General features: G+C 32.6%; 2 protein-coding genes, 4 long non-coding RNA genes and 2 pseudogenes across 6 annotated transcripts; 3 read left to right on the forward strand and 5 right to left on the reverse strand.

Annotated features, from left to right (window-relative positions):
* Positions 1 to 8,294: 8,294 nt before the first annotated feature.
* Positions 8,295 to 9,145, reverse strand: LOC130511491 (uncharacterized). Its single transcript, XR_008944969.1, has 3 exons — positions 8,784 to 9,145; positions 8,631 to 8,665; positions 8,295 to 8,527 (listed from the first exon to the last, which is right to left on the reverse strand). It is a non-coding gene; the product is annotated as an uncharacterized LOC130511491 (long non-coding RNA).
* A 1,731-nt stretch (positions 9,146 to 10,876) lies between these two features.
* LOC108851162 (F-box/FBD/LRR-repeat protein At3g52680-like) lies at positions 10,877 to 12,704 on the forward strand (annotated as a pseudogene).
* A 21,921-nt stretch (positions 12,705 to 34,625) lies between these two features.
* Positions 34,626 to 35,283, reverse strand: LOC108852282 (protein BIC1). The gene has a single exon (XM_018625788.2). It carries the CDS (start codon positions 35,162 to 35,164, stop codon positions 34,757 to 34,759), a length of 408 nt encoding a protein of 135 aa, XP_018481290.1. The 5' UTR covers positions 35,165 to 35,283; the 3' UTR covers positions 34,626 to 34,756.
* Positions 35,284 to 41,663: 6,380 nt separating this feature from the next.
* Positions 41,664 to 42,151, forward strand: LOC108852383 (uncharacterized). Its single transcript, XR_001949492.2, has 2 exons — positions 41,664 to 41,706; positions 41,819 to 42,151. It is a non-coding gene; the product is annotated as an uncharacterized LOC108852383 (long non-coding RNA).
* A 3,358-nt stretch (positions 42,152 to 45,509) lies between these two features.
* Positions 45,510 to 46,245, reverse strand: LOC130510841 (uncharacterized). The gene is made up of 2 exons (XR_008944629.1): positions 46,056 to 46,245; positions 45,510 to 45,908 (listed from the first exon to the last, which is right to left on the reverse strand). It is a non-coding gene; the product is annotated as an uncharacterized LOC130510841 (long non-coding RNA).
* An 11,968-nt stretch (positions 46,246 to 58,213) lies between these two features.
* Positions 58,214 to 60,010, reverse strand: LOC108851163 (cell division protein FtsZ homolog 2-2, chloroplastic-like; annotated as a pseudogene).
* A 7,502-nt stretch (positions 60,011 to 67,512) lies between these two features.
* LOC130511391 (uncharacterized) lies at positions 67,513 to 67,995 on the forward strand. Its single transcript, XM_057008355.1, has 2 exons — positions 67,513 to 67,662; positions 67,741 to 67,995. Exons 1-2 carry the CDS (start codon positions 67,513 to 67,515, stop codon positions 67,993 to 67,995), a joined length of 405 nt encoding a protein of 134 aa, XP_056864335.1.
* A 2,147-nt stretch (positions 67,996 to 70,142) lies between these two features.
* Positions 70,143 to 71,421, reverse strand: LOC108853241 (uncharacterized). Its single transcript, XR_008944806.1, has 2 exons — positions 70,917 to 71,421; positions 70,143 to 70,827 (listed from the first exon to the last, which is right to left on the reverse strand). It is a non-coding gene; the product is annotated as an uncharacterized LOC108853241 (long non-coding RNA).
* Positions 71,422 to 72,089: the final 668 nt, after the last annotated feature.

Below are 72,089 nucleotides of genomic sequence, written 5' to 3' on the forward strand. Positions count from 1 at the left end.
TATTTATTAATTTAATTATGAATATAGACATTACGTGAATATTATTTTTTATTCTATAATGAAAGAATTAATATTTGTTAATAATTTATTTAATATTAATTACGATTTTTTATTTAAAAATAAATATTAAAAAGAAATTTTGTTTACATCTTAAATAAAAAGACTTTAAAATATAACGCATATGCTTTTTAGTTGTATGACTTTTTTTTTTTTATGAAATAAGACTATACAATCTTGTGGATCATGAACTATTAACAAAGTTAATTGTTGTGATTTGGCATTAGTTTATTTTGTTATCAATTATCTATTATAATATTTATGTTTTATATTTAGATTATTTAGATTTAAAATTTAATTTTCTTATTCACATTAGACATTAATAATACTTAAAGATTTTCAGTTTAGGATATAACTCGTAAACTGAAATTTTATACTGCTAGATTTTGATCCGCGCTTTCAAAGCGCATGATTACTTTCGAAACATTTCAAAATTTATTTTATATACATATGTATTCTTATACATTTATATTTATAAATGAAACTTTATATTTTAAAATCCGACCCGACCCGCAGTTAAATTGACAAATTGTGTGGTCTCGTATGTAGTTCGGTTTAGTTTAAAAAAATATTATTTAAAAAATCCTATAAACCCGTAAAAATAACTAAAACTGGGGATCTGGCTACCGGTTGAACTGATAGATGATCCAATTTGAAATTCGGTTTGACCTAAATTATTATAGTCAAATTAAATTTTTATTTTGTTGTAAGGTTAATAGATCAATATTCGAGAGGATGCATACTAAAAATGAAATATATGTGAGCATTAATAATTTGTATATATTTTTATTATAATTTAATGATTTATGTTTGTAAATATAATTTTAATTTATTTAATTAGTTTACTTTTATTATTCACATGTTATTTGATTTTTTTTTTGTTTATGACTTATTTTAAGTTTAAATTTAATTTCATTATTCGCATTAGAAATGTAAATATTTAGTAATTTTAATCTTATATATATTTTTTATTATATATATATAATTATGTTTTACAACTAATTAAACCATTGATCCACACTCTCTTGCATCAATATATGTTAATGTTATGTTTTATGATATAATTGTGTTAATATATTTGTTGAATTAGTTAATATTTAATAAATATATTTTTTGTGTTTGAATAACCCGTAAAAATATATTCACAAAAATATCAAGTAACATGTTTCATCTTGTTTTAAATATTAATAGTATCGAACTATTAATATTTTTATCATATATATATATAGATTTATGTATATGTATATCTAATTTAATAAGAATTATATTTTTATGTATTTAGTGAGTGTTTTGAAGAAATTTTTTTTTGTTTGCATTTGGATAAATATATAGTTGTATATAGAAGAATTAATAGACATATATAATTATTCATTACATTAATAAATATAATATAATTTATTTTTATTGAAATTTCGTATTTATATAAATTAAATTCATTAATTTAGAAAAATAATAGATTAGTTAGTTAGTTCCTTAATTTTAGGCATGGTGTATATTTAATTTCAATTAAATTAGATATATGAATATATGAATAGAAATAATATGAAAGATAATTAAATTATATATATAAATATACGAAGAGAAATAATAGGACAAACCTAGACTTTTGTGATAGTCCAAAAAGTAGTCGATAAATATTGCTTCTGTTTTAATAGTATTGATTAGAATGATATATAATTTCAATTACTTAACCAAAATTAATATTTAAAATGTATTTCCGCGCGAAGCACAGACGAGGACCTAGTTCTGTTAAAGAGAGATAGTAGATGATGTAGTGGTTTGTTTCTATGGACCTGAATAAAGCACTACTATTTACAAATAAATCACGTAAAACAAAATCATGTCACACGCTTATTTCACATATATTTAGCATGTGCAGTAAAATGAATCGAATACAAATAGCATTTTTAAAAAATAAATATTGAATTCATATCGGTAAGTAGTATAGAACTATAACCCCCTAGAATTCTTAAATACTAAATCATACCTCAACATCAACCCAACCCTTATCCCAAATATTAAACCCTAAATTCTAATCATTAAATCCAAACAAAATAGAACATCCTTTAGAAATTGTTAAATAGAATGGTACATAATAAAATAATATAGTAACAAATATCCGCAATAACATAGTATAAATAGATTAAGCATAATACATATTGCTATATATTCCATTATAAACAATAAATCTTAAACCCTAAACCATACCTCAACATCAACCCAACCCTTACCCCAAATACTAAACCCTAAATTATAATCAATAAACCCAAACAAAATAAATCATTTTTTAGAAATTGTCAAATAGAATGGTACATAATAAAATAGTATAGTAAAAAAATATTATGTTTAACATAATATTAATATATTAGGTAGAGACATGCGCTTTGCGCAGGATGAGAATATCCGAAATAATTGAATTTATTTTACATTTTTGTTGATGATCTCCACATCCCTCTTTTCTGTTCAAAAAAGCAAACAAAGCTCCGTTTAGTGAACTGCAAAACGAAGTACACATGTTTTGCCTTCATATACTCCTTGTATAAGCAATTTATTGTTCTCAGATCCGAGACGTAGACCGCTATCACCTTCTGAGATCAACAGCTACTTCACATAATCACTGATTTCTAAAGACCTGACTGAACCATTTATCTTCAGGGGACCCGTCAGCTCTTCCGTTTGTGGACACAAATTAGATATAACCTTCGTTACACAAATGCTATGGTCTTAGAATCTTGTGACACCTCAAAACATTCCAAGCTTTTCTCTTCTCTCTCTCACTCACTATTATTTGATTGGCATCTGATTTTTTTCTTTGACCATTTGGTCAATTTTTAAATTTTTTTGTCAAAAGACTTATAAAACATCACCCCAACTTGAATGCATCTATACGAATGGTGGATAAATTCGAATTTCTCAATGTTAGAGAGGCAATAACAGAGCCATTTGTTGTAACTGTAAACGGTCAGTGTGGAGAATGTAAATATTGGATGTTATTTTTCTCTCATATGGTATGTGTCATTGAGGAAATTTTTGACTCTGCAAGATGTAGGATAGGTTTAAGAACCAGCATCAGAGCTGAGAGATTGTTACTCTCCAGTACTCTTGAAAAGCAGAAGACTGACAAAGCTTTTCAGTGTCTCAAATGGCTCTCTGCATTCAAATATGTTACAGTTTGGAAAAAGCTGAAGTGAGTTAACTACAAAGCAAAGAAAAAATTACTTGCCCGGGACAGATTCATGTGTGTTATCGGGGAAAGCTTTGTGAATCTGAGTTTCTGACCGACCTAAGGCGTTCCACAGTCTTCTTCTTATTGGTTTGTTATTTTCATCTTTGTGTTGAAGATCTGAATATTTTAGGAAATTTTCATTTTCGTTGAAGGCTTCAAAACAATGTCTTTTGTAAACTTTGTACTCAGTATTATTCAAGCACTGCAAGACGTAGAGATACAAATTATCTGAATATAAAACATTTAACTTTCTCTGATGCCATGAGTGTTATACCACAAATTCCTATATATATAAAACACACAACTTTATCCAATTCATAAGTTGATGAAGGTCAAAATTTCCAGATTTGCTTGAGGATGAAGAAAATCAAACATTTGAAGAAACTTGTTTGACTTTAGAAGGGTTGATGATAGAATTGGGAGAACTAATCAGAGAACTTATGACTAAAGCCGGATGAGGAAGAACAACATCAATCCACGGCCAGACATGAACATTAGTTCTTAGAGCAAGAAGAAACATAGGGGATGGGAATGATTTACTTTTTCCCCAGAAAATAATAAAAAGGAAAAATTCTATTTTTCTGTTTCTCTTAAGGATGTTAATGGTCGTGTGAAGTTGAAGGCGACGACATGCACATGCCCACCTATTAATTGGTTTATGTTATAACTTATAATGCACTAACAAAATATGTAATATAAATACCAATGGCAACTATTGAAAATTCTCTAGTAATTAAAGGTCTAACAATTAATATGGTTGAGCAGGTCTCTAAGTTTGACACATAAGCTAAAATGGCATAGTTGTTATTAATCTACTAATTAATCTACTAATTTAAGGTTAGTCTTGAAGTTTTCTTTTCTTTTAATAATAAGAGGATTAAGCATAATATATATTGCTTTACATTCTATTCTATACACATATAATAGAATATCACATAATAAACAAAAACTGCTCATTTTCTTCAATCAGTTTCGGGTCACTCACGGCAACATAAGATATTACACAGCGGTGTAGATTGTACATGTGACTGCGGCGGAGAATGAAATTTTATTTGTTGATGCAGTGTATGGAAGAGAAGCACAGACGGTAGTGGAAGTTAAAAGAAAATGGAACGACAGCGTACGGTAGTGAGGACGAGACAACCAATGGTGATAGTGATTCCGATTGTATAGATATAGGTTATCAAGACAGATTGGTTTGTTCATGTTCGTTGCTATGAGAGAAAAACATAGAAAGAAAGAAATAAAGAAAAGAAAGAAAGAAAGAAAAAATAAAAAAATAGAAAGCAGTCAACCGATTACTTTTGAAGGGTATTTTAGCATATATGATAAAAAAATATGTCGAATATTGTGGTCAACTTTTTTTATTTAGATAATGAATTATAATTTTTTGATTGTCGTACAATGAAATTTCCCTTAAAACATATATTTTATTTTATTTATGGACAAATGCAATAAAGTCAATAAACTATTTTTAAATTAAGATGTGGAAAAACTTTGATGTCAACATATTTTTTTAGATTCTATTTTAAACCATTTAAATTATTTCTTATTTTATTTTTGAATGACTAGAAAGTTTCTACATTTATTTAAACTGGGGTTTTAACTAAACTAAATTAATATGCTTAGGAGAATTAATCATTCCCATCGAAAATCAAATTTATGACCATTTAAATTTCTTTTTAATTTCTAAAGGTGTTTTATGATTAAAACTTACTAATACATTAAAATGATAACCATCACCTAGGTATATGTTGATCTCATATTCTCATGTTTATATATTGTATTGATTTCATGTGTTTACTGTAAAACTTAGTGTACTGATGTAATGTGTTGACCATGATAGACAACAGTCTATGGACTAGCATCACTGCTAAAACCACCACCAAGGGCCTAAGGCATTCACCACCTTATAGGAGACTCGGTTTGAACAGCAGCAAACGAAGCAGCATATGATGTGGTACTGTAGTATTAGTTAAGTTAGATGCAATTCTCTTGTTTCTCTTGTTTTTCATAAGATGCATCATCTTGATATAAGACTTTTTTCTCTAGAAAAAGATACTTCTTTGTATGAAAAGTATGGTGAAAATAAAACTCTACTTCTCTTCAGATTTGGACTCATCACTTGGAGTCCAGAGAAACAAGGAAATCTATTGATAATTTATGTATCTCGGTTCTGTATCATTTCATGGTTTAAAAAGGACAATCCACACAGTCTCACAAGTTTTTCTCTTTACGCTTCAAACTGGAAGTGGATTATATTGTTCTTTTATACAAACCAACTAGGTGTTTTGCCCGCACATGCGGACATAATCTTTTTTATAAAATACTTATTAATACATATATTTAAAAATTACAAGGGTAAAATATTTTGTTTTTTTAACAAATTCTTTTTCAACTATTTTTATCATTTTGCCTCATTTTTATCTTCTTAAACATCAGTAGAATCTATAAAACCATGAGAATTGAGAACATAACCACATATCAAACATTACACTCAAAATATGATAATTTATGGAATAATGATATTTTGGTTTGATTTACTACATATATAACACATACTTGTTTTTATTATTTCATATACTTTGAATTTTTAATTTTTAAAAATCTATACTATTGGTTAGGGATGGGCAATCAACATACTTCTGGTTTGATAACTGGCTGGGCAAGGGTCGACTGATCGATATAACTGGAGCAGTGGGAACTACCTATATAGGACTGCCTCGTCGTGCTACAGTTAGTGATGCAGTAAAGCAGAATTCGTGGGCCATTCGTGGGCAGCGTAGTCGTCACTACCATGGCTTATATGATACCATTGTGGCAGAGACAGTTCCTGCTCCCCATCGAGGAAGAGATATCGTTCTTTGGAAACAGGGAGAAGATGACTACCAGGAAAAGTTCTCGACTACTAAGACCTGGGAGCAGATAAGAGTGAAAAAGGATACAGTGCAATGGAGCAGGGTGGTATGGTTTGCGCAAGGGATTCCTCGGTTTTCTTTTATTACATGGTTAGCAGTCAGGAACAGGCTCGCAACGGGAGACAGGATGCGCGCTTGGGGGATGATTCAAGAGTGTACTCTATATGGCGAAAGAGATGAGACAAGGGACCATTTGTTTTTTGCATGCCCGTACTCTTTCACGGTCTGGCATGGATTAGCGAATCGCATCCTTGGTACTCATATTGATCCTGACTGGCAGCTGACTCTAGAGAATCTCCAAGGGCAGAGAGCTGGTACTTTAGACACCATCCTCTTAAAAATGCTCTTCCAGATGACCATCTATCAGCTATGGCGAGAGCGGAATGCAAGACGTCATCACACAAGTTGGATAACAGCAGAGGCCATGCGAGGGAAAATTGATAAGATGATGAGGAACCGTATTTCGTCTTTGAAATACAGAGCTGGACACAAGTATGCAGGGTTGCTACAGAGATGGTTTTCACACACTTCGTAAGAAGGTTTCTCCATAGTTATTTTTTCTTAGTTTTCACTTTTATAGGAAAGTAGCTAAAGCATACATATGATCTTCTGTAAATGCCAGTTCCCGAAAAGGATGAATAAATTTGAAATTTCATCAAAAAAAAAAAAAAAAAAAATCTATACTATTATTTGAGAAGTGATTTTTTTATTTTAAGTAAAATATAAAATTTGATAATAAAGCGATGGACATTACGATAAACATGAACTATACTTTGTAAACACATTTTTCTTTTATTTTTTTGGTTAACTGATTATTATATTTATATATAATCAGATATATAAATATATAATAAAATATATATAATGATTTACTAAGGGTATCATCGACTTTGACCGCTCTAACTTTTAACGTGAGAACTCCGTTGCAAAAAATTATTTCGCAAATAATAGTATAGATATACTCAAATCTAACTAAATAAATAAGAATGTGAAATTATATCATTTTCTTTAAGATATACATAGTTACATTGACCAAAAATATAACATCCACATAAAACTAGTACAACAAGTACGAGTAAAACATGTCATCAAACAAAGATTGCAAACAGATATAATTTACTCTCGGATGAACCTTGAGTTGGTTTTGACACATGTCATTTTCTAAAAAAATTTATATAAACCGATATACTCAAATCTAACTAAATAAATAAGAATGTAAAACTAAATTATTTATTTATATATACAACGGTTACATTGACCAAAAGTATATCTTCTTATCCACACAAAACTAGTACAACGAGTACGAGTAAAAAACGTCATCAAACAAAGATTGCAAACATATATGGTTTACTCTGAGATCATGAACCTTGAGTTGGCTTTGACACATGTCCTTTTTCTATATTTTTCTTTTATATAAATCAAAATAATCAAATCTAACTTAATAAATAATAATGTAAAATTAAATCATTTTTTAAAAATTTACAACGGTTACATTAACCAAAATTATAGCATCTTATCTACACAAAATCAGTACAACGAGTAAAAATAAAACACATCATCAAACAAATATTGCAAAAGATATGTTTTACTCTCGGATCATGAACCTTAAGTTGGCATTGACATAGATCCTTTATAAAACGATGCACTCGAATCTAACAAAGTAAATAACAAAGCAAAACTAAATAATTTTCTTCAAATCTTTTCAACCTTTTCGAGTTTTTTTTGTATGGTATCAGAGCCATGAATGATTCTTCTGGTTTTCTCTCTTCTTAGATACCTATGGTTCATCTTAAATATGTTAGATGTCTAAAGACCACCAACTGAGAACAAAATCTTCAATTTACAACAAAAAATCTTAGGGGGGCTTATTGAACTTGTGATTTGAGAGAATTTCAATATATATCAAATCCAAGGAATTTTAAAAAGATCTGGGATTTGAGCAAATCTTTAAGAAATGATTTGAAGAGATTTGAAGAGTTTTCAGAACAGTTTTTCGGAAAGAAAAAACCTTTTTGTATAAAGATAACACATGATTATACTCTTTCGACATGAAATAGAAAATTCTCATCACGTTTAATACAAGACATGGACTTTTTAGCATCAACTACCAAATTGTTTTCATTTTCCATCGTAACAATCTCACTCATGTATTAACGATCAATCCATATTGTGTTGATTTCAGAAACCATATCGCATGCGATCTTGAATCCGAGCAACTGATTGATTTATCATTACCATAAGTCCATATAGTAACTGAGATTTTTTGTGTGCTTCTTTGTACATTCCATATTTCTTCTTAAACATCACGTGCGTGCACCAAACATATCTGAGAAATAACACGAACATAACACCAAAAAAAAAATGTTGCACCATGATTCTTGAGTTTTGTCTTCGATTAAAAAGAAAGAAAGAAAGAATCAGAGTTATACCTTTGTAACAGGCTCATTGATATCATCTTATGTTCCTTAAAAACAAAACCACAATAACTATTCATAATCAGATCTGGATCATATAAGGAAAATTCACCAACGTCCTAGCTCTGAAATAATCGATGCAAGAAATGCAAACCAGCTGTCACTCACATAATTAGCTGAAACAAACAAATTCTTGATAACACACACTCCCTCCTGTAGCCCTTTTCATGCATATTGAGATACTGTTTGACAATTAACTCAAAATTTCAGGGCCTATAAAAGAAGTAAAACAACAATGTCTTATTCCAAATCGATCTGATGAAGCAGAAAAAAATAAGAGATGACATTAACTGGTCGATAATAGAAGATACAACCAATGTTACAATTTTCTGAACACAGAAAGACAAAACCTATACCTAATTCCTTCCAGAGCTAAAGATATGTATAGCAGATATGCAATATTAACCTTTGGAAGGTAACTCGACTAACTGGAATAGACTCCAACACTTTCAAAATGCTGGGTATAACAGCTTTGTCTTCTACAAAAAGTAAAAATATGGAGACGTATACAACCTCATGGAAGTACAACCATGGTAGAATCTGATCCAATTTGGCCGGTGTGATGATCATGATACATATCTGTAGATAAGAGGTAACACAAGCAATGTCTAAATCATAAAAGTAAGAACACTAAAAAGGGAAAACCCAAAGATAGTATGTTATAGTAGGATTTTATACAAGATAAATAAGTATAGATTGATCGTGTTTCAAAAAAAAAAGTATAGATTGATCTCTTAGGCTTTAAGCTAGTATAAACTCCAAACTTCCAGTCACCATCAATTAGGAAAAGGGAAGAGCTTCACGATAGATTTGAGCAGTTGTACCAGGACTGGGGAGCTTTAGTTGAGACAGAGAATACATGAACTGGCAACCTATGATTACAGTTGTTAACAAAAAAAAACCTATGGTTACAATTCAATTGAGCCAAACTCAATCACTGGAAACAGAAAATGCAACCTCCAAATGTACGACTGAATAAGTATTGGTGCAGTATCGGAGGTTTTTTTCCACGATCATTATCTGGCTTCAAATATAAAAAAAAAAGATTTTTTCACTTTTCAAAATACCATCTCGTTAGATGGTATTTGTTTTACTGAGATTTCAGCTATAAACTATTTCTCAGATAATTCAGAATAATTCTTCATTTATTTTATGGATCAAATCCTAATTTTCCAATAAGGGTGGATTTAATAGAATTTGAATAAATGCCTAATACAATAAGCCTGGATTTAAAATGGGTTTTAGAAATACTACATACTAGATTTTGACCCGCGCTTTCAAAGCGCGAGTTTATTTTCCTTTATTTTTTTTAAAATTGACAAATATTTAGTAAATGTCATATTTTCATATATTTGTTTTTTTTTATAAAATACTTAAGCTTTTTATCTTTCTTTATCGTGTTTCATTTTAAATGAGTATAGATCTGAGCACAATATCCGAACCTGAAGAACCAACCCAAAACCGACCCAAAAATCACGGTCCCGAACCCGATCAGACCCGGAATAAATATCTGAATGAGTTCTCAATTTCTATATCCAAAGAACCGGTCCCGAACCTGATCCAAAATTTTATAATACCCGAATAGGGTTTAATTTCAAAACCCGAAAAACCCGATACCCGAAAGAACCGATCCGTACCCGAAAGGGTACCCGAATGTCCAGGTCTAATGAGTATTTATGTTTCTAAACTTAAACTTTATTTTTAATAAATTAAGTTGGTATAACTCTAATAAATTCATTTTATTATGTGGTTAATTTTTTAAATAAAAAAATTATATACTTTTAGTAAAGATTTTTACTTTTCAATGAAAAAATTCAATTTTTTATGAATGCTTAAATTATATTGAAAAACATAATAACTAAGTGATTAATATTTGTTCACTACACAAAATATTAAGAATGGTTGAAAAAAATTATTAGAACTTGGAGAAAAAAATAAGAATTGGATCTGATTTCTTAATCGGCCCATATGGTCCAAGAGAGATCTGATGTGAACAGTGGGCTGGATTCAAAAAAATGACCCAATATAGATATGTTATTTATATTACTTGATTGCCCTTAATAAAATATGCAATGTTAGTAAAGAAGAGGGTATTTTTAGTAAAAAAACCAATAGGATCCTGCTTTAATAGTATAGATACAATAAGGAGGGATTTAGAAAAATTCTGGAATTCTCTCAAATCACGGGTCCAATAAGCCCCCCTTAATATTTAGGGGCTTTTGAGATTTGATTTGTGCAAACAAATTTGGGCAAAAATATCTTCAAATAGCAGTGCATTAATCTGAAGGATTTTACTATCAACAGCAACTGAAAAGGGTATATTTCTTTGTTTAAAAGAGTTGTGAATTGTGATACCAACTGAAACGCTTATATTTTTCTCTGACCTTTTTTTTTGCAGTATAAAGTTTTCCAAAGAGAGGTATCATGGCTGAGGACAAGATCAGTCAGTTGCCTGAAGATTTGATTCTGAAAATCCTTTCTTTAGTTCCAATAAAAAATGTCGTGTCAACGAGTGTCTTGTCTAAAGAATGGAAGTCTCGTTGGAAGTCGGTGCCAAAACTCAAATATAATTCTGAGGATTACCAGAGTGAACACCAAACCTTTTCAGAGACTGTTCACAAGTCTCTCGTTTCATATGAACCTAAGGTTCTAGAGAGTTTTCAACTCGGCTTCGGATCAGATAAAGCTGATGCAGTAGATGTTGTACATTGGATTAAAACTGCGTTTGCTCTAAATTTGCGTACACTGGTACTCGAATTCCTCATCGAGCCATTCGAGGTCTACGAATTCGTATTTCCGAGTTGCTTGTGTACTTGTGATACACTAGAGACTTTGGAACTCGGGAGTCTAATTCGTGTAGATCTCCCTGCACCCGGTTCAATGAAGTCTCTAAAAACGCTACGTCTTATTCAAACGTTCTACACAAACGATGAATCTATTTGTAACCTTTTATCTAGCTGTCCTAGACTTGAAGAACTCATTGTGGAACGATCATACGATTATAATGTGAACTTATTCACAATCAAAGTCCCTTCTTTGCAGATATTAAGGATTTATGATGACAATGATGATGACGAGTTTATTTGATATGTGATAGATGTTCCTTCTCTGAAATACTTAGAGATTGGAGGGTTAGAATGTCAACAGTTTTCACTGAATGCACCGGAGCTGGTGGAGGCATATATTGGCAGAGTTACTAATGTAATCAGTGAATCTATCGTTTCAGTCAGATGTCTTGTCTTGAATGTATCAACTTCGGAGGTAACTTTTTTATATTTCCACTTTAATTGTTTTTGGTTATTTCATTGTTTGTATATGTTTTTAATTTCGTCTCATGGATAGACTATATATCCTCCTACTGGATGTATCTTCTATCAACTGGTATATCTACAGATATATACGCATGAACCAGGCTGGTATGATCTACTTACTTGGATGCTCGAACGTTCACCTAAACTACAAGTCTTGAAGCTCGTTGGTGTAAGACATTTTCTTTTTTATTATTCAGCTAGCTATTTGTAATGGTCTAGTATTTATATACATCGATTACTCCTCTTTTCTCTTTGGATACAGATATATATGAGTAATCCTGATTATCATGTGCTCGGCTGGGAATGGAATAAGCCAAAATGTGTTCCTGAATGTTTGTTGTCACATCTAGAGACATTTGTGTGGAGAAGGATACGATTGGAAAAGAGAAAAGGAAGAAGAAGTGGCTACATATATCCTAAAGAATGCACGAGGGTTGAAGAATGCAACTTTCACTACAGATCCCATTGAACCGGGCCAGCTTGACAAGTTGAAACAGAGATGTAGGACGCGCAAAAAATTGGATGGTGTGCTCAAGACTTCTAAAACATGCCACCTTGTGTTCAAGTTTGAATAATTTCAAAAGAATTCTATACTTACAGTATAAAGAGTGAACAAAATATGTCTGCTTTTAGTTTAATCGGTTATCGTTTTGGACTTTTTCAAAAAGTTTTCTCAATTTTATTCCTTTTGCTTTCAGTATGATAATGCATTCTTATATATATCCTTTCCATTATTTTTTTAACTAAATTGAATATTTATGTTTATGATTAATCACAAACAACAAATCGCATTAAGTTCTTGCAAAAAAATTTCAAAAAATTATCTAATCTGAAATAAAAAATATTTCTAAAACATCAATTAAAATGAAACAGAGAGTATATACGAGCGATTGACAACATTATTAAAATATATCTATAATATTAGTTGATAAATCAGTTTCATACGTGCCGCAGTCAAGTTAGTTCTTACCATGATTAATTATAGTATAAAGATTGAAAAAATATGTCGCTTTTAGTTTAATCGGTTATCGTTGTGGACATTTTCAAAAAAAATCTGAATTTTATTCCTTTTTATTTCACTATGATGATGCATTCTTATATATTTCATTTCCCTTCTTTTTAATTAAATATTTATGTTTATGATTAATCACAGACAACAAATCACATTAAGTTCTTGCAGATCACATTTTGTCACATATACGTTCATAGTGCTAAAGTATATAGATTTTTTGGGTTGGTTCGGGTATTTAGGATCCAAAAAATGAAATACCCCTAAACATATTGGAAGGTCCTAAATAATATCTGAAACATAAATCCGAACCAAAAATCAAACCGACTAGATATATTCAGAACTAAAATCATATATCTAATTAAATGATATAAATCATTATAAACTATACAATAATTTCAATTTATAAGTAAAATATCAATTAATTATTATAATATTATTTATTTTATAAACATTTATATATGTGAGTATATATGTCAAAATGGATAAACCAAATCAAACCAATCCAAACCCAAATGGTTTAAGCAGTTTCTGGATCATGGGTTAATCCAGCCCATTAGCTAAATGGTTTGGATTAAACCACAACCCATATAAATTAATGAGTTAGTGGTTTTAATGGGTTGACCCATTAAAAATGCTATTAATAAACATAATTTACATATATTTATTATATCACAATAAAATTACCATATAACTTACTAAGATTTAATAACAAAAAATACTAATCAGAAATTAACAAATTATATAGTATAACTCATCAAAATATTTGAGCACAATATATTTAATATAATAATTCAAACTCCAACAAAATATAAAATGATATGTTTATATATAAGAAAAGCAAAAAGTTTTCATGGTAGTCTCCGATCGAGAATGGTTCTATAAACATGAACGCAAAGAAAAATTAAAGCAGCAGTACGTAACCATATCATTTGTCATACTCTCGTAGTTTTCAACAAAAGAAAAATGACAAGACTCTGATATCTTCAGGCTGATACTTAATCATGTCCTCTCCTGTTTTTGTCTTTACTTTCTTGTGGAAATCCTCCTGTAAAATATTCAAGAAGTAGAGTTCAAGCAAACTGCAATCTTCAAGCCTCGAGAATGCTTAATTAAAACCAGAAGCTATGAACCAATCCAACAAACACAATTTCAAAGTGGAGTCTGGTTTCAGTTCATTTTTTTGAGTCTAATGTCTGATAAGAAACATAGTATCATCTTTCTTAAGTCTAGTGCGAGACTTACTCCTTTGGTGCATGTGTGACCGCTTCTTCCACATCATTTGGACCCGGTCTAATAACCACCGTTTCACCTTCGCCATTATCATCTACAATTTCACAAGATAATAGTATTAAACTTTTATACACATATACATATAGAGCTTCGACGTTATTATTATAAGACAAAAATATATATACCTTCATCATCAAGCGTGTAACCATGTATCCAAGAACGAGTACACAACAGAGCTTCGACGTTACTAGGCAACAACCTGCTCCTATATTTGTCTATCACACGAGAACCAATACTAAATGAAGATTCAGATGCTACGGTGGTAATGGGGATGCTAAGGATGTCCATTGCCATGTAAGTGAGTGCACCAAAACGATTTCTATTTTCCTTCCAATAATGCAAAACGTTCAGATTAGGATGATTCCTCATATCTAGCTTAGGATCTTCCAGATACATATCTAAAGAAGACTTCCCTTCTTCCATATAATCAGGAACATCATCCAAGTCAAACAAATCCTGCATCGTCAAATCATTTCAAATGAGATAAACACAACGCTAGAACCAACGAGACATATTAAACAGAGGATGGAACAAAAAACTTACATCTTGCACGCCCAAGCTCCCTCCTCCTCGTTTTGAAACACGGGAATCAACTCTTGAAGAACTCACAACAGGAGTCAAAGGAAACTTTTTCCTGTATTCTTCAAAGAGCTCATAAAGCTTTTCCTTAAGCTGTTTTATTTTTCCTTCTGAAGTGAATGGATCAAGTTCATCATAGCAACGCTTCAAAAGCCTGAACTTCATCCTAGGATCCAATACAGCACCCACTGCAAGAATGACACTATATTGCTCCCAATACTTATCAAACTTTTTTTTCATCTTAGAGATCATATCTCGAATGACACTGTCATCATTGTTCCTGTTCACTTCCAATAGACATTGAATCTTCCAAATATGTCCAAAATTTTAAGTTCGATGTTGAGTAGCTTGTCCCGGACATCAGAGTGGTAATACAGTAAAAGGGCATCAAAATCTCATGGATAATCTTTGCCCTCTTCCATTCTTGACTAGAAGGGCAATGCTTGTAGACTTTGTCAAGTACTTTAAACCTATTTAAAGCACGCTCGTACTTCAAGGCTTTCTCAAGCATCAAGTAGGTCGAGTTCCATCTATGCTGAACATCCAATGACATAACCACTTCGTCATTACCTTCTACACACTCTGCAAGCGCTATTCTTCTAGCAACCGAAGCCTTAAAATACTTCACAGTCTCTCTGATCTTGGACAATGCACCGCCAATAACACTTAAACCATCTTGTACTATAAGGTTTAAGATGTGTGCGCAGCAACAAACATGAAAAAACTCCCCTTTACACAACAGATTATCATCTAAATTCAGCATGTCCTTCAGAATTTCTTCCATACAGTTGTTAGATGTAGCATTATCCAGAGTCAGAGTAAACACTTTTTTCTCGATGCCCCACTCTTTCAAACACTCATGGATTTTACTAGCTAAAGCATCACCAGTGTGGGGAGGAAGCAGATTACAGAAGGACAAAATCTTGCTGTGCAAAATCCACTTCTGATCAACATAATGTGCAGTCAACACAATATATCCATCGCCAGAGGGTGTAGCAGTCCAACAATCAGAAGTCAGACACACTCTACTAGGAATATTTACTAACTCAGACTTCAACTTCTGTTTTTCCTTCTCCCAAGTCTTAACTACATCAGCTGCGGCAGTATTTCTAGTATAGCACTTATAATCTGGATTCAAATAACTTAGATAATCTCTAAGTTCCTCGTATTCAACAGCAAGGAAAGGAAGATTATGTCTAATTATCACTCGACTAAACTTTTCCCTAGCAACTTTATCGTCAAACTTCCTTTCCTTTCTTTCAACATCCAAACCACTTGAGCATTTTTCAGAATGACGGTTCAAATTAGAAGTTCCACTAGTTGGCAACCACAAATAGCTCTTTGGACACTTTTTACAGTATGCTCTCTCTTGACCATTCTCATCTTTTTCTATTGTAAAATAATCCCAAGCAGTTGATCTCTTAGCTCTTTTTGAAGAATTAGAACTTACTAGAGCAGATTGTGATGCACCCGTGGATGATTGACCACCACTGACTAGAGGATATTCTTCATTATTCATCATCTCATTGACACTTCAAACAGCAAAGACTACAAAAATAGAATCTGGTCTTAGACATGAACCATAGATTTCTGCAAGTGAACTTACAAAATCACTAAGCAAAAGGAACTTATCTATTGAGAACAAGACTTAAAAATGAAGCAAAATTACTAATATGAAAGACTTAAAAATCTTTAAGGAATGAAGAGAAACAATTTGCATATTTCATGAGCTTAATTGTTAGAGAGGTGAACTTACAAGTTTGTTGCTTCTGTATGCAACAAGTCTGTGGCCGGATTAAGTTACTGCAGAGAAATAAATTCAAAGACATCAGAAAAGAAATGAACCAGAGCCATTAAATTCTCTACTAAATTCATGTAAGGAACAATGGACAAACCGTGGAGTAAGGAACGAGCTGATATGATGTGATGATTTGAGCCAGGAACGAGCTTTGAGCCAGGAACGAGCTTTGAGCCAGGAACGAGCTTTGTTTCACACTGTAAGGATTCCAAAATCATCAACAGATTCAGAAACTCAAACCCATAACTCAGATTCCTAAATCTATGCACAGATTTTGACAAACCCATAACTCACCAACTTGATTTTCAAATAAACTAAACGATGAACTTACAAGTTTGATTGCGGAAGAGCTTCAAACGGGTTTGGACTCAAGTTGCGACCCAGAACCTATATATCGAAAATTTGAACATTAATCACAGATTTTTCCAAACCCATAACCTATAATCGATTCCAAATCAGTGACCCATAAGATCAAATTGAAGAAAATAAAGTTTTGACTTACAAGGAAGATGAGTTGCTGATCGATGAGTTTTGACTCACACCTTTGGAGAGGAGTATCTAGGCTCACCGTGAGCCGCTCACGTAAGGGAGAAAGGGATGATCGATGAGAAGGTTTGTTGAGATCATCGAGAAAGAGAGATCAATACCTTTCACGAAAGAAGAAAAAAAAAAGAGAGAGAGAGGAAGAAGAAAAGATAAGTATACGACAAAAAATTGGGTTGGATTGGGTAACCCATAAACCCATTTTGATCCAAACCAATATTGATCCAACTCACTAAACCCACTAACCCATAAAAACCATTTATCCATTAACACTCAAATTATTGACTCATTAGGATTATGGATTGGTTTGGTTTGGGTCAACCCACTGGTTTTTACCCATTTTGACACCTCTATATGTGAACATGTGAGAATTATCTAGTATACATAGTATCGCTACAAAATACTTTGTCTTGTGAGGAAAAGGAACTTTTAATAATCTATCAACTGTATTATATTATTTTTACTACGGAGGTGATTGGGATGAACTATAGATTTATATTTTTAGTCGTAGAATATAAGCTGTAGATTTGTTTGTTATAATTTTTTTTTGTTTTAACTTTGTAAAATCCCATTTTTACTCTAGAAATAAATCTGCTTGCAGCCACTTTTTAATTTTAGAGATTTTATACGTATCTATACTATTAAAGCATAATCCTTATTATGATTTTAATCCTTAAGTTTTTAAGTTATTTACATAAGACTACCACTATTTTCGGATTTTTCAAAACTATTCTTGCCATATATTTGGTCGACCAGTGATATGCTCTCAGTTTAACACCATTCAGAAAATCAACGCTTTAGTAAAGCCCATCGACTCCTTAGGAGGTGTTATTGGTTTGTACATTTTAATGAATTTGAAAATCCAAATCAAATCTAGTGTTATTGGTTATATGATTTTGAAATATATATTCAAATCACTTGTTATTAGTTCTGTGATTTTAAAATAGATTTTAAAATCACGTGTTATTCAATAGTAAGGATTTATTTAAACATTTGATTTAGATTTGGATTTGGTTAGATTTATAAGTGATTTTATGAGTAATATACAAAGGAGAAAATATCATGTTATCCCCTTATTATTAAAAGAGAAACAGATTTTGAGAATACCATTAAAATACAACTTATTTACGAGCATGCCATTGCTGATGTATCAGCTTGATAACTGCTCTCAGCCTCTTTCTGATAGAACCCACTGATTACTAGAAAAATTACAAGAACTGCCACTGGCTTCACCATAGAATAAAACGTTCGCCAAACGTTCGCCAGAATTATACACATGCATATCATATTGTTTTATTACATTTATCACATGTCAATCAAACATGGATCTACACATAGACAATCAACTATACTACACTTACAGCTATAGCATATCAAGGAAAAAAAACAGATTATCAAACAAACATCTACACGTCTTCCTCAAATGTAAAACAATTATCGATGCTCCTTATATTATATATTACGGTCTATCTCATGCTATATGTTATTTTTAGAAATATATATAATCTCATGCTATATGTTCTTTCTGGTAAATATATATTAACTTCATTTCATATTATCAAAAATGAATAATTTTTTTCATCTTTATTAAATGGTATATTTTTACGTCATACGTTTGGTTTCAATATTTTTGATAAGGAGTAACTGTGAGTCAAATTCTATATTATATATAATTGCATTGGTTTCAATATTTTTCAGTAGGGGATTTGTTTTTTTTATTTCTTATAAGTAATATTGAATACTTTATTTCATATTACGAAAAATGAATAAAAATGGTATTCGATATTTGTTAAATGGTCTATTTTTCTTTTGGGAACATTGGACAATCATCTAAGCAGCTTATATTATGATGAATATTATATACGGGCTTTATATTAATTTTAATACTCATAAAAATTATGAAATAAAAAAGTTGTAATTGATCATCACGTAAAATAACCTACCCAAATTAAATTACAATTGAGGATTTTTCAATTTATTACGTATGAATCTATAAGCTTAATTTATGGGAAAATTAATTGCTGTTTGATTATTTTAATATTCTATCGTCATTTATGATTGGCTAAACTATAGTTAAATTAGGGATGTGTAGATATCATGTTTTGAATAAACTAAATTTCTAAATAAACTACAAGCTCTTATTTAGCACCAACTTACAATTTTTATGTTGCAACCCACTTCAAAAAATGATATATTTTAATCTTTCCATTTTTATAGTTTTTAACTAATTTCCATTTTGTATAATATGTCTGTCATAATTTCTATATAATCTCCTCTATACACACAAAAAAGTTGAAACAAAACACATAAAACCCTTAAAACCAAAGCATTAATGGAAGATTCACATCAAAAAATACAAGAACCAAAAAGGTTCATATATTCAATAGAGTCCAAAAGAAAATAAAACTTTAACAATAGCACAAAATATGTGGAGAGATTTTATATTATAAAATAATATATGATATGTGAAATCAGAAAATAATATATGAAATGTGAAATCAGAAAACATATATTTTATATTATAAAATAATATATTTGTATGTGGCTTTGTTATTCAAATTTGTATGATCAGGGATGTTTTGAGAAAACACACAACACATACATGTAATGATGAATGAGACAAATTGAGGAGACATTTACAGATGTATGTTATTGACATTGTGAAATGTTGTTAATCTCAGTGTACTATTAACTCCTTTTCTAACGTTGTATTAACCAAAATGAACATGTTCACTGTCTTTAATCCTACCTAGCATGTGGTAGCCATGGAGAATCCTTATAAAGGCATGAAAAATAAATTAACTGATTCACAAAGTGAATAAACAGCAAGACTATATCTTGTCCCCTTACTCTTCTCTCCACTATCCGCTACAGGTTAGAATAGGCTTTGAAGCTTGCAGACCAATGGAAGTCAGGTCCAGAGTCTCTCTATGGTGAGCTTGCAAAATTGGCTTTCTACAGCAGGCTTAGAGGCATATTATATCTTAGAAAACGTTAAGTGTTTCCCTCGACAATCAATCATCTCATGTTACAACACTCAGGCTTGTTCTGTCTTAAGAGCTTGTCCCATAAGCATATCATCTGTCTTGGCGACTGGTAATGAGATGTGTTGAAATATACCTTGAATCTGCGAGCTGAGTTATATCGGACGATCCAGACATCATGGATCGGGCGATATATGAAAGGGGAGTATCGATCGATAGACGTGTTGTCGTATCGGTCGATAGTACACAAATCCGAGAAATATGGAAAGTTTCATTAAAGACCTTCTTATATATACATCTAGGGTTTTATCCTATTGTGTAGCACGAATTGTACTCTGAAAATCTAGCCTCCATCAATAAAGTACTCTCTTTGCCCGTGGACTAAACCCTAAGGGTTAACCACGTTAAATCTCTGTGTCAATCCTTTTTATTCATTCATCTGTTAATCTATATCTTCTCACATCCGTCACAACAGACTGATATCAGAGCTTCAGGTTGAATCTGGTGAGAAGATGTCAGGGATGAACTTGAAGATTGACAAGTTTACTGGAAGAAACAGTTTCAGTCTCTGGCAAATCAAGATGAAGGTGTTGCTGAAGCAACAAGGTCTTTGGGCACCGTTGTCAGGGAAGAAGGTTGAATCTGTTACAGCTGAGATGGAGATTATTGAAGAAAATGCGTTTTCAACTATTTTGTTGTGTCTGGCAGATGAGATCATCATCGAAGTTTCTGGTGTTGATGCTGCAGCTGGTTTGTGGTCGAAGTTAGAGAGTCTATATATGACAAAGTCTCTGACTAAGAAGTTACTTCTGAAACAACGTCTCTTCGCTTTGAGGATGCAGGAAGCTACACAGCTTCAGGATCACCTTGACAGTCTAAATTCCATTATGTTGGATCTGAGGAATATTGATGTTAAGGTGGAGGATGAGGATGCGGCGCTGATTTTGTTGGTTTCACTACCAAACTCCTATGAGAATTTTGTTCAGTCATTCATAGGGAGTAAGGATACAGTGAGTTTGGAGGAAGTCAGGTCGGCACTTCACAATAGGGAGTTGCGTCACAAGGCATCTGGTTCTGGTACAGACGATCAAGCTTATGGGTTGTTTGTAGGTGGTGGAAAGAACTTTGGGAAAGGCAAAAGGTCGAAAGACAAAAAGTCGTTTCAAAGGGGTCCTAAACCAAATGATATTTGCAACTACTGCAAAGAGAAAGGGCATTGGAAATCAGATTGTCCTAAGAAGAAGAAGCAAGCTGGTTCCGGTGCGGTAGCCGAGGATGAAGCTAAGTCTGATAATGATATTGCGCTGGTTGCTCATGGAAAAACACATCCTAAAGATGTATGGGTTCTGGACACAGGCGCATCCTATCATATGTGTCCAAGGAGAGAATGGTTCTCAGAGTATGAGGCAGTGACTGATGGCAAGATCAAGATGGCAAATGACTTTGCTTGCGATATTGCAGGAATCAGTTCTATTAAGCTCAGGACACATGATGGTAGAATCTGCACATTAACCAGAGTTAGACATGTTCCAGCTATGTCCAAGAACTTGATCTCAGTTAGTCTTTTGGATAGCAGAGGTTTCAAGTATTCAGGTGGAGATGGGGTTCTGAGTGTCTACAGGGGTTCAGATGTGATTCTGAGAGGTTTCATTCATGGTACTCTGTATTTGTTGGAAGGTTCTACAGTTTCAGCAAATGGTCTGGAATTCTGTTCATCAGAGTTCAGTCAGTTTTGTAAGGATGCAAGAGCTACTAAGCATCTTACAATCAGGGATACACCAAAGAATAATGGTGTAGCAAAGAGAATTAACCAAACTTTGTATGAGAGAGTGAGGTGCATGCTTTCAAATAATGGTTTGGAGAAGATGTTATGGGCTACAGAGAGTTTTGACAAGCAGGTGGAGCTGCAGGAAGTGCAATCGGATCAACAATGTCGGTCGACGACAAATTATCTGTGTCTATCGATTTCAGATGATCAGTGTCGATCGACGACAGATCAACAGTGTCGATCGACGTCGGATGGTCAGTGTCGTCAGACGAACAGTATCGATTGATGTCCGACAGCACGAGATCAATCAATCTGCAAGAAGAGATCGAGCGATCGTTGACTGATGAGGAGCAAAAGTCTTCTTATTCTGGAAATCAACATGTTGGGTCTGAAAAACGCAGTATTGCTAAAGACAGACCAAGGAGAGTTGATGTCAGGCCACCAGCGAGATATCGATTTGAAGATATGGTGGGTTATGCACTACAGGTTGCAGAGGAAGTGGATACTTACGAGCCATCCACTTACAGAGAAGCTATTTCGAGTTATGCGTCTGAGAGATGGTTTGCTGCAATGGAAGCTGAAATGGAATCTTACGAGAAGAATCACACATCGATCTTGTTACACTATTACTTGGGAGAAAGGTTGTGACTTGCAAGGGGTATAAGAGGTTGGATAGCTATATGGTCAGTTTGGGCTACGACATGAGTTCTTATGACTGTTGTATTTACATGAGCAAGGTGGAGAATGTTTCGCATATCTATCCGGTGTTGTATGTAGATATCAAGATGATAGTTGTCAAGAAGATGTGTGATGTTCAGAAGTTGAAAGAGCTACTGAATTCTGAATGTAAGACTTTCTGGTACCTCAAGGGTACATCTGAGATTGGTTTTGTCTATAGAGACAAGACAAAGGGAAATCGATCGACACCAGCACTTATGCATCGATCGATACGACAGTTTCAGAGACGCAAGATGATTGGCCAAAAGAGGTCAATCCGGTATCTTAAGGGTACATCTGATGTTGGTCTTGTCTGTGGAGATAAGGATCCAAGACTGGTTACTGGGTATTCTGATTCAGATTATGCAGGAGATGTGGACAGCATGAGATCTATGACTGGTTATGTATTTACTCTGGGTGGTTCTGTTGTGAGCTGGAAGGCGACTTTGCAGTCGACAGTGACTTTGTCTACTACTGGGGCAGAGTATATGGCATTGACAGAAGCTGCTAAGGAGGCGATATGGTTAAGAGGGCTGGTCAGTGATCTTGGTCTTCATCATGATCAGGCTACTGTGTTCTGTGATAGCTTGAGTGCTATCTGTTTAGCCAAGGATCAGGTTCATCATGAGAGAACCAAACATATTGATGTAAGATACCATTTTCTGAGAGAAGAAAAGAGGATTGAAGTGAAGAAGGTAGGAGCAGCTAATAATCCTGCAGATATGTTCACTAAGGCGGTTCCTCACAGCAAGTTCAAGCATTGTCTTGATTTGCTGAACATCTCAAGCTGGTAATCTGGCCCTGATGGGCATCTAGCCCTAAGGTGGAGATTTGTTGAAATATGCCTTGAATCTGCGAGCTGAGTTATATCGGACGATCCAGACGTCATGGATCGGGCGATATATGAAAGGGGAGTATCGATCGATAGACGTGTTGTCGTATAGGTCGATAGTACCCAAATCCGAGAAATATGGAAAGTTTCATTAAAGACCTTCTTATATATACATCTAGGGTTTTACCCTATTGTGTAGCACGAATTGTACTCTGAAAATCTAGCCTCCATCAATAAAGTACTCTCTTTGCCCGTGGACTAAAAGGGTTAACCACGTTAAATCTCTGTGTCAATCCTTCTTATTCATTCATCTGTTAATCTATATCTTCTCACATCCGTCACAACAAGATGTGTAGTAGTTCTCAACACAACTGAACTGGCAAAATCTAAGACTGTGTCTGCAGTCCACTGGGTTTGATGTGTTTTTGAAATGCTCCACCCACATTCCCACACTCACGTCCTCCATCTTGAACGGCTGGTGTATGTTCACATCAACAAAAACAGAATGAATATAAAAACTGACAAAAGAGGTGTGTCACAATTAGATAAGGTTCTCTCTTCTCCTTACCCGTAGTTTGTGTCTCTCAAACTCTTCCACGATGAAGCGTGCAATGTCAGAAGATAGAACATATCCAGGTCCATTTGCATACGCTGGATAGTCTTCCTCTGGCCATTCCTGATATACACAACCCACTCAACACCATCTCACTATATCATGCAACACAGAGATAGAGTAGTGTGGTGCAGAAGAGAGAGGGGGAGAGGCGGAGAAAGAGAGAGGTGGAGAAGCGGAGATAGAGAGAGAGGGAGAGGTGGAGAGACGGAGAGGTTCAGAGAAGGGAACGGACGAAGGGTTTACACCGGAGATAGAGAGAGACAGAGAGGTGGAGATGTCACCGGAGACGGCGACCAAATCGTCTTAGGGTTCGGTTCTCGACAAAGAAAGAGAGACGGAGGTCTGAGAGAGAGAGACAAATGAAAAGGTATTAAACAAGGGTGTCATTTATTCATTTTTTTTTTCATTTCTTTTGCCTTGTGAAAAGCTTTTTAAAAACTTTTTTCATTATTATTTTATAATTTCGTTTTAATTTGTTATTAAATTACTTAATGAAATGTTAGTTTTGGGATTATGAAAATATTTATATCATAGCGACAACTATGTGATGATATTATACTAAGGGGACAACACCCTTATTTTTTTTTCTTTTTGGCAATTTTCCCAAAATTAAATTCTACTAAAATTTAAGCTGAAAATGGTAGTCTTTGTTGTGAAGTCTTATAGTGAATTATATCTTAGAAGACTTCTTGAGAAGTCTTCCAAACCCCATAATCAAATAACTAACTAAATAGTAAAAAACAACATCATTAAACTTAAAATCAACTTATAAAGTGTTTAATATTTAAAAAACTAAACACATATATGTCAAGTTTATTCATTTAAAAAAAATAAGATTCCAAAATCTAACTCTAAAAATACAAACAATACTATAACATATATTACAAACCCTAAACCAAAGACTATAATGACCCAATCTACATTCACTCATCTATGTTGAAAACAATTCAATTTTAATAAATTTAAATTTACATCATTTATAAATATTTATAGTTACATGATTTCAATTTTCTCCATATAAATATTTCTTTATAAAATTTATCAGTTATATTTAAGATCTACTGTATCATAATACTTATAAGATTTATCAATTGTTTTCCCTAGAAATCTTCTAACATAGAGCGTTATGATGATAAAACGCAATACATGTTTCTTGTTTGGTCATAAGGAGTATTTTGTAATTTCACTAAGCTTTTGAGTTACTTATGCATCTGATTGAATTTGAGGTACACTTTTTCATTTAAAATCAAGTTTTGAGTCATTTTTAGTAAATTCCACTAAATCCAATATATATCCTATAATTTCATCAAAAGAATGTTTAATTGGCTTCTTCAAAGAATATTATTTTATTTCAAGATAACTTAATTTGGGATAATCACCTATCAACCATAAAATGTGACTCTTCTTTGAACTAGGGCTAGGCAAAAAAACGAACCCTGAACCGAACCCATTCCAAAAAAATAGTACCAAATCCGAACAGTAATTGATTAAATATCCAAACGGTTTCAAATTTTTGGTATTTAAAGAACCAAAACCAAACTCAATCCGAACCGAAGTATTTCGTGTACCAGAATGTATCAGAAATAGATTAATATACCTATATATATTAACTATTTTTAGATTTAATGTATATTAAAAATATACAAAATATATATGATACTTTTAAGTTGTCCAAAATACTTGAAACTATATACAAATAGTCAAAATTATATGTCTAAATAGTTAAAGTATACGCAAAAACCTAAAATATTTATTGATTCTCTATCCAAATAATCAAACCAAACCAAGTTATATGTTAAGTTTAGGTATTTTGACACATGTTATTCAAATTTACATGTAATATATTATTTATTTATAAATTTTGTGAAATTTAAAGTATATAATGAATTTTAAATTTTTAAAAATAATTTAAATAGGTTATCCGGACCCGAACCGACCCCGCAAGGATCCGAACCGAATCCGAACCAAAATTTAGAAATATCTGAATGATACTGAAATTCTTGACCCCCAAAGTCCGAAACCCGAATGGGTACCCGAACGCCCACCCCTACTTTGAACTATACGTAACAAAATTAGATATATCATGACAAACCAAAGCTTTATAGTAACGAAAATCATATATAAAAATGTAAACAAGTTAAAATTACTATGAACTCTATAAGCCTAAGAAGCACTACTTAATTTTTTTAAAGCATTGTTTAAAATTGAGAAACAAACTTATTCATAATTGAAATAAAAATGCAATTTTCAAAATATTAAAACATTAATATTAACAAAATACCATAATATATACTAACCATAACTAAGTATTTGAGTGAATTATTCATGTAATAGGTAATTATTTTAGAGTTGCTCAATGTATTTTGGATATATATTAGGAATTAAGATAAATGTTTGGCACAATTTTTTTTTTGGATTTTGAATCTTTCAGGTTCTATCAGATATCTATTAAGGTTCGGGGTTGATTCAGATAAAATTAATAATCTGAAATACCATAAAATTTTTGATATTTATGTCGGGTTCAGTTCAGATTCATTTTTATCGGATTTCGGGTTTTTAGGTTTTATTTATTTGGCCAGTCCTAGTTAAAGTAGTTCGGATTGAGCATTTCAATATTTTGAATTAACTCTCTAAAATATTAGTGTGTTGTTGATAAGGTATCATGTAGTTTGAGCAATCATATCAATTTTCAGGGCTTGAGAAACTAAAGTCATAATATACATACATATATATATATATATATATATATACACATATACATGTGTATATATATTCCTTTCTTTTTTTTTGAGAAACCTTTTTTCAGGTTAAGCGAGTTAATAGTTTGGTATCGTGGAGATTTAATGAAATTAAACATATTTCAGTAATGTCCGTCCATACGCGATTTTTGTTGGTTTAAGCTTGGTCTAACTTGAAGTGGAAGTTATCTTAATCCTAACTTGTTATGTTTATCTCTAAGGGTTAGGATATATTTGAAAGTAGATTACTATTAGGATTAGGTTTTTCTAATCTTATATATACGAAAGTTGTAAGGATGCATCTATCACGAGTTTGTGTGAAAGATTGAAGTCTTAGTTTTTGAGTTATTTTTCTAAGGCAATACGAAAGTTGGTTTGGTGATTTCGAAGTTCTTGAGTTCTATAATTGGTATCAGAGCCTCTACTAAAACAGAGACTTTGTCGAAACAGAGATAAGGTGACAAGCTATCACGAACGACTACCATGGCAGACGTCAAAGATGAAACTGAGATGAACAAAGAGAAAACTGGACCTTCGTCCATAAAATTTCCGATGCTGAGTGCTTCTAATTACACTGTGTGGGCTATGAGGATGAAGATTGCCCTCAAAGTTAATGAAGTTTGGGAAACCATAGATCCAGGAATCAAACATGAAAAGAAAAACAACTTAGCTATTGCGTTAATCTTCTAGTCCATACCCGAAGCATTGACCTTACAAATAGGAGGACTTGAGACCGCTAAGGCAGTTTGGGACGCTATACAGTCGAGACATGTTGGTGCTGAACGAGTGCGGGAGGCACGACTAATGACACTTATGTCCGACTTTGACAAGCTCAAGATGAAGACTGAAGATAGCATCGATGGCTTCGTCGGGAAGCTAACTGAAATTACCTCAAAGTGTGCTTCTCTTGGGGAAGTCATAGAAGAACCAAAACTTGTCAAGAAATTCTTGAAAAGTCTACCAAGAAAGAAGTTCATTCATATGGTAGCATCTCTTGAACAAGTCTTGGATCTTAAGACAACCAGTTTCGAGGATATAGTGGGCAGGCTGAAAGCATATGAAGAAAGAATCAGTGAAGAGGAAGAAGTAGAAGAGCATGAGGATCGTGAAAAGCTATTGTACACTAACAACGAGCATCAAGATTCAAAATATAATGGTGGAAGAGGTCGTGGAGGACGAGGACCTTCGAGAGGAGGTAGAGGACGAGGACGCTATGGTGGTTTCTATAACCAACGAGATGCGTACAAACAGGGCGCTCCTAGAGATCAAAGAGACAAGAGTCATATTACTTGTTTCAACTGCGACAAGACTGGCCATTATGCATCTGAGTGCCCTGATCGACTTCTTAAGTTACAGGAAACCACTGAAAAGAAGGAAGAAGATACACAGGAGGCTGATAATCTGATGGTACACGAAGTAGTGTATCTCAACGAAGGAAAAGTTAAGCCAAGCAGCTTTGATATCGAAGAAAACATGGAGACTTTGTGGTACCTTGACAATGGGGCAAGCAATCACATGAGTGGAAACAGGAAGTTTTCTATAAACTTGATGAAAGTATAACCGGTAAGGTTCGATTTGGAGATGATTCACGAATTGAGATCAAAGGTAAAGGATCAATACGATTTGTTCTGAACGGAGGTGAGAAGAAAACACTCAACAACGTGTATTATATACCTGGGCTACGAAGCAACATTGTGAGTTTGGGGCAAGCGACTGAAGCTGGATGTGAGGTAAAGATGAAAGAGGATTATTTGGTGCTACTTGATCGAACAGGATCACTGATGATGGAAACCAAGCGATCAAAGAACCGGTTATATAAAGTAAGTCTACAAGCAGACATCATTCAGTGTCTACAAGTCTCAGTTCCTACAGAGTCATCAAGATGGCATGCTAGGCTAGGGCATGTTAACAGTGAAACAATGAAGACAATGATAAGTAAGAGTCTGGTCGTAGGCTTACCTGATATTTGCATCGAAAAGGAAACTTGTGTGTCGTGTTTACTTGGTAAACAAGTAAGGAAATCCTTTCCTCAAGTTACCTCGTACAGAGCCACACAACCTCTTGAGCTTGTTCATGGAGATTTATGCGGGCCTATTACTCCAGCCACACCTGGACAGAAGCGGTATGTGTTCGTATTGATTGATGATTTCTCTAGATACATGTGGACGATATTAATCAAAGAGAAAAGTGAAGCTTTTGAAAAATTCAAAACATTCAAGAGTATAGCGGAGCGAGAAACAAAGATGTTGCTAAGGACATTCAGGAGTGACAGAGGTGGAGAGTTCACATCACATGAGTTCAAAGCCTACTGTGATCTACACGGGATTAACAGACATACGACGGCTCCTTATTCTCCTCAGCAGAACGGAGTTGTTGAAAGACGAAATCGTACGTTACTTGAGATGACAAGGAACTTATTGAAACATATGGGTGTGCCAAATGACCTATGGGGGGAAGCAGTGAGACACGCCACTTATCTCATTAACAGAGTCGGAACAAGAAGTCTTCTTGACTTGACACCATATGAAGCTTTGAGGAATAAGAAACCAAACATCGAGCATCTTAAAGTGTTTGGATGTGTCTGTTACGCGAGAACAGAGAAGGCAGGGAGGAAGAAGCTCGATGATCGCTCACGATGTCTGGTACACTTAGGGACCGAACCGGGATCTAAAGCCTATCGTCTACTTGACCCCTCTAGCAAGAGAATTGTTGTGAGCCGTGATATGTATTTTGAAGAAGATAAGCAGTGGAACTGGAAGAAAACGAAGATGACAGACTCAAAACAGAGTACTTTCGAAGTAGATATATTACCTCTGTCTGACAAAGAAGAGTTAGAAGCAGAGCCTGTAAGCGAAGAAGATTATGATGAAGCAGAGGTGGAAGATGATGAAGGAGATATTACACAACCTGAACCTGAACTACGAAGATCGAGTAGAGTAAGCACGAAACCATCATACCTGGATGATTACGTTTTGTTATCTCATGTCGAAGGAATCAGACTTCTTCTGGTTATTAACAATGAACCTCGAAGTTTTGATGAGGCCAAAGGGTTGAAGGTTTGGGTCGATGCGTGTAAAGAAGAGTTGGTCTCTATTGAAAAGAACAACACTTGGGTTCTCGTGAATCTACCTAAAGGTTTCAAACCTATAGGACTCAAGTGGGTGTTTAAGATAAAAAGGAATGCTGATGGTACTATTATCAAATATAAAGCTAGACTGGTGGCTAAAGGATATGTTCAACGTTATGGTATTGATTATGAGGAGGTTTTTGCACCTGTAGCTCGCATTGAAACCATCAGACTAGTCATTGCATACGCTGCATCTAAGGAATGGGAGGTGCATCATTTAGATGTAAAGACAGCATTCCTAAATGGAGAGCTAAGGGAAGAAGTTTATGTCTGCCAGCCTCAAGGTTTTACTGTCAAAAGAGAAGAGGAGAAAGTTTATAAGCTACACAAGGCCCTCTACGGGTTAAAACAGGCACCTCGGGCTTGGAATGTGAAGCTTAATAAGGTCTTGAAGGAGCTAGGTTTTACTCGATGTTCCAAAGAAGCTTCTCTCTATACGAAAAGAGTGCAAAACGGTCTTCTTCTTGTGTGTGTATATGTAGATGATTTGCTGGTTACAGGGTCATCTTTGGACTTGATCATGGCGTTTAAACAGGAGATGGCTCGGCAGTTTGAGATGAGTGATCTTGGTAGACTAACCTACTATCTTGGCATTGAGGTGAGACAGTATAATGGAAGTGTTACACTGTCACAGAGTCGTTATGCACAGAAGCTTCTTGAAGAAGCAGGGATGCTTGAGTGTAATCCTGTCCATATACCGATGGACATGAACCTGAAGCTGTCAAAATCACCGCAAGAAGGAAGTATAGACGAAAGGGAGTACAGAAGGAGCATTGGTTGTCTTCGGTACTTACTACACACACGTCCTGATCTCTCTTTTAGCGTTGGTGTGTTAAGTAGGTATATGCAAGACCCGAAAGAGTCCCATGGAGCTGCATTGAAACAAGTGCTTAGATATCTACGTGGTACTATGTCACTTGGTTTGCGTTTTGGGCGAGCAACGACACATGATCTTATAGGATTCAGTGACAGTTCGCACAATATCGACATTGATGATGGAAGGAGCACAACTGGACACATTTTTTACTTCGCTAATAGTCCCATAACCTGGTGCTCCCAAAAACAAGAGATTGTTGCACTGTCATCATGTGAAGCTGAATTCATGGCAGCCACAGAAGCTGCAAAACAAGCTGTATGGCTCCAAGAACTCATTCATGAAGTCGTGGGTGATGACGAAAGAAAGGTGGTTATAAGAGTTGACAACAAATCTGCTATTGCATTGACTAAGAATCCTGTTTTTCATGGTCGTAGCAAGCATATACATAGAAGGTTTCACTTTATAAGGGAGTGTGTGGAGAATGAACAGGTTGAGGTTGAGTTTGTCCCGGGGAGTGAACAACGAGCTGACATTCTCACGAAGTCATTGAGTCGGAATCGTTTTCAGGACATGAGGCGCCTCATTGGGATGCAAGATGTAGGAGAAGATGAAGTCAAGCTTAAGGGGGAGATTGTTGGTTTAAGCTTGGTCTAACTTGAAGTGGAAGTTATCTTAATCCTAACTTGTTATGTTTATCTCTAAGGGTTAGGATATATTTGAAAGTAGATTACTATTAGGATTAGGTTTTTCTAATCTTATATATACGAAAGTTGTAAGGATGCATCTATCACGAGTTTGTGTGAAAGATTGAAGTCTTAGTTTTTGAGTTATTTTTCTAAGGCAATACGAAAGTTGGTTTGGTGATTTCGAAGTTCTTGAGTTCTATAATTTTCACTAAAGAAAGCAAACACATTCTCATCGTGTTCTGTAGTGCGCACATGCGTGTGAAAACTAATTAAGTACGTTCCTTGATCCCTCATTATAAGTACGTTCACAGATACGCACAGTCGTTTTGTCACATGTCTAATTCAAACCCAGGGCCGGATCTATGTATAGCAATTGAAACATTGGGTTTGGCTCCCAAAAATTTGGAAATTTTTTATATAAGTATAGACTTCCAATTTTTGAAAAAAAATCTTTCTACTAAAATTCTTTAAACAATGTTTCAAGTTCCCAAATTTTCAGATCCAGCCCTGCTCAAACCCAAATATAAAAGATAAATGTTGAATACTGGATTTATACGAAGTTAAGAACATGATTGGGTAATGTCAGTTTCAGCATATGCAAATGAAACATTAGGAAAATGGACAAATGTTGCATTCAGATTTCCATCTTTTGACAAAATTGCTAAATTAAAATGCCTTGAAGATTAAAAAAACGAAAGATGTTACTTTTTCCCCTAGTATATATTTTTATTTCTTCAATTGTTTTATTAATTTTATGTAACAGATGGGATGTATATTCACTTAATAAAAGAACCAGTTCCCAAACGAATGCGGATTATATATAGATGTGTCCATCCGAACGGAATGGATCACAACTTTCATAAAATTCATATAATATACATTCATTTTCCAATTCTACCAAATAGGGAACGAAACACACTAAAACAATTGGGAAAGTTCTCTAAAATTATTTATGAGTAGTATGAAAAATACTCTATATCAACAATATAATAATAGTGTCTTATATCATATTATCGAGGAACAAGAACCACACTTATATAGGTTATTATATTAAACATTCAGCGTAAGATCAAGCAACGATTATGTAACCCACCAGAAGCTGAAGCAGCTTGCCTAGCTTCTCGGACGAGAGGCGCACGTGCTGACGAGATCCCGTTAGGGACTAAACACGTATCAAACGTCGAACAGTCGATCCAGTCCTTAAGAAGGTCTTCTTGTCCCCATATCTCTGGTATCCAAACTCTTCCGGCCATCTCTCTCCTGTGCTTCTTTAGTTTCTCTCTCCCAGTGACCGCTCTCTCGTTTTCTTGATTCTCTATCCAAATATTCAAACCAAACCAAGTTATATGTTAAGTTTAGGTATTTTGACACATGTTATTCAAATTTATATGTAATATATTATTTATTTATAAATTTTGTGAAATTTAAAGTATATAATGAATTTTAAATTTTTAAAAATAATTTAAATAGGTTATCCGGACCCGAACCGATCCCGCAAGGATCCGAACCGAATCCGAACCAAAATTTAGAAATATCTGAATGATACTGAAATTCTTGACCCCCAAAGTCCGAAACCCGAATGGGTACCCGAACGCCCACCCCTACTTTGAACTATACGTAACAAAATTAAATATATCATGACAAACCAAAGCTTTATAGTAACGAAAATCATATATAAAAATGTAAACAAGTTAAAATTACTATGAACTCTATAAGCCTAAGAAGCACTACTTAATTTTTTTAAAGCATTGTTTAAAATTGAGAAACAAACTTATTCATAATTGAAATAAAAATGCAATTTTCAAAATATTAAAACATTAATATTAACAAAATACCATAATATATACTAACCATAACTAAGTATTTGAGTGAATTATTCATGTAATAGGTAATTATTTTAGAGTTGCTCAATGTATTTTGGATATATATTAGGAATTAAGATAAATGTTTGGCACAATTTTTTTTTGGATTTTGAATCTTTCAGGTTCTATCAGATATCTATTTAGGTTCGGAGTTGATTCAGATAAAATCAATAATCTGAAATACCATAAAAATTTTGATATTTATGTCGGATTTGGTTCAGATTCATTTTTATCGGATTTCGGGTTTTTAGGTTTTATTTATTTGGCCAGTCCTAGTTAAAGTAGTTCGGATTGAGCATTTCAATATTTTGAATTAACTCTCTAAAATATTAGTGTGTTGTTGATAAGGTATCATGTAGTTTGAGCAATCATATCAATTTTCAGGGCTTGAGAAACTAAAGTCATAATATACATATATATATATATATATATACATGTGTATATATATTTTTTTTTTTTTTTTGAGAAACCTTTTTTCAGGTTAAGCGAGTTAATAGTTTGGTATCGTGGAGATTTAATGAAATTAAACATATTTCAGTAATGTCCGTCCATACGCGATTTTCACTAAAGAAAGCAAACACATTCTCATCGTGTTCTGTAGTGCGCACATGCGTGTGAAAACTAATTAAGTACGTTCCTTGATCCCTCATTATAAGTACGTTCACAGATACGCACAGTCGTTTTGTCACATGTCTAATTCAAACCCAGGGCCGGATCTATGTATAGCAATTGAAACATTGGGTTTGGCTCCCAAAAATTTGGAAATTTTTTATATAAGTATAGACTTCCAATTTTTGAAAAAAAATCTTTCTACTAAAATTCTTTAAACAATGTTTCAAGTTCCCAAATTTTCAGATCCAGCCCTGCTCAAACCCAAATATAAAAGATAAATGTTGAATACTGGATTTATACGAAGTTAAGAACATGATTGGGTAATGTCAGTTTCAGCATATGCAAATGAAACATTAGGAAAATGGACAAATGTTGCATTCAGATTTCCATCTTTTGACAAAATTGCCTTGAAGATTAAAAAAACGAAAGATGTTACTTTTTCCCCTAGTATATATTTTTATTTCTTCAGTTGTTTTATTAATTTTATGTAACAGATGGGATGTATATTCACTTAATAAAAGAACCAGTTCCCAAACGAATGCGGATTATATATAGATGTGTCCATCCGAACGGAATGGATCACAACTTTCATAAAATTCATATAATATACATTCATTTTCCAATTCTACCAAATATGGAACGAAACACACTAAAACAATTGGGAAAGTTCTCTAAAATTATTTATGAGTAGTATGAAAAATACTCTATATCAACAATATAATAATAGTGTCTTATATCATATTATCGAGGAACAAGAACCACACTTATATAGGTTATTATATTAAACATTCAGCGTAAGATCAAGCAACGATTATGTAACCCACCAGAAGCTGAAGCAGCTTGCCTAGCTTCTTGGACGAGAGCCGCACGTGCTGACGAGATCCCGTTAGGGACTAAACACGTATCAAACGTCGAACAGTCGATCCAGTCCTTAAGAAGGTCTTCTTGTCCCCATATCTCTGGTATCCAAACTCTTCCGGCCATCTCTCTCCTGTGCTTCTTTAGTTTCTCTCTCCCAGTGACCGCTCTCTCGTTTTCTTGATTTTGTTTCTTCTCTTCGGGCAAAGCTTGATCTATCTTGTCGGAAAGAGAAGAGGCCTCCTCGGACAAACCTGGATCTTGTTGGGTTTTTTCGGAGGGAGGTTGAAATGGGTTGATCTGGTGGGCGGGAGACGTCGTATCGTCGATGTTGTTCATGTTTGAACGAAAGTAAAGCAGATTCAGATCCTTGGATGAACAAGAAAATGAAGAGAGATGTGTGTGTGTGTGTGTGTGTGTGTGTGTGTGTTTTAGTTTAAGACTCGGTGTTGATAATATGTATTGTTTGGGTTATGTAAATAAAGAAAAAAATCGGGTGGGAGTTTGTGTTACACGTCGACTTATAGTTTATTGTTTGGTGAATTTCTCTTCTTCGCTTTTGTTTTTTTTGTATGGTAAGTGACAAGTTTACGTGGCTTTTTTGTAGCTTGGATTGTCTTGGCTTAATTTCTGGGGTTTAGGAATAATAAATTTACTAGTTATTAACCTGTGCGCTGTGCTAGTTCAAAGAAAAAAAAACCTGCGGGCTGTGCAGCGTAGAGTGAAATGGTTTATTAAATTATTTACTGTATGTTGTACCAAAAAACAATATTGTATAGCTTTTTTTGGGATGTGCATTCATATATCCGCTCAGATTTAGTTGATTTATTCGGATTTTGGAATTTTAGAGTTAGAAATTTAAATTGTATTCGGATATTTACAAATTTTGGTTTAGATTTGGTTCGAATCATTGCAGGTTCACTTCAGATTCGAGTTCGGATACCTATTTTAATTATGTATTTTTTAACAAAAATTCAAATATACTTAAATCTTCAAAAATAAAATAATATAAAACATTAAAAGTTGAACAATATAAGACTAAATATTTAAATTTACATAAAAATTAGTTTAGCTAAATATTTGGGTGGAGAACAAATAAAATTTTCAGTATTTTTAACATTTTCTGTTATTTTAGATATATATTTGTGACTATATTGATTATTCTTAGACATTTTCATTTTGAATATCTAATAGATATAAATTTAAAATAGTTAACATATTTAAATATATAACTGCAATTTAAGATATTTTTGGTATCAAAAATAGTTCTGTTTGGATTAGATTTGGGTCTGATTATCTAGATATTAAACTTATAGATTCATCTGAGTACATAATCAATTTTAGTTTGTATTTATAACTTTGAAATCTAATTCAGTTCAGTTCTACAGATCCATATATTTTACCTAGACTTACTTTCTTCTACTAATATAAAGCAAAATAAAACAATTTCAAAACAAATATTTTCGGCTTATTTAATATACATAATTATTGGACTATACTTTAACAATACCAATAAAAATGGTTGGCTGTTATGTCAATTATGTTGGACATGTTGTAAAATAAATGTAGTCTATAACCACTAGTGTATTTTCTTATCATAAATTCTTGGTAAATATAATAAAACATGATACAATCGAGTGAAAACTGTTACAGATGCATGGAAATAATGTGATCTCTACATTTGATACCTGCATTTTGTTTTTCAATCGATTTCACAAATCTTTCTTTTAAAGCTTTTCTTATTTCTTATTTTTTAACTAATTTGATTATGTTTCTAATTTTTGGTTAAATGTGTTAGTTTCGTAAAGAAAAACAATATTTGGTTGAACTAAAGATCCGAGTGTGTGTGTATGTGGTGTTTTTACCTCAATTTTATTAATTCATAATCAATCACAATTATTTATTGCATTCGTGTATAGAAGCATCAATCATGGCTAAGTTTGGAAATTTATGAAACTTTCAATTTCTTAAAACATTTTCATTCAATTATTTTAGTTGATGTGAATCTAAGATTCATAATTTTAATGATTTTGTAATTTTTTTCTTTTAAAATGATATTATTCAGTAGTTGTATGAAAATAGTTTTAGTTCACTAATACAAAAGTTAAAAATGAAAGAACTATAAATAAGATGATTAAAAAAATTATTGTAAACACATTAAATTTTCTGTGGTAAAATTAAAAAGTTAGAATGTGAACGCATTAATTATAAAATGATTATGAACTCAATACATCAACATACTAAAATTAAATATAGTGTAAAAACATTAAATGACAATGTTTATTTTTTAACATATAAGGAATAATACTGATTAAATGATTTGTTTATTAGGTGGAAATTTCAATTAGAGAATCTAGAGAACATACTCATGAAGAGAAGAATGCACGTTTGAGTTAATAAGATTTCGACTTCAAGGCTTCTTGTAGAGATATAATTAGAATCCTGATTGAAAATTACGAAACAGAAATCATATAAAACGATAATATTAAGACTTACAATGTTTAAGAAATTGTAAGGAAATAGACGAATTCACAGAGTCGAGATTTGATATTTTTTCTTAACTCAATAAATCGCCCGTAATGTGTGATGGTTTGATGCGATTTTTGAATCCTAGGATACAACCGTGATGAGACCCTTTCACAACACCAAAAATAGAATCTACGAACTAAACCTAACACTAGACTAGACATACGGACTTTTCGAGAGTATAATCGAAAAACTAACTGTATATGATGTAGTAGCGTATTTCAGACTTGAACTACTCACTGTTAGTATCTGCCGGATTTAATTTTCAGGTGGTGAACATGATGTCTTGAATCCTCCGGAAGTTTATGTAAACCGAGTCAACAAATATAACACAGCTGTGTTTTTTCGTAGAGTTAAGTTCTCTATTGAGACATATTTCTATATTACTCCTTAAAAATGTTATAATCTGTCATGTTTTCAAATTTGATAATTATCTTCTCTATTGTTTTGTGTGATTCATTGTAATATGAAATTTATTTTTTCGAGTGTTGGAAATTTTTGATTATTTGGAACATTCATTTACTATACTACTTAAACTATATGGAATAGAAGATATGCAACCCACTAACCAAGTAAATGTGTTTTCAAGTGTCTAATATTAAAAAAAGAATTTATAGATTGTATTTGGGTTTATAGATTCATGCCTAGGGTTTAGATTTACTAAGTAGAGGTTTGGATATATTAAACCATTATTATATACATTTTATTTGGGTTATACATCCTTGATTAGGGTTTAGCTTTACTGATCAGTGGTGTATCTCGCATTGTTGTACTTTTACGGGTTGGAAGGGTTTACTATTTGCATTCTATGTTATGGATACAACACTGAAAAATAGAGTCAAACATGTATATCTTAGAGAAATTTGCTAAAAAGGGACAACTAATTTCAGCTATTGTCCTCTTAGAACAAAATCAAATTTTATCACTTTTGGACATCGATTACCCTTACATTTTATAAAAAATCATATTAATATATTGAAAACCAAAAAAATAAGGAAAAATACAAAACATAATATTAACATGCATTTGCACTTAAGAAAAATAACTTTATGGTGAAATTATTTTGGGAAGAGAAATTTTAAAATTGATCTAAAAATGTTAGTAAACCTAACCTACCGTCTACTATAATTTAGATTTCAGAATCGACTGGAAACACAATAATCTACTGGACCTAGAATACACAATATAACAAATATTCATCCATCTACTACTGTAGAATACTCAATCTGCACATCCTTCTATATTCTGAAATATAAAAGATCAGATCGTTAAACATTAACCATATGTCTACCTTTTTAGAATAGACATCCTTCTTTATATTCTCTTTCATCAAATACCCGTAAAATATAACATCTACGCTTTCATTTATTTTCTAAGTAAAATAGAATGTGCTTTCTGCTAGATTTGGAACTAATATCCGAAAATTTAGCTAAAAACGGTTATAAAATATTTTGAAAATCTTTTAAAAATCTTTTTAGTTTCCTTTTTAATCTTTTTACCAAAAATAAGCAAACTTCTTCTTCTTCTCTCCTGTAAGTTTTTTTTTCTTTATTTCCTGTTGTTAAGCACAGGAGGAACTGGTACCATCATTACTATCTCTCAAACCTGTAATATCGTAGCCGTAAAGTCGGGAATCTTCAGAGATGGAAGATCAATGGCATTATGTCCAATATGAACACAACATTAGAAATGTGTACTCTATTCATGTTCAACTATGTTCTTGACCATGTTTTCAATGGTTTCTTGTGAGCTAAGAAACAAACTGTGTCGTTTCCTTACAAAACAAAACTATATAATGACTCTTCTGCTAGCATCCATTGTTTAAATGTTAAAAAGTAATAAAAATAAAACTTAACATTTGTTTTAAATTAATTAGTTTGAGAAATTTTTTATTTACATAATTTGAGGGTTAGAATGGGATTAACAATAATATTTATTCTAAGTGGACAAAAACTAAAATGATTCTAAAGGGACAATATATAAGTCTTTTTGTTCATTTTTGACAAAATTCCCTATATCTTATATATATGTACTATGTCACAAAGATAGAATTGTATGCTGATGTCCTACCAAACTCCAATTATGTACATTGGTGTATTGTTATCTACTTATTTACTATCTATAGTGATAAACTTATGCGAAAAAGAAAGTTACGTGGATGTTCTATCAAACTCCAATTTTGTATAGTAAACTCATAAAATTGTCCCAAACCCTCAACGTCATCTCTACATCTATGAAGAACCGACAACTCGTACGAAGCAGGGGTAAAGATAAAACCAGTGAAGTTAAAACAAAAAATTAAGATAAAACATTATGTCAAAATTAATGCTCTGCACTTAATTTTTTTCTCAAACCCTGTCATTTTCCAAATTCACCTTTTTGGACAACCGATGATCGATTTGACCAAAAATATTTCAGAACTCCAAAAGTCTTGCATCCGTAATTACCCAGCTAGATTCACGAACCTGTATTCTTAGTCAACTCTTTTATTTTAATATTCAGAAGATGGTAGTTGATGTAGAAAAGCGCGTCCTTGAAGAGAACAAGAAGTCGTCGAAGCTTAATACTTCAACTTTATTTATTCACACGATACGGTTGACTATGTTTGCTTAAAACTATATATACCCACTACTGGTCGAGAGAATGGAACAACAACAAAACGATAACAAAGAAGAAAACAACACAATCTTTTCTTCTTCTAAGCTTGGTTCATATACTTTTATGTGTATAAAAACAAGGGAAAATTGCCAAAACGGAACAAAAATTCGGCATGGTTGTCCCTATAGTATAAAACCATCATTTAGTTGTCCCTTTAGTATAATTTCTTTCATAATCCCAAAACTAACCTTTGATTAATCTAATTAAACAAATTAAACTAATATAATTTAAAAATAATAATAATGAAAATGTTTAAAAAGGGAAAATAAAAATAAAAACTTTTATTTTTTCTAATAAAAATAAACTTTGTAAAACTTAATAAAAATAAAAATAATTTACAGTTTTTTTAATAAAAAACATTAAATAAACCTAATAAAAAATAGTTTACAAAGTTTTATTTTTTATACAAAGTTTAAAATGTTTGTAAACTTGTTAATTTTATCAAACTTTTTAATAAAAATAAAAAAAAATAAAAATGTATTTTATAAAGTTTGTTTAAATTTTTTTAAAATTTTTTTGTAAAATTTTAATTTTAATTTTATAAAGTTTACAAATTTTATAAAGTTTGTTTAAAGATTTTTATTAAACACATTAAACTAAAAGAACTTTAAAATTTTTAATTAAAAACGTTTCAAAAAGGGAAACTAAAATAAACTTTTAACCTTTTTTAATTAAAATAAAATTTGTAAAAGTAAAAATAATTTACAAATTTTTTAATAAAACGTTAAATAAACTTATTAAAAACATTTTACAAAGTTTTATTTTTATGAAAAGTTTAAAATGTTTTTAATAAAACTTTTGATAAAAATAAAATTTGTAAACTTTATAAAAATAAAAATAAAACTTTACAAAAAATTACACCTAATTTCAAAACACCACATGTTGTATTGATATGTATCATAGAGAACAAGAGTTTGTGAAAAAAAAAAATCAAAAGAAAAACCATAGATTAGTGAAGAAGACAAGGGAGAATCATTTTTTTTAATTTTTGACAAGTAAAATCGAAAATAACACGTTTTAGGAAGTTAGAATATATTTAGGAGATTTTTAGAATATTTCCTTAACTGAAACTTTCATTAATTTTCGCAAAAATCAGGTACTCTTATCCGTAGAAGGCATCTTCTAAAAGTTTAGAAGATTGACAAAAATCCTGAACACGCTTTCTACTTTTAGTAGACGGAAGAGTACATTTTAGAAAACACATTCCGCGAAATTTATAATACTTAATAAAAGTAGAAGATGCTTCCGGACAAAAAGTAGATAGCTTTAGGATTAGTAGAATGCGCATTCCACTTTTTTAGAAAATTAGTAAATACTAGAATGTACGTTCTAAAAATAGTAGATGAACGTGTTTATTTTAGAAATCGCTTTCTACTATACCATTTTCCGTAGAATGCACATTCTACCTTTAGTAGAACGTATTTTCAATTTTTTATTTTTCAATTTTTTGAAAAAAAAAAAAATACCAGCATGTGTATATAGGTGTTTTATTAATTGTTTATATTTTAAATATTTTTTTTATTCACAAAAGTATTTATTTTATTAGTTTTCAGAAATACAAAGGGTAAAAATGAGATAAATTAGACAAAAAATGATTTATACCAAAGGGACAACACCCTTGTTTTTTTGTTCTCTATTGGCAATTTTCCCTTTTAACAAACATGTTGGTGTCACAGAAGCTAGATTCCGTCACCTAGGTCAGTCTCTTCTTACTCCGATTTATTTATAACAGTAAGTTATTATTTATTTTAAATAAATTTTCTAATTACAGCTTCCTTTAATAATTCTATCTGGGGTTAATTTTCTAAGGAGGTGTTGCGAAACGGACAAAAAAGACAAGCGTAGGACTTTTCCCAGCTTGTGGAGCTCCTCCTTCTAAGGGAAAGCCTCCTTATAAGAAACACAATAAAGCCTTGTAGACTCGTTCCTCCAAGACCTCCTGGTTTACATTAATTCGTGCTCTTGCTACACGACTTAGCAGCGTTGTATATGAACCTATTCATTCTATTCCAGAAAGAATTTGCCCATCACTTTTTTCAAAAAAAAAAAGAATTTTCCCATCACGATATAATGTAATTCCAATCACTAACTAGTAACGATATAAGATAAGGAAAATTAATATATGAGAGCTTTACACTCTAACCTATTTTGGGCTTCTATTATCACACTTTGACATACTTTAGCCATGAGGTGTATTTTATGTTTTTGTTGGGACTGATTTATGACAAAGATATCCTCACTATAAGAAGGAGAAATGTGAACCTTTGGATTTATAGTTACTATTTTAATCTGATGGCTGAGGTTAAAGATATTACACTTTTGAAAAGGGAGACGTTAACGTGAATTAAATAGTAAGTTTTTGTAACCTGGGTTGTTGTGGATGGAAGGGCCATATGCATGTAGTTAGGGTCTGAGGTTAAAGGCTGAGTATTTGTAATCAGGGTTAAAGGGTCTGGGAGGAGAATCTGAAATTAGGTGGTTAGTAGTCGGAATTAAAGGTTATGTGGTCAAGAGAAGTAGTGATGTGAGCAGGGTTAAAGGTGTTGTGGTTGGCGAGACAGGGATTTGTAGGTTTTTGTGGTCAAGGTTATTGTGGATAGAAGGGTCTGTGTGCATGTTAGTTAGGATCAAAGGTTTTGTGGTTAAAGGCTAAGGAATTGAGATCAGGGTTAGAGGATCTGTGGAGAGAGCCTGACGTTATGTAGTTAAGGTTAAAAGTCAATGTTAGAAGTAGAGATGTGAGGAAGATTAGAGGTATTGTGGTTAGGCGAGATGGTGATGGAAATATGTCTCAAGTGTATACTTCAAAATAAGTCTCAAGTTTCAAGTGTAAACTAATTACAAAACTTTACAATATGTCTCAAGTGTATACTTCAAAGTTCAAACAATAAAAATATAGAAATATGCTTCTAAATAAGTCTACACTTATTATTTAGGGATAATTTGCAAAATACCCTATTCAGGATATGAAATTTGATAACTACATTTTCTATTTTACTTTTTGAAAAATACACTTTCTTAATTATGAATTGACCATTTTATCCAAGATATTTCGAAATTAATATATAAATTCGTAATTAATAAAAATAGTATCATTAAAATTATTTTGTTTAAAATAAATATGTGTGCTGAGATAAATATGTTATTTTACCATTTAAATTTTATAATAACAAAGATAAATATGTAAATTATGATTTTGTTTTGACTTTATCATGAAGTTTATACATCCCTTTATTTATTTTCTTCAACTTATATAAATAAGTCACGTTGTTAAAAGAAGTTTCCTTAAATTTCCATGATTCTTTGTTCATCTTCCACTCTCTTGAAACTCTAGCCAAATGCATCATGATATTCTAAAACAGAACTATTGTAAGAATAAAATAGAACCAAATTAAAAATGAATTAACAAACCTCTATGAAGAAGAATCTGTGAAACTAAGAAAAAAAGGAAAAAAACAGAAATTGAGAGGATACGAGAGAAGGAGACGAGAAGACGATACATGTCTTGTTTTTTTTATTTTTCAAAATAATAAAAATTTTAAGATATTATTAAAAAGACATGGGAATAATATTGTGTAGATATATTAAAAGGATATTAGCTAGATTCTCTAACGACTTTTTGTTTTAAAAAAGTAAAATTTAAACAATATATTAGAAATTGGATTTAAAAACAATTTTTTTAAAAATATATTAGAAATATTAAGATTGGACAATTAGGTAAATTTATATATATATAAAGTGTATTTCTCAAAAAAAAAATAAGGATGTAGTTTTTAAATTATAATCTTATTTGAGTGTATTTCTCCAAATTTTCCCTATTATTTAACAACTTAATCAAACAATAAACTTATTAGTTACATATTATAACACATTAACTTTTAAATTTCATTCAATACTATTAAGATTCATTTACACACACTACAAAAAAATTGAATTGTGAAAACTATGATAAATAATACATAAATGCAATTTTAATAGAATTTTCAACATAGACTTTAATTACAGTCTACGTTTGTAAACTTACGAAACGTCTACAGTCATAGGCTAACATCATAGTCAAACAAAAAAATTGATAATTTCATAATTATATAAGGGATATCTTTTGAAAATCGTTCAAGACCATTAAGATTAATTAACACACACTGTCAAATAATAAAATCTTAAAAATACATTATGAATAGTACGCAAATTCACTTTTATAGATTTTTTACATAGACTTCATATTTAGTTTATAAAATAATAGATTTTCTTTTCAGTTTATGTATGTAGACAATCATGTAGGTCTACTATTTGGATTTGTTTTTACAATTGAAAATTCACTGGTTATTATCTGTATTTAAAAAAAGTTGTGATTTTATACGTGTAAACTTTCTTTTCTGTCTACATTTTAAAAATGTTAATTTTTACAATTGACCAAAATTCATCCATGATTTGACTTTCAAATTTGTAGACTTCTTATAGAGTCTACATTTTCAATTTTTTTTAACATGTTAGTTTTTGCAATTGACTGAGTTTGACTTTTTACAAGTAGATTAAGATGAATGTCTACACATGTGTAGACTTCACCTGTGGTCCGCTCTCAAATCCAACAGGTTAGATTTGTACTCTTGACCAAAATAAAATAGTAGATTTCATATGCAGTCTACATTTTTTCTGAGATTAGTAGATAGAATATGAAGTTTACACTTTGTTTTTTGGTCAATTTTTTTAACACTTTAGTCAAATACAAAACTAACATATTCAACAAAGTCAATGTTTTGGCCAGATGCAAAACTGATTTTTTTAAAACTTCTCTAGCAGTCTACATTTTGTAGACTGTCGATGAAATCTACTTTGAAAAATAAAAGTTTTGGTCAAATACAAAACGAATCTACTTTTTTTTTTGTTTTTGTTCTCAAAAGTAAAGATGTAGACTACTAGGAAAGTTTTCTTTACAAAAAAATCATTTTGTTAATTGCAAAATTAACCTATGTGTTGACAAGTAGACAACATCGTAAGTCTACACATATGCATAGACATACAAAACAGTTATTTTTTTCGGTGTAAAGATCATTTCTCCATTTTCCACTGTCCAATCTCCAAACATGAGAAAAAGAAATACTTTTGACAACTCACGACTGAATAAACTAAAAATATGAAAGTTGTGTTTATAAAAATGAAAGTTATGTGATTTTTAAAAAGAGAGAAAATGAGAGAAATGAATAATTGTTGGTTTAGAAAGAGAAAAACAAATGGTTAGAAATTTAATTTTTGAGCTTTTAAAAACTCAAAAATGGTGATTCTTGGTGGTTGGAAAATTGAAGATAATGACATTGTTGTAAATAAGAAAAAAATTTAGAATACAATTGGTTTTTTCACATTTTCGAAATAATTAAGAAATTATTAATTATAGGTAAATTGTAATAAAAAGTTAGTTTTAGGTTTGACTTGAAATTATAGGTTGTTTTCGGAAAATCCTCTAAAATTTATACGTAAATTTTATTGATCACCGCATAATTGATTGTTTAATCGAAAACATATTTTATTGCATAGGCACCGGATAAACCGTATTTAGAACACTGTAAGCATGTAACGGCCTATAATGCATTATCGTTATTATCGTTACTATCATCATTATTCATTTTTTTACCATGAACATGATTTTTTAAAAAGAGATTGAAATTACATTATATCCGTAGTGGAAAAATTCTTTGTGGAATCGAATTTATAAGTTCATCAATGTTGCTAATTCTTGAAGCGAGGGCATGCACGAGTTAAGGTTGACGAGGAGGTCTTGGAGGAACGCGCCTACAAGGTTCTGGTCTTCGATTCTTATACGGAGGAGCACCTGATCTCCTAGGAGGAGCTCCGCACGGTGGGGAAGGTCCTACGACTATCGTTGGTGTCCATTTCGTAACACCTACACCCACAGTAGTCGATTATTCAGAAAAGTAACCGACCGGAGAGATTGATTAAAGGAAGTTGTAATAACTGGAAAAATAATTTAAAATAACAACTTACTAAATTATACAAGTTATAAATATTTTCAGAGTAGAAAGAGATTGACCTAGGTGACGGAATCTAGCCTCTATCACACCAACTTGTAAAGTAACACATAAAAGTATATGAACCAAGCTTAGAAGATGAAACGATTGTGTTGTTGTCTTTTTTGTCATTGTTTTGTTGTTCTTCTCGTCTCGACTAGTAGTGGGTTTATTTATTATAGTTTTAAGCAAAACATAATCAACCCTATCGTGTGAATAAATAAAGTTGAAGTATTAAGCTTCTACGACTTTTTGTTCTCTTCAAGAACGCGCTTTTCTAAATCAGCTATGTACCCTCTTCTGAATATTGAAAATAAAAGAGACTTGACCAAAATTCACTTTCATGAATCTAGCTGGGTAATTACGGATGCAAGACTTTTGAGTTCCATCGTTTGTCGTTGTTCGTATACTCGTATATGTTACGAGTTAGATTGTTAACTTTTATTTTTTTGAAGATTTAAGATTGTTCATTTTGAATTGGTTTTGTTGTAAACCGGCAGGTGCGGTTATTGCCTTACTGGCATGTGCCAAAACTGCAGTGCACATAGTACATAACTTTTTCTTCTTATTTTAAGCTGTAACTGATAGTCAAGATTATGAATGTTATGAATGAATGAAAAGAACACCAAAAAAATGGAATGAAAATAAGTATATAAAATTTTAGGAAGTAGAACTCCATTCAATTTCATCCACTTCATTCACAACTGTTTCTAATCATAAAGACTCAGATGAAGGTTATAAGCCTAAGATTTAGCCACCTTACATCGTGATATTGACACCCAATATGCATCTCCGCATAACGTTGTAACGAAATTCGTTTAAATTTAAATTATATTTTTAAATTTTATTATTTTATTTCAATATTTAAAAATAAGTATTGATTTAGTCAAACATAATATTAAGATAAAATAAATAATTTCATTTATTTTAAATTATATTAAAGAATATATATGCCTATATTTAAAGTTACAATCATAGATAGATTTTAGTTTATCATAATAAATCAACTTGTGCAAACATTTTAAGAGAATAGTATAAATTTTATAATTAATAAAAAATAAGACTAAAAAAATTCTAAAATTAGTAGACATAATAAAATGGTATCACGAAAAAAAAATTTATATAAATTCTCAAAAAGATTGTATAAAACTTGAAAATCTTGTTTAGTAATAAAAAATTGTATGATTATAAAAAATAGACTTAAATATTTTTAAATTTTTAAATAATTTATATTTCTATTACTATATTATTTAATGTCATATCTGAATAGATTTATTTTAATAATATGTATGAGTTATTACCATATTAAAAATAATTTACCACAAATAAAATCAACATTAAATGTGATTGTCCTTTTAATATTTAGCATGTTTAGTAACAAAAAAATAATTATATTTAAAATAGTTTTATTATTTTAGATTTATTATCTGTACCAGTAAATTAATATAAATTTAATTTAATAGAACATAAAATTAAGATCGAATAAAAATTTGGTTTATTTTAAATTACATTGATCAATAGATATGTGTATATATAAAATTATAAGGGGTTCTTTCAAAAATGACTCAAAACTTTGATTCAAACACAAAAATGACCTATGCTTTTCTGAATCTTTTTTTTGCCTTATTCAACCTAGAAGTTCTAATTATTCACGAAAATGCCATTACTTTTTTTTTTTGAAAATGCTAATTTGATCTTATCATCCTCATCTTCACCAAATATTTACAATATTGCCATTAACATCAATACGTCAACCACCATGAACAACCAAATTGAAGGTGTTAATGCCCTAACGTTTCGATTTTTTTCTCATCCTTTCACACTTCCTATCCACACAAACCACATATCTTACACTTTCTCTCAAAATTCATCCAAAAAAAACTCAAAGATTTTGATTACCAATTATGTAAGGTTCATATAGGCATTGAAGCTCACGATTCTCATGATTAACGAGTTAGTAGCTGTTGTGGTGAAGTTTTGGGTGATTGGAAAAGCCACACATGTCATCTCACGGGTTTCAAGGTATGAAATCAAGGACCACATTTTATTTTTCAGATCTGTTCGACGAAGAAGACTTCTAAAGAAGTCTTCCATCGTCGAGAAGACTTCTACAGAAGTCTTCTTTCGTTGAGAAGACTTCTACAGAAGTCTTCTGGTCAATGCATATGTTATTTTTGCAATTGATATTTTGTGTGTTTTAATAGAAAAAAATTTGAAATTGCCAGAGAAAACTTCCGAAAAAGTCTTTTCGAATAAACCGGTTAATTTTGCAATTGACCGAAATTTGACTTTTTTATAGAAGACTTTTTGGAAAATCTTCTTGGAGAAAACTTCTAAAGAAGTTGTCTGAAAGTCTTCCCGAAATCTTCTCACTGTCGTAAGATGTGTGTGGGTTACTTTTGCAATTGAAAATAATAGTAAAACATTTAATATTAATGAGAAGACTTCTAAAGAAAACTTCTAAAGACATCTTCCCAAGTTTTAAAGAAGTCTTCCCAGATTTTATTCCGGGTTTTGGTCAAACCTTTGACTACAAAAGAAGACTTCTAAAGACGTCTTTCGTCGGAAGACTTCTAGAGAAGTCTTCTCTGGAAAAGTCAAATATATTCAATTGCAAAAATAATCTAGCAGACTTCGTATGACATTGAGAAGACTTACGGAAGACTTATAAAGAAGACTTTGCGTGATATCCTTATAAATCCTGAAAAATCTGAGAGTATGAAAGAATGAAGACAAATTGAAATATATTTTAACTGATAGGAAAATAACCATAAAATGCAGATTGGAATGTCAGCCAATAAAGCCACATATAACATTCGCCTTGCCTAATCTTTAAGGGAGTGGAAAGCAAAAATCTAGTGGACATGTAAAGATAAGCAATGCATAATTACCTTTAGACTCAATAATCTGGCCTGGCCTCTCTTTTACTGTTAGCTTCCACTTCATTTCCACTCGCGGGATGCACCGTATTTGTTATTTTAGTAAAACTATTTGTTTTAAGCTATTATTGTTTATTTGATGAAATTAGCATTTGAAAGTTATGAATGTGTCTATGTAATTCTTATTTTGGCTCGCGATTAGGTGATGGACAGAGTACAACTGGAAGAGGTACTTGATGAGTTGCAAGTATGTTATTTGCATTCCGAGTTAATAATATCTTATATATATATATATATATATATATATATATATATATATATATATATATATATAATATTAAGCAACTTTATTTGTGTATATAAAGGGAACTCTATCGAGCTGAGATAAGGGAGACATTGAAATATAAATGGAGTGGGCGGTTAACATATATGTAAAGGTCGTTTCTCAAAATGATTTGTAAGAAAGGAAATCATTGTCGGTGCTGTAACAGTCTGAATATTATTTTTTGTTGGATGGGGTTCCAAAAATGATAAGTTTGGTAATTGTTATCTGGTTTGATAAATAAGTACTGTGGGTCTTTGGCGGGTGAAAAAATGATGAAAACTCTGTGCTTATGTTTCCAAATGTAAGGTTCTTTGTATTCAAATAAAAGGCACTGCATTTGCATCGTTGTTGAAACTGACCTATACTGGTTTCGTGTGTGCAGAGTTCGGTTTGTGGTCGTGAACATTAACACGCCGAGTTTTGTTTTCCAAAGTATAAGATAAAGAGTTTCGGTCAACTGGTTAAAGACACTGGTGGGCGGTCGTTAAGAGATGAGTGATTTGTGGTTACATGTACGTGTGCATGGTGAAAATCTTCTTGTTTTTTTTTTTTTTTTTGTAACTTGAAAATCTTCTTGTTGTCTTTAGGTACTTCGAGTTGGAGTCATTTCATAAGTTACGAGAATAGATTTAGAGAGCCAAGTTGTGTAATAATAGAAGTTTTATTGTAGTACCAATTTGAAACAGTGCCAAGCAACTAAAATTTGTATTTTCTTTTCTTTTTTCTAATTAATAAGGAATATCAAGCAACAAATATATGAAAGCTATATAGATTCATGGCAACTAACTTTCCATCAAAGGAAAAGACACAACAGCAAATGTTGACAAGAAGATAAAAAGAATGAGAACCTACCAGAGAGCAGCTCATAGTCTAATGTTGCATTATTCATATCGGGCATTTGCTTGTTAACCCGAGGAGTGTGCTGCCAATACAAACCAAATATTATTCAAATCTATGAATAGCTCACCGACACATTCAAGGTTCTATATGGAGTATTAGTAGGTAAAAAGAAAATTTATCATACATGAATTGAATCTAAATGAGACAGCCTCTTCCCATGCTTGCTATCTCTTGTTAAGCTCTCTCATCTTTAGCTAATATACGTGGAATGGTTTGATCATCAATTCATCATCTGTATCCGTCACGCTGCTACTAAAACTCGAGTTTGATCTTTGAGTCGGTGTGCGTTAACAAAACCTTGAATCATCATCGACTGTAAAAGATCAACAAACCAAATGGAATTGATTTTCCCGGTGTGAATTAGAAAAACACGTTGAAGTACAGGAAATAGAGTAAATAGCCGCCGGAATTACCTTCTCGTCAAGGAGAAGTATGTCGACACCCATAGAAAAACAACCAACTTTCAAATCAGCAAGGAGAAGGTGCGAAGTCGCCACTGATATAGTTCGTGCAAAACAGAGATCATCCTTTCCGCTGTTCATGGTAGACAAAAACTCATTTATAGGAGATTTTGTTTGTTACCTTCAAGGAGAGTGAAGCGACTGAATGCTAGAGAGTGAGATGTGTGGTGTTAGTTACGTAAATGGTAGCTTTAATGTAGCTGTTCTTTGATAAAAAAAAAGTAGCTGTTCTTAGGCGGTGTCATAAAAATCCCACGGCGGCTGTGCTCTACTAATAAATCGAGAAGAGCGAAACTTTTTAGATTAACTGGGCCTGTAAGTGAACACTATAAAAGCCCAATAGATTAATATATTTAAGACCCACCAAACATGTAAATGACGAAATTTCAAATTTGGTCGGAAAAAAGCCTGAACTTTCTCTTAGACCATTTAAAGCACCAACTTAATTTGACTAGCCATTTTAAACATCAATTTAGTTTGACTAAACCAAATTAAACACGACGTTAACTCGGGTAACAGAATGACCAAAAACACAATCATTGGAAAACCCAAACCACTAGACCACTTGCACTTTTTCAACTTGATTGATCACTAATACTTATTATTATGAAACCTCTAAATCATCATCTTCCACTCTAAATCCCTAAATGATTTATAAATATTAAACCTTGTAAATAGCTTATTAGTTATTCGAAATTTTTGTGAGTATAAATAACTAAATGATGTTTAATTATTTATTATTAAAAATTATAATTAAAAATTATAGTTAATATAACTTGTCTGATTTATAATAATAATTAATTTTCATTACTAGTAATACTAAATGATTTTTAATTATCATTTTAATTACTAGATGATTTTTAATTATAATTTTTAATTACTAATAAAACAAAATGATTTTTAATTGTGATTTTTAATTAAAAATATTTTAGTATTATGAAAATTTATAATTAAAAATCATAATTCAAAATCATTTAGTATTTCTATTAATTAAAAATTATAATTAAAAATCATTTAGTATCATATAGTTATTTATAAGTAGTATTTTTAATAATACTTGTAAATAATATTAAATATTATGATTAAGTTAATAATTATTATAAGTTTTAATAATTTTAATAATGTTCACAAAATTTTGAATAGTTAATAATTTATTTTCAAGTTTTAATATTATTAAAATTATTTAAGGATTTAGGGTTGAAGAAGATGTTTTAGAGATTTCACAATAATCTATACTATTAAAACAGGATCTTATTGGCTTTTTTACTAAAAATACTCCTTTCTTTAATAACATTGTATATTTCACTAAGGGCAATCAAGTAATATTAATAACACATCTATATTGGGTCACTTTTTTAAAAATCCAGCCCATTGCTCACATCATCTCTTTTGGGCCATTTGGGCCGATTAACAAATCAGATTAAATTTTTATTTTTTCGGATCGGGTTCGAGTCGGATCTTTCCGGGTCCGGGTGGATTCGGTTCTCATGCATAAGAACCTGAAAAATAACCAAATAACTAAAATATCTAAAATGGGTTCGGTTATTTATACTCAGAGTAACCAAAGTATCCGATTCGGTTCAAATTTTTGTATCCAAATTACTCAAAAGTAACCAAAAGGAACCAAAAATATCCATTCTATACAGTTTTTTTGGGTAAACTTTTATCCAAACTATCATATTTTATCCAAAAATACTCAAAAGTACTAAAAATGACTACTATAGTTAACTTATGATATTAGTTTAAAATATTAAAATAATTATAAATATAATTATAACATATATTTTTAGATATATATTCACATTTCGGGTATCTTCGGGTACTCATTTGGTTCTCGGTTCGGATCGGGTTCGGATCGGTTCTTCGGATATAGCAATTTAGAATTCATTCGGATATTTACCCCAGGTCTGATCGGGTTCGAGACCTTGATTTTTGGGTCGGTTTTGGGTTGGTTCTTCGGATCCGGATATTGTGATCAGGCCTATACTCATTTAAAATGAAACACGATAAAGAAAGATAAAAAGCTTAAGTCTTTTATAAAAAAACAAATATATGAAAATATGACATTTATTAAATATCTGTCAATTTAAAAAAAGATTAAAGAAAATAAACCGGCGCTTTAAAAGCGCGGATCAAAATCTAGTAACTATTACTAGTCGATCATGTTAAAAAAAAATTTAAGTGGTTTAATGGTTTGAGCCTTACATGTGTGTGTCTATAGTCATGGGTTCGATTCCACCCAGATGCTATTTCTTGAAAGATTTTTAAACAACATCGTTTTGGACTTAACAAAGATTAGAGACGGCATTTAACTCTGATCATTCTGTAACCCGAGTTAACGTCGTGCTTAATTTGGTTTAGTCAAACTCAATTGATATTTAAAATGGCTAGTCAAATTAAGTTGGTGCTTTAAATGGTCCAAGAGAAAGTTCAGACTTTTTTCAACCAAATTTGAAAATTCATAATTTAAATGACAAATTTCCCTTTAAATGAATTGAATAAAGTTTGAGATGTTGCGTGTCAAAATTTTCCCCATGCTCTCTTGTTGAGATGACATTTTTGTGAAGAAAGACAAGTCTATTTTATTGTAATAGATAGATAGATATCATATAATATATGTATATATATTATTTTTTTTTTAGAAAAATAATAATGATAGCATTGTCACTTTGTGCATATAAACTTTTTCATATCTTATATCTTACTATATAGTAATGGGAAATTGCATTATATCTGTGGTGGGCAAGTTCTTTGTGTAATCGAATGCATAGGTTCATATTCAACTCTTGTAGCGAGAACACGTACGAGTTAAAGTATACGTACGAGTTAAAGTATACGAGGAACTCTTTGCCGAGCTCTTGGAGGAACGTGTCTACAAGGCTTTCTTGATCTCCGAGAAGAAGTTCCACATGACAGGGAACAGGTCCACATCCTACGCCTCTCATTAGTGTCACGACACGTACACCTTTTAATACACTAGTCAGTCGTTTAGAAAATTAATCCACTGAAAATATTGATTAAAGGAAACTGTAATTAGGAAATTTACTTACTAAATTGTAACTGTGATAAGGAAAATTGCTACTACATTTTATCTTTCAAAACTGTGAAAGATTTTCAAGAGAGGCAATTACTTATCCAAGAAGACTTTCTTAGGTGAGGATAGCGAGAGTGGCCTTTCTTCCTCAAAAAATCTGGGATCTCTATGGAACTACTACCTTAGTGAATGATGAAGAAGGACATCGGCTTGTTATTCCCATTGGTGTATCCATTTATGTCGTCTGCGTTTTCATATAAAAGAAATTGTAAGAATCAAGAGTATATTGTGTATTGTTAAAGGAAACAAAGTCAATATACCTGAAATGGCTTCCCTTCTCCTTCTTCTTGGCGTTTGAAGCTAGTTGCTATTATGGTAATACTTATCTGACTAGAAACAAAGGTTAAATAAAAGATTATCAAATCTCATATATGAGAAGAAGATCAAAGAAGAAGAGGACTTGCTTGACCACTAAAGGATGGATCTACCACAGCACCGAATATAAAATTTGATTTGCTGTTGTTAGGATTTAAACCTTGCTTAGTTCTTTAAACTTAGATAGAAATCAATATCAAAGGCTCTTTCCCTTTATTCACTACTAATGAGTAATCTTACAAGAACAAAATAGAAATCACAAGTCTTTCTTAGAACCAAAACCAAACCCTATTGATTCTCTTGTTCTCTCTCTATTTCCTAGCTCTCGTATCTTTTGTTTTGGATAATTAAATCACCTTGATCACCTCTGTATTTATACTCATCACCGTCACCATATCCTTTTCCTTTTTGTATTTCACCGTCTTTGTCCTTTGTTGAAAGTGAAAAAGAAACTAACGTTTTTCCTTTTTTTCTGTTTTGTGCAGGTTGGGCTGGAGTGGGCCAAGACAAAATTGGGCTTTTATCTCTACAATCTCCACCTAAAGCCCAGATTACTGTTTCTTCTAGTCACCACCTTTGACGATACTACCGACGCTTTCATCCCTTCCTCCTTGATCTGAAACGCGCTCGGCTCTGTGACAGCTTCGCTTGGTCGATCACTGTAGTCCTGTTCCTTGTCTCATCTTTCCAGTGTGACTTCAAGTACCAAACCAGAAACAACTATCTTCGCTCATCTCCCTTTTTTTTTAATTACCTGAGAATCTCATGAGACAGTGATGAAGTCTCGCCGACGAATCCTTCCGTCTCCGGCGAGTCCCGTTTCGTCACCCTCTCTCACTTTGATTCCTCACACCGGATTGCGATGAAAACGACCTTTACATCTCCAATGGTGATGAAGACGACCTCTGAACAGAACCTGTTTCGTCTGGTGAACTGGGAATTGTTGTTTCTTAACCAGCTTCACATCTACCCTTGTGTTTAATCCTCTCCATGGTATTTCTCTGCAACTCTGAGATGCTCCACGCAAATAACCTCCCTGCAGTGAACAAAACCACAGATGTCTAATCGCTTATCCTATTCTTCTGTAGGATGGCGATTCAACTTCTCAAATCTTCAAACCCAACCTCCTGTAAAATCGCATCATCTGAACACCAGCTTGTTCTTCATCATGAGATGCCAATAATCTCCAAGAAGCTCGCGAGTTCTTCATGGTGACTGGTGAATCTCTGTTTTACCTACTGGTGGTGATCGATTTAATCTGTCTTACCGGTGATACTGCAGCTTTTCGGTAAGATTCTCTAACTTTTGAGCCTGCTTTGAAGATTTTCATTTATTTCTTTGAGAAGTTGTAAACTTTAACTCCCGTTTGATTTTGACAGTCGTTCCTGCGTTTACGGTGACCCTATGGAAACTCCTCTCGTTCTCTGACGAACCCATTTATACTTATTTGGTGATCTGCTTTGTTTTCCCGGCTGTGATACTCGTCTCCCTTCAGCTTTCCTTGGTGATTATCCTCCACCATAGCAGCTGTTTAAGACGTTCTCCCCTTTCCGGTTCCTCTCTCCCTGACCTAAATACTCGTCTCCCTTCAGCTTATCTTGCTGTTTAAGACGTTTTCTCAGGTCACTCTTTGAACTTTAAATTTCTTTTTAAAGTACCTCATCCGTTGCTTTAGAGCTTTTGACAGTAACTTTTCTTGTGTTTCAGCTGCTCCACCTTGAACTGAAACTTCTGCCTCGCACCTATGCTCACAGGTAACTCTCTTTAAGCTCCACCTCCTTGAGTTTTCCCATTATCAATATAAACCCGAAACTGACTCGTTTCACCTCCTCTGTCTCTGCGAGCTTTGAAGACATCGTTTGATAATGGCGTTACCTGGAGCGTCTCCCTTCTTAGGCGGAAACGCAGCGAACCTGAACCTCTTGTCCAGGTACTGCTTCATTTAGAAAATCTGCTGGATTTTTCTTGGAATGGATCTTAGATAGCGTTTGATTCTCCTTGACTCTATCTCCAAAGACACTCTCTCCCAATATATGTGACACTTTCCTTACAACTTCATTCTTAAGTTGTATGTCTACGTCCTCTTCTTTTCCAGCCTGCTTCCAATCCTCCTCATAAGCTTTAGATTCTTTTTTCGTATAAAGTTTTTATGGTGCAGCCAAATCATGTGTTAAGAGATCACCATCCTTATGCCTTACTTCTTTTGCAAACAAAACATCATCCCTTGAAGATTCTGTCCGAGATTCTCCGTTGCTCGCCTTAGACTCAATTTCTTCTGTTTTCTCTGTTAAGAAATAGTCTTCCCCTTGAGCTGATGAGTCTTTTGTTTCAAAACCATATGGAGTAGGTCCCTGAATCAGACTCGTAGAAAACGTCACCGTCTTTGACTTCTTCTTCCTCATTTCTTTCTCCACTCTAGGCATGTTCTTCTTACTCTTAGTAACTGTGCCTTGTAGATAATAAACTCCATCTTGATATTTTCCTGATATCACCTTCTTATTATCTTTGTAGAAGTGCACCATGAAATTGCTTCCTCTATACTTGCAACCTGATTTTTCTAACATCCCATAGGAAATTAAATTTCTTCTCACCTCCGGTATGTATCTAACACCCGTGAGAATCACTTCAGAGCCATCTGAATTCTGAATTTTTATTTTCCCAATTCCTTTGATGTCACATTGAGTTTTGTTCGCCGTTAACACTGAACCACCATTGAACTCCTTGAGATCAAACATAACTTCCTTGTTTGATGTACTGTGATAAGAACATCCTGAATCCATGATCCATTCTTGCTTAGTGTCTTGCACACTAGCTGTCAACACTAACGGTTGCTTCGGCTCTGTAGCAATATTTGCAGATTCTCTATGTCTCCTCTCGGGACATTCCCTTTTCCAATGTCCTTCTTCCCCACAGATAAAACAACTTGTTTTGTTTTTATCAAACCTTTGCCTTGACTTAGATCTGCCCCTGCCGTTAGATTTACATCTCCATGGATTTGATTTTCCTTCATTACCCCTTTGCTCTGATCTGCCCCTTGATTCCACATACAAACCCTCTGCGTCAGACCTGGATTTATTCAGCAATCCTTTTTCCTTTAACTCCACTTCTTTGGAGTAAGCTGAATTAATCACATCGTTCATCGTAAGAGTTTCTTTTGCCGTTCCGTACTTGAGCGTGTCAACTAGTGAATCAAATTGCTGGGGCAAACTAGATAAAACTTGAATTGCCTGGTCTTCATCGCTGATATTGATGTTAAGACTTGCAAGATCTGAAACTAGCTTGAGAAAAATATCCAGATTTTCCTCAATGCTCTTGTGATCATCCATCTTGAAGCTTGCAAACCTCTGCTTCATGTAGATCCTGTTAGGAAGTGTTTTCGTTTGATAATCTCTTTCCAAAGCCTTCCAAACTCCTAATGCAGTTGTTTCCTTCATCACCTTACGCAGAACCAAATTTCCTAGGCTCATGCATATTAGATTCTTGGCCTTCTTGTCCTTCAAAGGATCAACTTTGACGTCTGTTTTATCTTCGTCTTTCTCCGTGTCCGTTTCAGAAGTCGTTTCTGAAACTTCCTGAATCGTTGAATCTAACCCTGGAAGCTCCAACTGCATTATCATCTTGTACTTCCATAACCCGAAATCTCCTTTTCCATCAAACCTCTCGATCTCGAACTTGAACTTTCCCGGTATTGATTCCATATCTCCTCCTAGCACTTGCAATCAAACCTGGATTGCTCTGATACCACTTGTTAGGATTTAAACCTTGCTTAGTTCTTTAAACTTAGATAGAAATCAATATCAAAAGCTCTTTCCCTTTATTCACTACCAATGAGTAATCTTACAAGAACAAAATAGAAATCACAAGTCTTTCTTAGAACCAAAACCAAACCCTATTGATTCTCTTGTTCTCTCTCTATTTCCTAGCTCTCGTATCTTTTGTTTTGGATAATTAAATCACCTTGATCACCTCTGTATTTATACTCATCACCGTCACCATATCCTTTTCCTTTTTGTATTTCACCGTCTTTGTCCTTTGTTGAAAGTGAAAAAGAAACTAACGTTTTTCCTTTTTTTCTGTTTTGTGCAGGTTGGGCTGGAGTGGGCCAAGACAAAATTGGGCTTTTATCTCTACAGCTGTTTGATCAGCAAGGTCAAAGATCACTCCGGCAGCTGCATTTACGTACAAAACGTTAAATAGAGCAACAAACTATCATAAACTTTATGAACTGAAGTATAAACAGGCTTTGCTATGATGTGTTCGGGGAAGAAGCCAAGTGAGTTCTAGGAAACTTTAATGGACTGTAAAGCTAGGGAGAGAGAGACCTCGAACAATGTTAAATCAGTTCCACAAGTTATGTTCGAAACAATTCCAGTAGCTCTCTCAATTCCAATATCGCGTTTAATGCAGCATCTCTTAATCGAATCATTCCTGCTCAATATAAAAGTATGGCATGATGATGATGTTTCAGCCAGAAATTGCATCAAAATAGTACTATGTTTGAAATATCAAAAATGCATATATAGCAGAAGTTACATGGCGGATCATATGGTAATTTTCAGTATACCAAACATTATTAGAGTGGTATCATTGACATGGTTAAAGAATACCAAATCTATTTATAAACATATGCTTCAAGTGTCAACTATACTAATTATGGGGTTCCTTACCTTCCTTATAACCAATTAATCGTGTTACTACACACTATAACCATACATGTAGCTGTTCATATTCTCATTAATGAAGTGCATTTGCCATTATAGCCCTCACATCAGCAAAATCTACATTTACCAATTCAGGAATCGGCAATGCAAGGATAAAAAAACTACAGCTGCTAAACATTTCACATAAACAAAGATTGCCACTGAAGACAAACACATATCATAGATTCCACAGACTCCCTGACAAAGTATATCATCTGTGAGATTAAATTCTTCTGTAACAGGAGTAGACATAGAGACTACTTGTCCTGTGGGAGAGTTGTTAAAGGGTGAGCTCCTGGGTTCGAGGCCCACCAACAACCTAATTATGGAGTTAGTGAGAACTCATAAAAAAGGGGTTGGGGTCGGTGCGCTGCAGCGCTATGAGCCTGGGATCCATGAGACAGTGACGTCCACGGGACGGGTTGTCACATAAAAGTAGTAACTTGTATTTGGTATAACAATGAGTGCTGCAATCCCTTCTGAGCCTGATGTGCTCTTCTTCGACCCTCAAAAGAGAATGGCGTTCTGACAACACCAACAATCAATATACCCATCTCTTTTGCAACACCTGCTATTATAGGAGCCCCTCATGGGCCAGTTCCACCACCCATCCCAGCCTAGAACAATAGCAATACTCAACCAGTGAACTTAAGAAACACACACAATATAATATGAGACATAAAAGTTATATAACTTAGAAGACATACTCTGACAAAAAGCATATCAAAACCATAGAGTGCTTCTTGGATAGCTTCTTTGCTTTCACTAGCAGCGTTATTCCAATCTCTAGATTATTTCCAGCACCTAAACCCTTAGTCAACTCCTTATCGATCTGCAAACTATTGTTCGAAAAAACAGGAGACATTCTCACCGTCTGAATATCGGTATTCACAATCCAAAAATCCAAACCAATCATCTCACTTTGTATCATGTGGTTCACATCATTTGAAACACCACCTCCAAAGCCGATAACTTTGATCCTCGCCTCATTGGAAGTATTAGGAGCAGATGAATCCTCGGTAATGGGTCCACTGGAAGTTTCTTTTCTTGGATTGAGCATGGATCTCTCTGGGTGGAGGTTCAAGAATGAGTCTTGGGTTTTGAAATGGTTTGAACTTTGAGAGTTCAAAAAGTTTCTGATTGATGGTATAGGAGCAGCAGAAAAAATACATTTTCTCTTGGTTTGAATGATTCTAAACCAGTTAAACATGCTGCATACATGACTCCGGTAATAGAGTCTTTCTAAGAACAATGAGGAGACGAGAATCCGGAGGAGTGAAACATGGAGAAACTTAAGTAGCCATTTTTGACACCACAGAAGCAACCAATATTTGGAAAAACTCAAGAAAGATGTAGACGTTATTATTCACAAAGACCTGTTGAAGAGAAAGAACACGAAGTCAATTTCAAGTCCTTCAACAGAATAAAAAGTGGCATCACTTATTCCACAGTTTTTAAAATCAGAAATAAATTTTTGAATCTTGGTTTAGTGTAAGACAAGATTCTGATATGTATGAACAATCCAGCTTAAGAGACTTAGCAACCAGTAAACAATGTTTACGAAATAACGAAACTGGACTACTGGAGATGGGTTTGTTAAAAACTGTACCAAGGAAACTAAAGCTAAGACATTTACGATGATTAGCTGAATCCAACGAAAGGTGAGATGTTGCGGGAGAATGTATTACATAAACATTGTAGAAGAGGAAGAGAACCTTGGAGTAGCAGAAGCAGCATCAGAAGACTAATATATTATTCGGTGTTTTCTTAGAATTTCTTTTTTCACAGTCACATAAATGATTTTGCTCTTAAATTCCAACGCAATGAGAAACAGAATCGTTGAGGGGAAGGAGATGAAGAGAAATGAAGGTTTATTAGATATGGGTCTAATATTCCTCCTAAAGCTCATTTATCTTTCGGGCCTTACATAACACAGAACACAGACAGAAGTAAGAAATAACGTTACAATAACACATTTTTGGAGACTTTTGCTAAGGTGGCAGTTAGTAATTATAGTAAAATCAATCTTCTTGTTAAAGCTACAAATAATTTTGTTTCCGTTACATTACACCGGAAATGCATGAATAATGTTTTATAAGATAAATCATATCGCCTATCTGATCCAACTCTCCGATAATTAGTATTCTAGAGTGAATGAATATCACACTGATTAATCATAATTTAAATTCCTTTCATCTAATGCATAGAATATCTAAATTGGATATTACTATATTATTATACAAACTATATGGGGAAAAATTCTATTCGAGACTAATAATATAGCTGCAATTTTAATGTCGATAAGAATGATATTGAAAGAGTAAGTGTTCCACACTATATGTCGGGTGAAAACTCAACACTGAAGATGCAAGCCGAAACTTGTAGATTTCAATAGTCTGTCTTGATGAAGTTGGTGACGCTATCACTGATGCATAATTGCATCAGTCATTAGTTCAGAAGACATGCGGAGTGAGAGTACCATATGGATGCAAGAAGCCGAGCTGGAGAAGGATAAACAGATGGTTTATGCTTTGATGAAGTTGCTGACATAGCCGCTGATGCAGATGACATCAGACAGTGTTCCATAAAGAATAAAGAGTGGTGGCAATCACGTGGATGCAAGATGCTTGGCTGGAGTAAATTAAATTTGAAGAGCAAGTTTCTACCGTGGAGATAAGGCAAATAAATAAATTTGGGGATTAAGTTTATGCTTTGGTGAAAAGAATAAGTATATTTCCAAGAAAATTTAAGTGTAATTATTAATATGGAAAGTTGACTATATGCATGATTTCCTTGAAAATCTTTGGATTAGGTTTTGGGAATATGGTAATCAATATAAAAGAGAAAGTGGTCAACGAGGAATCAACAAGACAATGAGACTATTATAGAGGAAGGACGAAAATCTCTTTGGGTGTTCTTGGGTCATTCTGAGTCAGAGGCTGACGTAACAGACGATAGAAGTTGGGTACATTAGGAATCTTTCGGTAGCAATTGTTATTGTGTTAATAAGTTGTGTAAAACTTATAAAGCAAGTATGTAATAAGATTATTTTATTGAGATTTCTAATAAAAGCAAAAGGTGTTTGCTAACCCTATTGTCTCTTTTATCTTCTGTCGTACTTAATTGTATGCATCTTTCACTTACAATTGGTATCAGAGCTGGTCATTGACATATCATGTGAGATATGGAGGTGAAGATGAACACGATTGTTTTGGTGCATAAGGCAATCATGTTGAGGGCAAACCAGTATGGTCACTGGAAGACGCGAATGAAGTAGTTGATTCGAGGAATCAATGAAGATGCGTGGACAGCTGTGGAGACTGGATAGAAGGAGCATACCTCATAGAATATGGGAAGAAACCCAAGCCAAATGAGTCTTGGACTGAAGCAGAGCGAAGTGCGTCAAAGTATAACGCAAAGGCTCTGTCAGCAATTTTTGGAGCTGTTGAGGCAGAGCAGTTCTAGCTGATTCAGGGGATTACATCAGCTAAAAAGGCGTGTGAGATCATGTTGAATTCATTTGTAGAAAATGACGGTGTCAGGAGAACACGTGTGGATCATCTGGCATCACAGTTCAAAAATCTCAGGTGGACTGTGACGATTCTATAGCGAGCTTCAGTGCCAAACCCTGTATTATGGCTCATGAAGCATATGTACTTGACAAGAAGTACAAGGAGAAGAAGCTGGTGAAGAAGATATTGCGCTATCTTCCAGCAAAATTTGTAGCTCACAAGGCGGTCTTGAAGATGACTACAAAAACTGATGAACACAAGTTTGACAAACTTGTGGATCTGCTGAAAGTTGAAGAAATGGAGACAGATGGTTAGCTCAGCCTCTACGTCAAAAAGCGTGTCAAGGAGTTTGGCATTTATACCTGACAAAGATGGTGATAGACTTCAGGAGATTGAAGATACCATGGTCTATTGGCCAGGAATTTTTGTAAGATGATAAATCACTCTGGGAATACCATATGGATTTAAGAAATGAGCCGAAGAAAGGTAAACATGTGGTTTATGCCTTGACAAAGTCGCTAACATAGTTGTTGATGCATGTGGCATCAGATAGTGTTCCAAAAAGCATGCATAGTGATGGAGACCACATGGATGCAAGATGCTGAGCTTGAATAAGTTAAACTGAAGAGTAAATTTAGTGTAGATAAATATGTAAATAAACTTGGGGATTAAATTTATTTTTGGTGAAAGGAATAAGTATATTTCTAAGAAAAGGAAAATGTACTTATTTATATGAAAAATTGTCCATATGCATGATTTCCTTGAAGATTTTTGGAGTAGGGTTTTGTAAATATGTTAATCACTATAAAAGAGTAAGAGGTCGATGAGAAATTAACAAGACATTGAAACTATTATTATAGAATATTTGTAAAAATCTCTTTGGATGTTGTTGGGCTGAATATTTGTAATTGGAATTGTGGACCGAAATCTATTTTGAATTTATGATGAGTCTGATCGATTTGGGCTTAAATTTTTATCACATGTTTATATCTATAACAACTGTAATGTGGTCAATAAGTCATTTTTATTACAAAAACAGGTTCTACAGTTTTTAATATTTAACTTTCACATCATTGAGAACCATTTTAATAATTTTAGAATCAACACCTTATTATTTCCAAAATCAAATTACTTTGACTTTAGTTTTCCATGTAGTTTTGAAATGTTTCAACTGGACGACTAATTGATGCAGCCAATCTTGTTGCTTTAAATCGTTAGTATTTATATATATAGAATATTATTAAATAAAAATCCATATTAATACAATTTTATGATCATTTGTATTTCATTATAATAAAACAAATTAAGCTATTGATCACAAAATTTTCAAAGTGGGATCGCCAAATTTCTAATAATTTATAGACATTTTGAAAAATTCAAAATATAACATATAAGAAAAAATCTAAATGTTTTTATTATATAGTTAATGTGATTATTTAATATCTTTTATTAATATAAAATAAAAAGAACTAAGATACAAATTTATATTAATACAATTTTCGTATATACGTTAATCATGTTAGGTGATTTCGTAACTTTTATTTTAGGAAAATTATTTAATTTTAATATTTATTAAATAAAAATTCATATTAATACAATTTTATGATCATTTGTATCTTATTATAACAAAACAAATTAAGCTATTGATCACAAAATTTTCAAGCTGGGATCTTCAAATTTCTAATAACTTATAAACGTTTTCAAAAATTCAAAATATAACATATAAGAAAAAATCTAAATGTTTTATTCTGAGACCCTGGTTTATAAAATATTTCAATTTTCATATATACGTTAATTATATTAGTTAATTTCGTAGCTTTTATTTAAGGAAAATGCGAGATTGTTTTTTTTACATTATTTATCAATTCGATAACTAGTTTAATAAAAAGTGTAATATAAGTTAATATGGACCAACATATTTTTTAAGAATAGTATATTTATATAGTTATTTATTAAATAAGACTTTATATGGTTCTATGATAACCGTTTATATAATAAGTTTATAATTTATAAATGTTTTTGAAAATTAATTGAAAGTTTTAATATTAAAATATTTATGTAATCTTATATTGTATATATTTTAATCTATATATATTTGTTTTATTATTAAATGATACTTTTTACTCATCTGATTTTAAAATCATGTGTATCTTTTTATAACAAAAATGTTAAACCATGATCTCGTTTTTTTAAATTCAAAATATAACATATACGAAAAATCTAAATTTTAGTTTGTTTTAGCTAATTTGATTGTTTCATTTTTTTAATAATATAAAATTAAAAATGATGGAAGAGATATAATATGTTATCAAATCTTTATTATTAGAATAATTAATTGTCATATATATATTAGTCATTTATGGTAATTCTATAGGTTTTATTTAAGCAAAGAAAAGAAATAAATCAGTTTTTAACAATGTAATTCTCAATTTCAATAAGGGGATGACAGATAAAATTAATTAGTATGCTAATTGACTGATACGTGTCCAGTAGGGTTTTTTAAAAATACAACAAAGTTAAAATAATTATTGTTAAAATGTTTCTCTTTTGATATATAAGATATACTGTTCATAGTCAGTGACTCAGTGGCACTCCACTACTGTGCTTTCTTTATGATGTTTTGCAAACTTGGAGTTTCACTCCACTGAGAATTAAAAAAAAAGAGGAACAAATGTAAAATAAGGGTCCAAGATATTGTACAGCGTAACTCAAAAACGGTCAAACCCTATAACATATATTGTCCATATAATATTTAGGTCTTTTAAATAAGAAGTGAGAAGAACAATGATTATAGAAATTGAAAACTGGAGGTCATAATTAATTCTTGCGTCAGATGATGATGCCTTGAACGGTCTTCCAAAGATATTTGGAGTAATCATATATCGGACATCTATAAAACTGAGATTTCAATGTTGACTTCGAGTTTGCCTTGTTTTGTGATATAGTATGATGATGATTCATTTTGGCCAATTATACCATGATGGTTCTTGGTCTCAATCTAATTTTCATTTTTCATACACACACTTGAGTTCGATGCGACATCTTATTTCTCTAGCTAGTTCAATTTGTCTAAAACATTTTAATCTGCAAGGAGAAACGGATTATGACCTGTCATTTGAAACGGATTTTCGACTTTATAAATATTCTCAAAAAATCTATTATTACAAATACGTGTCTGGTTTTACTACTTAACTTTACTATTTGAAGTTTTTTGCAAATTATTCTGTGGGTGTACTTATGCATTGCGTTTTAAAAAGAATGTGTATTAATTCCTTGATCCATTTGTAGTCTAATATAAAATATTACCCAAGTTCTGAAGTTGTTCAAAAAAAAAAAAAAAAAAAAAAAACCAAGTTCTGATAATATACAAAAAGTAACAAAAAAATAACGAGTAAGATGTTGGTTTGTATGAAAGGTGCATCTAGATGCTTCATTTTGTGTCTTATTTAGATATCCTATTTCAATGTTGTTCGTTTGTGTTTTCGGTTGTAAATTCATATAATACAATTGTGTTCATTTTTTTTTTGGAATTTTCATCTAAAGTAATTTTACGATCTAATGGGAAATGTGATTGCAAGATTTTGGTAGGAAAAGTGATTTTGCGTTTTGGCAGAAAAATGTGATTATACAGTTTTAGTAGAAAATTGATTTTATGGTTTTTAGTGGAAAAAATGGTTTTGGTTTTCGCAGAACTTTTAATTTTGCGGTTTTAACAAAAAAAATAAGTGTGACTTTTGTGGACAATATGATTTTGCTATTTTTGGCCGAATAGTATGATTTGCAATTTTGATGAAAATTTGACTTTTCGGTCTCGTAAAATATAATTTTGAAGTTTTGGTGGAAAAATGATTTGTGGTTTTGGTATTTTACGATTTATATTGAAAAGTGATTTTTTCGATTTTTGTAGGAAAATGTGAATTTGAGTTTTTGGTAAAAAAATATGATTTATAGATTTGGCAGAAAATATTATTTTGATTTTTGGCAAGAAAAGATGATTATGTAATTGCGAAGAAAAGGTAATTTCATAATTTAGCGGGGGGAAATGATTTCATGATTTGGCAGAAAAAGTGATTCCGATATTTTTGGCGGAAATAATAATTTTGTGGTTTGGCAAGGAATTTTTTTTTTTCATTTTGACAAGAAAATATGATTTTACGGTTCTGACAAAAAATATATTTACTGAAATTATGATTTTTAATTTGATTTTCATAGTATTCAATTTAGAAAAATCATTTTAAATTTAAAAAGAGTTATTTTGTCATTTACTGTGCGTTTTTTGAGTCTTGCTCTGGATAGTATAGTGTGTGTGTCCGGTTGATTTCCCCTCGATGGGGTTTCTTCATTGTTTGAAGTGTTTCCTTACAATTTAGTTCTAGTTTTTTTATTCTTTTTAAGTTCTTCCTTACAATTTAGTTGTAGTTTCTTATTAAATGGTCGGTAAATATAAAAGTCTTTTGTTTTTCCCAGCGGTTTGGAGCTCTTCTCTAGGCTCATGTGAAGATGGGTTTGTGCTAGGTTCATGGATGGTTCTCTTTGGTGGTAGTCCTTATGGATGTGGGTGGTGCTAGCTTCGACTTTTTGGATGTTCTTGATAATGCCTTACTTGTTTTTTAAAGTTTTGGTGGATTTGTTGATCCTTCATGGCAGAGTAAATCATAGATAAGCTCTGCGTTTTAGTTATGTTTCTATTGATTCTAGGGTTGCCGGGTTTTTGACTTTGAGGATGTCTGGCTTTTGTTTTTGATGTCTATCGGGTTCTTAGCTTTGAGGATGTCTGGCGTTTTTTTAAGGAAAAATGATAGCTAGCTACACCAAGTATTACCCATCACATGGCCAGCCATCCCAACTAAAATAATGTATGACTAACTACACCAAGTATATGATACGCATGGCAACATCCTCGAACTATATGATGCTATGTAACTGACATCATTAGCCTAATTACAGTAGCCGGAGAAAGACACGTGGATGTCGGAGACTTAATACTGTTAACTCTCCCGTTAATTTGATTTTAAACCAAGCTAATTTACTTTAAATTCAACCAGACCCAGACCAAATAAAAGAAAAACAATTTGGGTCTGGTTATTTAAAATCGACCCAAAACAAAATAGTAACCCGACCCGATCTGTTTCTTCTCTTCCTCTATTTCTTCTTTCATCGTGAAACAGAGACATTTAACCTAAATTGAAGTCGAATCCAGCAACTACACAGAGGAACCAGGTAAAATCGTTGAACCCAGTATATAGATGTTTAGTCTTCTATTTGATTGTTATTGATTGATGGTTCATTGATAGATGGATCTAAGCTCGGGGTCATCAAGCAATAGAAGGAACAGAGGTTATGGTAATCGCAGAGTATGTGCTTGTCAGTTGCCTGCAAAGATTTTCACAGCTTGGACAGATAAGAATCCTGGTCGGAGGTTCTATGGGTGTGAATTGTACAAGGTCTAGATTAAACTCATGGTGTTTGGTAATTAGTTGTACTGAGATTGGTTCTAACATTTTACTCTTTTGTATCATTAGGAAGGGGAGAATAACCATTGCTCTTACTTTGCGTGGCTTGATGAAGAAGAAGTGAAAGGTTGGGCTAAGAGAGCTTCGATTCAAGCTCGAGATGAAATAAGAGAGAAGAAGAAACAGATCAATGAACTTACAGCCACCGTCAATGATCTAACGGCCACTGTCAATGCACTTCGTATGGAGTTGGAGCAGCAGAAGGTGGAGAAACCAGGTTCTCGTGAAATGGTTGTGTATCGTCCAACTGAGCTTCCTCATTAAGACGCCTTCTCTTAGCCTTATCTTCCTCAGACTAATATAACACAAAGTAGACAGTATAAAAGAACTTGGACATACACAAGAAACCATATGAGGACCACCTAAAGACCACAACTTGACAATAAACAAGTAGAAACACAATAAACTAACATACAAAACCACTACAATCCTTAAAAGAACTCCGACAACAATCGGACACTACAATCCCTAAAACTGAGACATCATTAACAACCTACAAAACTGAAAACAATAAAGTTAAAATATGAAGCAAATACCTCATCTCGACGAGAATTCAAAATCACTTTACTCTTCTTTCTCGCGATTTGTTTAGTAACCACACAAGATTTCACAAGCTTAGTTTCTCTCACTGATTTTCATCTGAACCCTAATTTTTCTTATGTCTGCGTTTCACGAAGAAGAAGACGAGGAAGAGTTGAAAAAACAAGGATTAAAATAATTGATTATGTTTGGGCCTATTTTAAAACTTAAAATAACCAGATCCAAATTGTTTTTTTTTATTTGGTCTGGGTCTGGTTCAATTTAAAATAAATTAGCTTGGTTTAAAATCAAAGTTAACGGGAGAGTTAACAATGTTTAGTCTCCGACGTCCACGTGTCTTTCTCCGTTTACTGTAATTAGGCTAATGATGTCACTTACATAGCATCATATAGTTCGGAGATGTTGCCATGCATATCATATACTTGGCGTAGTTAGTCATACATTACTTTAGTTGGGATGGCTGGCCATGTGATGGACGATACTTGGTGTAGCTAGCTATCATTTTTCCTTTTTTTTATGTCTATCGGGTTGTTGTCTTTTGTCGATCACTCCATATTTATTAGTGATGAAATGATGTTTTGTTTTGACTTTTGATATACCTTTGGTGATTAATATCAATCCATAGGTAACCAAAAACATATAATCCTACAAAAATATGTCTTATAGTGAAAAAAGATTTAGCATATTTACGAATTATCTATATATTAGTTATCTAATGAGTTTAGAAATTATATTTTACTATATAAAAAGATGCCAACATGTGGGATAACACTTAAATTTGAGAACTTGAGGCTTTGAGTTATTTTCTTTAAGAAATAAGTGAGTTATTCTTATTAAACTTGTTGAGTTCTTAAAACCAAGATTCTATTTTTCATATTAGAGCATTGGATTCGAATAGTCAATCGGGACAAATTCAAGACATCATGAGAAATATGAAGAAAGAAGAAGTTGCAGTAGAACATAAAGAGATCGGACTATCCTCCATCCAGTATACAATGTTAGACTCCATTAACTACACAGTATGGTCTATACAAATGAAAATTACGCTCAAGATAAATGAGGTATCGGAAACTATAGAAGTTGGGACGAAAGGCGAAGACAATAACAATATGGCGATCAATCTATTGTTTCAATCTATACCAGACACCTTGATTTTACAACTTCGAGATTTTGACACCACAAAAGCGGTTTGTGTTGCAATAAAAGTAAGACATGTTGGAGCTGATAGGGTAGAAGAGGAAAGGTTGAAAATCTTGATGGCTGAGTTTGATAGAATCAAGATGAAGGGAGCTGATGCGGTCGACATGTTTGTGGGAAAACTTCCTAAAATTTCATCAAAATGTATAGCGTTTGTGAATTCATAGACGAACTAGAACTTATGAAGAATTTTTTAAAAATTCTACCACGAAAATGATACATACATGTCACCATAGCACTTGAACAGGTTATTGATCTCAATACTACTAGCTTTGAAAATCTTGTAAGAAGAGTAAGAGAATATGAAGAAATAATTGGTAAAAGAGAAGAGACTACGAGAAAACACAAGCATTATAACCGCCAAAAGAGTTGTTATTTTAAAGGTAAAGATGCTTTACGACGAAATAGCCTTGAAAACAAATTGTCGTAAATCATTGGTCTTAATGAAATAATCTTCGTAATTCCTACGAGGAATTACTACGACAAGTGAGTTTCTTCGTAAACCAGTTGTAAACTAACGAGGAGACATTTCGTCGTAATATAATCATAAAATATTCATTGTAAACTAGACATTAAATCTAAAGTAAATTAGTTGTTTATCCTAAGTAAAATTTACGACGAACTTACTAGGAAGGAATCGTTAGTTCCTCGTAAAGTTTTATGAGAAATTTAAAAATAAATTAATTCCGAAAAAATATAAATTAATATATTCAAATGTTATACAAAAAAAATCTAGGGAAGGTCTTTGTCCTGGAAAACGTCTCTAACATTGGTTCGCTCTAAATTCACCGCTTCCTGTTCCGCAGTTTGGCGTCGAATGATGAGCCTCTCCCGGCTAGCCCCCAACATCTCTTGCATCTGCGGGTTTCCGACGTTCATAAGGTCGAACACACTCTCGAAGGACATCCATTAAGCTTGGTTGTTATCCAAATCTGTGTGCATCTGAGCAGTCTATGTAGACTGTCTCTGGGCATAAGACGATATCGCCCGTGGAACATCGTTTATAGATACTATGCCCAACACCCGTCCATTTTTCTTAGGGACAACCTATCTAAAAAAAACTAATTAATAATTTTAAAAAAAAATTAATTTTAAAAATATTAAATAATTAATAAATATGAAATAATAGAAAAAATTACACCACCTCCTCAAAAATTGTTGTCCAACTCAACGGTACACAACTCAAAGGAACTCCATGGGGTGACTCTTGCCTTAGCTGATTCTGGCGTTCAGCAATCCGAGCAGACATATCACTGTGGATCTTCTCAGAGCACGAATCCACAAAAACGCCATCATTCGAGTTGGTTGCCCGAAAAAGATCAGGGAGCGATGGCAACACTCCATTGTTTTTATTTTGACCTGCAAAAAAACAAAATTAACGTTAGCTTGTTAAAATATATATGGAGTTAAAAATATTATTAAACTAAAATAGAATACTAATTATTTACCATGTTTAGATGGACACATGCATGTGATAGTTGACCGGTTTTGTGGACCATCGGTAAATGCTCGTTCTCATCCTTCATCATCCAAGAACTGGAGCACTGTCCGGCAATCAGCGAGGAGTGGAAGTCGTTCCAATATCTGATGAGTCCTTCCTATACATCTTTTGTGAGTCCGGGTGGAATTGCATTATACCCTCTCTGCTCATAAATGACCTTCCAGTCAGAGACGGTGTTGCATAGGCGCTTATTCACCTTCTCTTTGAACTTCTTCTTCACTTGCTCGTTGATCCCAATGGACTAGTTCCATTTTTGCTGCATCTGAAAATATTTAAAATTAACCAATATTAATTTTAAATAATTTTTTAAAATTTTGAAATAAAATAACTAACCGAAAAATATTTGAACCATGTAGTCTTAATGTGCCTCGAAGTCAGGGTCGAATTAGGATGCACATCTGTGAAATGGCCTTTGATCGTATCGAAAACACTCCGTCTGATATGGTTGTCGTTGCCAAACCTGAAAAATTTAACATTAATTAATAAGATAACAAATAAAATTATAGAATGTTTAGTTTATTAAATGATAGCATAAAAACGTACCATTAATTCTCCAATGGAAGATCGGGGTCTAAACATCTAAACTTTCTCGTCCTGGCTGTGCGAGAAGGGCTTCAACGGTGAGCATAGGGTGCATCAGGCGGCACCTCCATATCAGGATGTAATCCCCCTGCATGGGCAGGAGGAAAAGGAGCCGGTGGAGGAAAGGCGTTAGGAAACGGAGGAGGTGGAGGTGGACGAGTACTGGGTCCTGTCGCCTGAGATTCCAGAACAAATTCCGGAGCAGTAGATGGACCCGGAAAAGAAGAAGTACCACATGCAGGATCTCCTAACCCGAAAATCTGACTTTAATGCGATGCACCACGCTTCCTACTAACCATCTGATTAAAAAAAATTGATTCAGCAAAAGTTTACAAATTTCAAACCTAACCTAATCATCTAAACTTTATAAATTCAAATATAATCTAACAACCTAAATTTTATAAATTCCAACCTAATCTAACCACCTAAACTAACAATCTAAAACTAAAAACAAATATTAACCTGTAGAGTCAGCGAGAGGGGCTAGGTTGAGAAAAAGAGGCATCGATTAAAGAGTGAAGTGAGTCCGGTATATATA

This window comes from Raphanus sativus, chromosome 4, assembly GCF_000801105.2.
Source record: "Raphanus sativus cultivar WK10039 chromosome 4, ASM80110v3, whole genome shotgun sequence".
NCBI lineage: Eukaryota > Viridiplantae > Streptophyta > Magnoliopsida > Brassicales > Brassicaceae > Raphanus > Raphanus sativus.

Coding starts and splice junctions, on each gene's coding strand:
- LOC108852282 (XM_018625788.2), bottom strand. CDS start 35,164: ATGAACAACATCGACGATACGACGTCTCCCGCCCACCAGATCAACCCA.
- LOC130511391 (XM_057008355.1), top strand. CDS start 67,513: ATGGATCTAAGCTCGGGGTCATCAAGCAATAGAAGGAACAGAGGTTAT. Junction 67,663..67,740: donor ATGGGTGTGAATTGTACAAG/GTCTAGATTAAA, acceptor TTGTATCATTAG/GAAGGGGAGAATAACCATTG.